General features: G+C 45.0%; 1 protein-coding gene across 1 annotated transcript; it reads left to right on the forward strand.

Annotated features, from left to right (window-relative positions):
- Window positions 1-1,641: 1,641 nt before the first annotated feature.
- LOC147451773 (adagio protein 1-like) lies at window positions 1,642-60,253 on the forward strand. Its single transcript, XM_086517639.1, has 2 exons — window positions 1,642-2,361; window positions 58,327-60,253. Exons 1-2 carry the CDS (start codon window positions 1,787-1,789, stop codon window positions 59,909-59,911), a joined length of 2,160 nt encoding a protein of 719 aa, XP_086373765.1. The 5' UTR covers window positions 1,642-1,786; the 3' UTR covers window positions 59,912-60,253.
- Window positions 60,254-60,948: the final 695 nt, after the last annotated feature.

Consider the following 60,948-nt stretch of genomic DNA (forward strand, 5'->3'; position numbering starts at 1 on the left):
AAACTGCTCGCCCAGAAATCGCGTTCGAAAGGAAGCATGTGTAATGGGTTACACGGATGCAGATTATGCAGGAGACTTGGACAAGAGAAGGTCCACTTCAGGCTATGTTTTTGAATTCACTGGAGGTGCAATTTCATGGCGATCTTGTTTGCAAGATTGTGTTACCTTGTCTACTACAGAGGCTGAATATGTTGCAGCTTCAGAAGCTTGCAAGGAAGCTATATGGCTTGGTCGGCTAGTGGGAGACTTGGAATCAATGTTGAGATGCGTGTGTTACATTGTGATAGCCAAAGTGCTATACAATTGGCAAAGAATCCAGTGTTTCATGCAAAGACAAAGCATGTGGATGTGAAGTATCACCTTCATTCGTGAGGTGCTTGTCGGGCACTCATGGGCATTGGGTAGATGATTATGGTCATTGTCTACCTGTATTGTATGTATATATGCATTGTCACCCCAACTTAAAGGCACATTGTCCTTTAAGTGGGAGGTTGTTGGGATGGTAAAGCCCAATGTGGTGCGTCTAAGTGTTGGACGGTCGGAGACTAACCGGGAACTAACACTGACCATTCATTCTACATAAAAGAATAAGGACTCATAACCCTAACACTATTGTGTTTGGAGTCCACCCAAACCTGTGTCTCATCTCTTCTCCTCTCTTCTCCATTGCTGCACACACACGCACACACACACACGCTCTCACATGCGCACTTCAAAAACCTCATAACGAGGGAAAGAAGGCGCCTCGACGTTACAAGAATACGGTAAGTGGGGGGTGGACTTCATAGCTCTACCCACCACTTCATAGTTGATAGAGCCATACTACTCCGACACATCGACATACATGTTTTGATTATGTACACATAGTTTACACAATCACTTAAAATGAGTTCACAGGTTCACACCTAGATCACAAGGAAGATTGGATGACGGAGGTCTACTTCAATCGGGCAGGTGATTGGGGCCATTGATCCTCAAGTAGGGTTCATACGAGGCGATGGAAGAGAAGGTGTGTTCATGCCGACGCACCTCTGTTGGGCCAAAAACAGGAGCATAATTTCTGGTCCTACAAATATTTGGGTGACCCCCCCCCGGGCCGGGGTAATCTACAACTACCAAGCACTTTACAACGCGATACATAGATAGCATGCTTGATCCCACATTGTGAGGCTCGATTATATTGGGTAGAACTGTTGCACCCTCTAATCGGTTGCTGCCTGCTCACACACTTTTGTAAACATTGATGCCTCCGTCTCTTATGAACAACTAGTCTGGCCGGTGGCCTTCGGTCGCCTCTCTCTTCCGCATTGTGCAGCCAGGAGACGCAGGGAACACCAACCGGAAGAATTTGCGCTCGCCATGTGTTAGGGGGGGTCCCTCCCATAGGCATGGAGAAGATGGGATTGCTGCCCCTCGCTCATCTCAGCCTTACCTTAGTGAGGCTTGTGCAAAGGGTGAAAACTTAGAGACGCACGTACAATTTACAAAGTTAAGAAGCAGCTTTTTCTAGAGCTTTTGGACACTTTGAATGGCATGTGGCGTGTGTGCAACAAGGTTCTATCATTACATGGCAGCTTCACGTAGGTCCCCCAAAGAATATGAACCCCGAAATCAAAAGGAGATCTTTAAACCTTCCGTTAGATATTTGTGGGATGCGAGACGCTAAGATATTTTGCCTTCTCATGCAGAACAATTATTCCCCTCCCTTCCGCGCTGTAACATTCGCCAGCGCCATTGCCATCCTCAGCTTCATTCCGCGGCAGAAAGGTTAAGTTTTCCGTTCTTGATGAGCAGCTGGAAGTGTCTAGATGAAGGGGACGATGATGATGCAGACATGGCGGAAGATGATTCTTCTTTCCACGAGGATCACGACAGCGCCCAACGTATGTTTTACCCCTCCGCCTTTAACCAGTATATTGCGCGTATGGCTTTGCTGAAAGACCAAGGTACATGCCATTACCTCCAGCAGGATGCTTTAGATGAGCATGAGAGCAATACTTTTCCATACCATCATCACAATTCTCAAGCGCGCATCTATCTAAGTGATGATCGGCCACATGATCCTTCAGTACCTGTTTATGGTGACAATGCTCACTTGTATCAACAATATTGTGCCCATGTAAGTGCAGCAAATGATGATGCATGTCTCCACCAAAGTTACCATTGGGGTGGTGGCATCACAAGGCACAATGCCCCAGGGACAGTCGCTTATCCGAAGCCCATGAATAGGTTGGCTGAATCCAGTCCATGCAGTCTGGTCGTTACCGATGCCCTTGAGCTTGATCAGCCTATCATCTATGTAAATGCTGTCTTTGAGATGGTCACTGGCTACAAGGCTGAGGAGGTCCTGGGTAGAAATTGGTAAGCACCTTCTTTTTCCGTTTCAAGTTTATAGTTACTAAAGTATGAGTCCATTTTGCTATACAATCATAGATATGTTATATGGCAATATTGCCTTTAGTAGGTTGGGGGCCTGCACACTATACGGCTTCGTAACGTCCCTAACTACTTACGAGCCCTTGTCCTTCTATGTAGCTGAAAACCCAAGAAAGGGTGCTAAGCAGTCTCATGTCGTTTTAAGCATCAATGGAATTTCTGAATCTTTACTTCGTCAAATCACAAATGAGCTTATTTGGAAAATGTGAATGATGGGAGGTTGGGGTGAAGAAATTGTTGTCTAATATTTGAGGACAATTGGTTGCAAGCAATTACAAAGGTTAAGCAGCAATCAAAAGTGTGGTGTGATTGACCTTTAAAGAAGAGACGATTATGTGGCCCATACCTCCTAAGTACATGTGAATCCATGTCTACTGCTCCAAGAGATAACTTATTATCCAAAGGTGGACCAATGGGTTGCAGCATACCTATAAGTGTGGCTGTTGTATTCATTCTCTCAAAAGTTTTCTCCTTATATCCTTGACAGTTTTCGAATGCATATTATGTACTCTCAGCAAGAGGCCAATTGCAAATCAAAAGCTCACTTTTCTATTCAGCTGCATGAAAAACACATTTTAAATAACAGGCTTAACCTTGCTTTGTTTCTTTAAAGCATATACAAACTCAAAATTAGAAAAACCTGAAGCTTCGAGTTTGAATTATCAAAATAAAGCTTTCTCCCTACCGTAACCCTCGGGAAGACGACCGCAAAGTACTCTTTCGAGCTTTCAATTCCCTCTGAGCTTGCTGATAGGTTGAGTTAAGAGTATGCCAAATTTATATGAAACTTTATTCTCCATGTGCTTGTCAGTTGTTTAATGTACTATCCTTATCTGCAGCTCCAATTTTGAAATGCTCTTTACATACCTCACCAAATGGCCAATAGCAAGGTAGAAGTCCACGTTGTTGTTTAGTTCCTTAACAGGAATTGACCTTTGCACTTGGGACTCTGAAGCATCTACCAACTCAAAGAAGAAAGACCTGAAGCTTCAAGCTTGAATAATCGAAGTCTTTTTTTTTAATGTATCATAAGCCTTAGGAAGACAACCACAAATTACTTGTTGAAGATTCAAATTGCCTCTTTGAATTCATGGACATTGTTAAAGACGGGCACCACGTGCCAATAGAAAAGAGCAGACTGAACATACTTTTAGCACTTCAATAACATCTGAACTGAAAGAGAGAGACGACACGCGACACGAAGTGGCGAAATTCCACCCAAAGAGTATTGGCTCCAAACCTTGGCGCCCCTTTCGGTATTTCTTTATATTGCATCATCAAAGTACAAGCCGGTACTTGAGACTCTGCACCTTTGCTAGGAAGCATGCTAGAGAATGAGCCCTAACCTCATATTTAAAGGCCCTTGGCCTAAAAAGCAAGTACAGTGAAAAGCCTTCAAACTCAAAAGCATCTAGTCCAAAAGCAAAGCCAAAAAGCTGCCAGCATAAATCACGAAAATCCGTAGAACCTGCCACGTCATCAGCCAGCGCAAAACGCGAAAATCTGTACAACTTGCCACGTCATCTGTCACGAGACGGGCACCACGTGCCAATAGAAAAGAGTAGACTGAACAGACTTTTAGCACTTCAATAACAACTGAACTGAAAGAGAGACGACACGCGACACGGAGTGGCGAAATTCCACCCCAGAGAGTATTGGCCCCAAACCTTGGCGCCCTTTCGGTATTTCTTTATATTGCATCATCAAAGTACAAGCCGATACTCGAGACTCTGCACCTTCGCCAAGAAGCATGCCAGAGAATGAGCCCTAACCTCATATTTAAAGGCCCTTGGCCTAAAAAGCAATTACAATGAAAAGCCTTCAAACTCAAAAGCATCTGGCCCAAAAGCAAAGCCAAAAAGCTGCCAGCATAAATCACGGAAATCCGTACAACCTGCCACATCATCAGCCAGCGCAAAACGCGGAAATCCGTACAGCTTGCCACGTCATCATGTTAGTGCAATTTTCGAAAATCTGCCATGTCATCAATTTTTGCGTGTGTGTGCAGGTCCTGCTTATTTTAATCCTTTGTCACTTGGGGCCCCATGGAACGGGGTCCCCATAAGTCGGTAGGACTTCGTCTTTTGTTACTTGTTCTTCTTAGGATTTAGGCCCCTCGGTCGGTAGCTCCGTTCTTCAGTAGGTCGGCACTTCAGCAGTTTGTTACAGACATCTTATGTTAACAGATTTGAGTTCAAAGAGCGACGAAGTACTCCGAAGGTAGGCACTTAAACTTTATTCTCCATGCATTGTCACCTTATGTGCTATTTTGTTCGAATTTTTTATACTTACTTAATTGCTATTACAAGGCCATACTTCATGTGATCGAATAGTCTATTGCGGACTAGAAATATACAGTAATCTCCTAACAAGGGGAATGCAACAATTTCTAGTGCGCAATAAATTTTTCACCATATATCCCCCTCTCCTCCTTTGCCCCCGGTTGCGGATGAAAACCAACATCAGTGTGGCCTGTTGTCATTAGTTCGCAGCTACAAGCCTTTATATCAAATCCTTCATCAAGTATCTACAGTCTCCTAGGGAGCAATCTCATTAGTGGTGCTCTATATTAGTGGCTATATCATATTGCAGACATGTGAGCCTTTAAAGTTTGGAACTTTGGTAAGTGTCTTCTCTAGCAGTAAGTCCCAACGGTCACCATCTCCATTGATTGGGTTGCTTTCGATCAATTGTCGAGTTTATTCACAATTTATTGGATACAACAGTGGCCTGCTCTTTTGTATGAAAAGTGGTGGGTGAAAGGTTGTCAACTACACATATTTTGGACTTAATTAGATGACATGCAGCTGCTAGGGTGTGGCTTTCTCCACTGGGGAGGTTGCTATAGGGTCCAGTTTGAAGCATAGCTTATTGCCATTTGTTTAGATGGAGGCAAGGGATGGATATGCCTAGCCTCAAAAAGTGTCTGGCGATTACAACAAGATTTCCAGGAATATTGCGAGAGGTTTAACTGCATATTGTAAATGATTTGCAGTAGCTTGGGTGTTGTTTCGAGTGAGGGAGGTGTATCGTCCGATGATGTATACACCCCCACACTTAGACCAATCCTTCACGCCTCACTCATAAGAATTGATCCCAGTCTATCGATTATACATGGAAGTGAAAAACAAAGAGAGTTGCTAACACTTGAACTTCAGAGAGTTGGAGACCCGACATGGTGGTGAGGTCCACTCCCAGATACACTTGCTCCTGATTCAGTTACCCACCTGGTATTTTTTTAATATTGTCACAGAGTACAATTGTCGAGGAGTCACTCTGTAGGTGTGGAACCTTGCACTTGTCTGCCAGAGGTGTCTCCCTAGGTTCATATTTAAAGGCACGTGGTTCTTAAAAGTCAATTGCTTTTAGAGATTGGCCAAAAAGTAGCCCGTGCATTTTACAGTGCAAAATCGGTCGCAATTCTCGTTGTGATTCGAGGTGCGAATCAAATCAGTACCCTCATCGCCAACACCTTTGGACCCTCATCACCAACACCCTTGGACCCTCATCACCAACACTTCAGGACCCATCCATTACCAGCGTTTTATGCCTACAGCATCACTGTTACAGCCTATAGCATCAAATCAGCCCAAGTGTTTTGTATTTCCTCAGTGTTAGATTCAGCCTAGCGATTTTGCATGAAGCATCAACACTCAGTATACAACGTTTCATCATTGTAGTAGTTTGTGTAAGTAACCTCAATCAAGTACTTGCTCTTGCAATAGAGCAAGGGGGCTCTTGAGACCAGACATGTGGTCTCTCTCTCTCTCTCTCTCTCTCTCTCTCTCTCTCTCTCTCTCTCTTTCATTGTGTTCAGTTCAGTTTTTCTCAAGTGAATTAGAGTAGGCTGTGTTTGTGTGAAGTACTAGATCTGAGTTAAAATCCTTAAACCCTCTGCTGTGCCTGACATTAGAGCTCTGGACGTGCTTTGGCTTCGTGAGCTCAAGGGAAGGATTAACGACCCTAAGAACCTCATATTTTTCCTCTCTCTAAGTTTCTTGTCCTTGTCCTAGACTAATACCCGTTGCTTATAGATATTAGCCACCCCCACCCTTGGTCCATCGTGCATCGGGCAAGCTCCCGTCTTCATTGGTATGTCTTTCAGTAAAGATCATCATCGGATACACGAAGATTCAAATCTTGAGTACCAAGGCCTGCTTCCCTCGTTTGTAGATATGGAAGGAGTTGGATATAAAGGTTCCCTAACCCTCTTTTGCATTTGCATTTGCATGCAGCGTGTATCTACTTTCGTCGATACGACAGAGTCAACATCCAGGCTCGTATTCTATGAAAGTAGTAAGGCTGCCTATGAACTTGGCTGGCCGGTGCTTACATTGTAGCAGTACCTACATCTGCAGTATCCGTAAGTTTGGAGGCATTTTTCTTTGGTTTATGCATCCACACAAGCATCATCAGTACATAAAGCATCCATAGGAAGGACTTTGAAAGTTGTGTCTCACCTTTAATAGGGGCTATGACGTGTGCATTGCACTTGAGCCACGTGGACAAGCAACTGCTACAAGTCAGCATCAATCTTAGTTAGTATAGCTTATGATCTAGCCTGACACTTTTTGAGTGTTACAGGCTTGCACTCCAAGCAAGAAATCAATAGCAATACACGAACAAAATCTGCAAAATTATTGAACTTTAAGAGAGAGAGAGAGAGGAGAGTCGGACACGGCACGACTAAGTCCCGAGCCAAGATGCACTTGCCCCAAAGACTGGGGCCCCTTTCGGTATCTCTTTATTATTTCTCTTCGCAAAGTACAACTCCCGATGGTCTAACTCTCTCCAAGTCTTTGTGTCGAGATGCTCTTTGAAAAGTGGCCCTTTGGGCACTTATGAACTTACAAGGGATGCCCAAAAGCAGAGTCCCAAAAGCATGTGATTCAAAAGCGCATATCCCCAAAAGCCTTGCGTAGAAACTGCCAAGCTCAACAACGTACGGTAGTGCCACATGGCAGCCAGCCAGCGCGTTTTACGGAAATTAGAGTTTAAGGAACTCTTTTCGATTTTTCTTGGGCTTTAGGCTCCTCGACCGGTGCTCAGTAAGTTGATAGAGGTTAGGATTAAAACTCTAACCCTCTCGGGCCCTCTCTCTGTTTTAGGCCCCTCGGCCACGCTTTTTGGGTTCAGTTTGTTCCAATTGGACACGGCACATAATCACTTTGTGGCATTCCCCCCCTCTTGAAAGAATTGTAATTGAGGGACATCGACAAAAATAGCCAAAGGACATAAATTTTCTTTAGTAGATATTGACTCTATGTACCCATGCACTAAACTTCCACAAATCTAGCACTTTCACATAGACATCAGTCATTGATCAATCACATTTCTGTCGAGGGTCTCAGATATAATCATGATCATTGAAATCTATTTAGCAATCACATCCAGACCGTGCTGATCTTTTCGCGGATGTCTTGATTTGCTAAATCTTGTTACTATCAGATTCGTATCCTTTCTTTTCACATTTCAATTAAGCAAACCATGCCCATGACGATCCCCACAAGACAATACATCCACATAGCATGCAATTCACAAAATCACACACGTAGTTCACACTGAACACCGTGTTTCAATCATTCAATCTAGCTATCTCATCCTATATGCACCTAGATCTTTGTGCAACCATCTCATCCTTCCGAACTCTTGATGCACTTACAATAGTATCTAGTCATCTCATCCGGATAAAAATCTTGATGCACTAGAATCTCATTTCTTTGTCATTCATCTAGCCATCACATCCAGATTTCGTTGATCTCTAAGAGATGTCTAGATGCACTAAGTTCAAATAATTCATCACACAAAATGCTGTAGACATTTCATCTTCCTTTGCATTTCTCTAACAATACATACATGAAAGAGCACGTCTTCAATTCAATCAAGGAAGTTTTTATTTCTGTGCACATATTTTCAGAACGTCATTTCGCAAAATAATGTCTGCCTGCCAGTATCCCTAAAATCTCAAAGAGAATTTAGTGACTTTATTCAATTTAGGTAATTTGTGAAGGAGTGAGTGGCTCCCCTCTTGTGGAGTCCGCATTGCACCAGATTCAACCTACTAATTCGTCAGTAACTTTTGGCATAGACATCGCTAATAATCCAATAGCTTCAAGGCGCCACTCTCTCTGAAGAGAATTTGCGATGTTCTCCTCCATCCACTCTGCATCAAGGGCCAAAGAGTACCCTTGACCAAATTATCCAGTGGACCTAGCTCACCTTTCTATTCTTTTCTTGTGCCTTGTGACCTATTGGTAGCCCCGATGGCCTCCCTTGTCGACTGGCACCTCAATCGTTGGAATTCTGTGATGAACCCTTTGCTGCATCGGAACCCTTAGATGCACTATCGTCTAATTCCCTTACTTCTCCGGAATCCTGTGATGAACTTTCATTCGGTGTAATGGGATAGGCACCACGTGCCAACGGAAAAGAGCAGACTAAATAACTTTGAACCCTTCAAATAACAACTGAACTGAAAGAGATGCCTGACACACGAGACGGGGAGTGGCGGAGTTCCACCCCAGGAGAGCACTGGTCCCAAGCATTGGCGCCTCTTTCGGTATTTCTTTATATTGCTTCAACTTAGTACAAGCCGGTACTCCGTACTCTGCATCTTCACGCAGAAGCGTGCGAGAGAATGAGCTCTTGCCTCATATTTAAAGACCCTTGGTCTCCCAAAAGCGGTTTACATGAAAAGCTATAAACTCAAAAGAAACTAGTTCCAAAATCACTAATTGTCAGCGTGTTTTGCGGAATTTCGTATAGCTGCCACATCATCAACGTAGAACACAAAAATCCGTACAAGTTGCCACGTCATCAGGTTAGTGCAAAATTCGGGTGTTCGTGCAACTGCCACGCCTTTAGCTTTTATGCTAGTCTTTTTATGTGCGTGTTTGTGGGTCCTGTTTTATCTTTAGTGTCACAAATTGGTGACGTGTCTGGACAATGTGGGGCAGCAGAGAACATATCCACACACACACCCCGGGAATAGACCTTTCACATGCGCTGTTTTGCTACGTGGCAGGCAAGTACGGCAGCCCCGCAACTCACGTTGTTTTGCTGACGTGGTATGCCAGTACGGCAGTCCCGCACTTCACGCCAGAAAAAAGCGGAAGTTTAGGGCTGATCGTACGGAAATCTCTACGCAAGCTTTTGGTTGCGTCGGTTTCTACGCAAGGACTTAGAGAGAGAAGCTTTTGTTTTATTTTATTAAAGCATAAGAGAAAGAGGGAGAAAGAGCCTTTGCTTTATTTTTATGAGGCTTTTAAAAATACTCAACTTTTGATTTTTACCAGCTTTTGGGGCTTTGCTTTTGGCATCCCTTGTACTCTTTAAATAAGCAGGCAGGGTCTCATAACTCAGAGCATCTGGACGCAGAGTCTGAGTGTGAACGCCTGCCCGCACTCTTGTACTTTGAACATAGATTAATATAAAAAGAAACACCGAAAGGGGCGCCAGACTGTGGGGCCAATATCTCTAGGCACAGAACTCCGCCCGACCATTGTCGAATAAATTGTGAAATGTGAACTGTTTTGAAGTGGTTATTTGGTGCTATCGTGGTAGATTCTTGACTTGGAGTGTCCAAGTCAGTTACAGTGGTATCAGAGCACGGTCGATTTCTCTTCTACGGAAATCCGATTCCTAAATTTTTTTTCCGCAGCACCTATGGCTTCAGGCAAGGATCGGTCGACTTCCTGTGCATCCTGCGATGCGGGAAGAGATCACAACGAAGATTCACGCGAGGAGCATGGCCCGCCTCAGGCGGAGCTCGAAGAGATGAAGCGTCAACGATTGATTGGCGACGCAACAAAGATGATGCTCAATTTTGCGAAGGAACCAAAATTTGCAAAATATATGAGTGAGACCTCTTTCGATGAGGTGCATACGCAGTGGAAGAAGACCACAGAGCCATCCCTCAAGCCGGCTCTCAAGAAACCTCCTACGCCCAGGATGTACACAGAGCAAGAATTAGAAGAGGTGGTTGATGCATGAATTGCTCAGCTTTTTGACGCGCAAAACAAAGATACAAAGCACGACAAAAAGCAAAAGAAAGGCGTTGAGTTCCCATGTTATTTGGGTCGTCAGTCGACATTTGAAAAGGCAAGAAAGCAGAAGAAGCGTGTTCGATTTGAAGGAGTACCCAGCTCTTCTTCTTCTTCTTCTTCTTATGACAGTTTTCTAGCTTATATGACTCGAGCGAAGAAGTCAGAAAAGGTAAAAAGTGAAGCAAAAAGCAAAGCTTCGGAAAGGGCAAGAAAAAGGCAAAGAAGTCAAAATCTCGCCCGGTGGTTGATAGTTCTACAGAGGACTCATCTTCAGATAGTTCGGACTCTGATGACAGCATCTTTTACGCAAAGAAGAAGAATTTCTACAAAGCCAACCAGTGCGACTTTCTGGAAGACAAAAGCAAGAAAGTCCGAGAGTTTTAAGGAAGGTGGACAGTCAATTAAATTTGACACGTTTTCTGGTTATAGAGATGCTTCGAAGGCTTTGTCTTTTATACAGCAGTTTGACATAGGTTTCTCAGGAGGGTGTTATTCAGAGCACTCTAAGACTCATAGAGTTGCCTCTTACATTAAGGGGAATGCTCGAACTTGGTGGTCCACGCTTCTATTAAACAAAACAGCGCCAGTTAAATGGCTGAATTTCAAAAGTTTTTTATTTCTTCATGGTTGACTCGAGAGTATGAATGCGACATAAGAACTGCTTGAAACCATCTTTGGATGACCAAGAAGGATACAATGGACGCTTATTGCGAGAGATTTTGAAGCTCTTTTCTACTTGCCTCTTCATTCAAGAAGATCTAGTTTTAGGAACAGATTGAGCGATCTACCTACAGAGATCCGAGACAACTGCTTGGAACAAAAGTTAGCTTCCATTCAGGAGTTGACGAGTCGTGCGAAGTAGGGTTTTGCCATTCGCTCTGGCAGTCTGACCTACCTACCCCACAGATGAGATCATGACGTAAAGAGCCGAACGGACTTCGAAAAATGAAAGTAGAAAGAGAAAGAGTAACCCAGAACAGAAAGACAAGGATGCACGACCCAAGCTTACTCCTCAAGAGCGGGCTCGCTACATCAAGGAGGGGAAGTGCTTTGGATGCGGGGAAATTGGACAGATCTCCGCGAAGTGCCCTAAAAAGGCACAGAAAGAACAGAACGACAAGGACGACGAAAGGCCTGAGAGTTCGAGAGCAGCTGAGAAACGTGGCAGAAAAGGCAAGATGAAAACAGGACTGTTTCCTGCTTGCGTGGGTACTGACCCCAGAACGTTGGATGAGACTATAGAACTTTGCCGAGCTTGGGGCAAAGTGAAAGACCAAGAAGCCCTGATCTCCTTTGATGGAGGAGCCAAGGCCAACTTCATTTCACCGGAATTGGCAGCGTGGCTCGAGATCACTCCCGATTGAATGGGACGACTTGCGGAGGTAGTTCTAGCGGCACCCGGCAGGGACGTAGCCATTACACCTCTCATTGGCAAACTTCGGTTGCATTGTCCAGGGGTATTTGGGGCATGAGGACTTTTACATAATGCCTTTGGAAGGTTGTGATGTCCTCTTGGGAATTCCTTGGTACCACAAGAACAACGCCGTGGTCGACTATCTCGCGAGGAAAGCGACATTGACAACAAAGAAGGACAGAACTATTGTACTTGACATTAAACTTAAGGGCGAGTCTGTCCTTATTGTATCGGCTTCCGCCATTTCCAAATTAATGAAACCCAGTTTATTTGTTTACTCAATCTTTATGAAAGAGTTGAGTGATGAGGATAGGACAAATATGTCTGAACTTGATAAAGAACGCTAAGATTTTCTTCACTCTCATGTCGATTGCTTCTCAGAGGACTTGCCAGGCGAGTTACCACCTGCTCGTCTTGAAGATCATACCATTGATATGATACTTGGAAGCACACCACCGAACCGGCCACCTTACCGTGTGAGCCGAGCCCAAACGAAGAGATTATGAACCAAGTGAAAGACCTCTTGGAAAAGAGTCTTGTCCAGCCTAGTACTTGACCGTATTGCTCTCCAGTGTTGTTGGTTTTGAAGAAAGACGGATCTTGGAGAATGTGCATCGATTATAGAGCTCTCAACAAAATCACCATCAAGAACAGATTTCCGATTCCTAGGATCGATGATATACTCGACAGATTACAGGGATCCTCGTGGTTTAGCAAGATTCATTTGAAGAGTGGATATCATCAAATCCGAATCGCGCCGGGAGATGTCTACAAGACAGCCTTTTGGATGACATTTGGGTTATTTGAGTTTTTGGTGATGCCTTTTGGCTTAACCAATGCACCTGCGACATTTAACCGGATGATGGACATGATTTTTCGAGAGTACATGCTATTTATTGACACTTTCTTTGACGATATCATTGTTTTCTCCAAGAATGAGGCAGAACATAGAGATCATTTGCTTCAGGTCTTTCAGGCATTACGAGATCACAAGTTAGTGATTAATGCAAAGAAAAGTGAATTTTTCTTACCAGAGATACACTTTTTGCGACACATTGCCTCATCAGTGGGAGTGCAGATGGATCCGGCCAAGATAGAGACTATCCGTAATTGGCCCAATCTGAAGAATGTCCATGAAGCTAGAAGCTTCTTGGGACTGTGTTTGTACTACAGGTGGTTCATTCGAAAGTTTGCAGAGGTTGCTTCCCCTTTGCATGTTTTGACACAGAAAGGAGTCCATTTCTCGTGGGGACCCACAGAGGTGACTGCCTTTAAGACTTTCAAAGAGAAATTGACTACGGGACCATTTTTGCCTTTGCCGGACTTGTAGAAGTCATTTGAAGTATATTGTGATGCTTGTGGTTGTAGTTTGGGTGCGGTCTTAATGCATGAAGGCCATGTCATTGCTTACGAGAGCCGATTGTTCTCAAGGCCGGAATTGACAGCACAAATTTATGTGAAAGAGCTTTTGGCAGTTATCCATGCTCTTAATCAGTGGCGGCACTACCTACTCGGAGCGGATTTTACTGTCTTTACAGACCAGCAGAGTTTACGCTACTTCTTGTGATAGAAACAGCTATCGGAAAAGCAGATGCGGTGGATGAACATCTTGTCACAGTTTCACTTCCAGATTGTCCATGTGCAGGGACAGAAGATTTTGGTGGCAGATGCTTTGTCGCGGAAGCCGTTGGTTCTGGCTATTTCTGCGATTCACCATAGGAACTTCGAGGATATGGTTGACCAATATGCCACAGATACGGATTTTGTAGACGTTTTCGCATGGATACGAGATGGGGAGACAATAGCGGGATATTCCATTCGGAATGTCTACTTGATGAGGAAAACCATGTTGTGCGTTGCACAACCGTTGAGGGAAAAGGTTATGACTGAATGCCACTGTCTGCCTTTTACGGGTCACCGTGGCATTGCTACCACCTTGAAAGGGGTAGAGAGGTACTTCTTTTGGCCGAGACTCAGGAAGGATGTGGACGAGTTTGTGCGCAGTTGCTTGGTATGCCAGAAGGTCAAGTTTGATAGGCATAAAGCACAGGGATTGTTACAGCCTTTGCCCATACCCACCCGCCCCTGGGAAAGTATTGCAATGGATTTCATTTTTGATCTCCCGAGAACACAGAGTGGTCACGATGGTATCTGGACTGTTGTCGACAGATTTAGCAAGCAGGCTCATTTCATTCCAGTGAAGAAAACAATCAAGCCTGATCACTTAGCGAGACTGTTTGTGGCCCAGATTTTCAGAGTACATGGCATGCGCGAGACGATTATCTCCGATAGGGACCCCAGATTTACGAGTTTGTTTTGGAAGGCAATTTGGGAGAACATTGGCACGCGGGTGCAGTTCTCGTAATCTTTCCACCCGTAGACTGACAGGCAATCTGAGATTGCCAATTCAGTGGTTTTAGATTTATTGAAGTCTTATATGTGGGATTAGAAGACTCAATGGGAAAAGTATCTACCTTTGGTGGAATTTTCCTACAACAACACAATACACTCTTCGATGGGGAAGGTGCCATTTGAGATTGTTGAAGGTGCTGCGAAGGTTCCACCCTTCCTAAGCACAAAAGATAAGATTTTTGAAGCTGATGAGTATACGCGCGACTTAGACACGGCTTTTGCCAAGCTCCGCGAGGCTTTGCAGAAATCTCAAGAAAGACAAAAAAAAGCAGCGGATTGCCATCGTCGCGATTTGAAATTGAAGGAGGATGATTGGGTGCTCTTACGTTTTGAAACTGCCAAACACTTGGAGGATTTACAATGTGAGTCTCTTGAAACCTTTCAAAGGTGATGTGCCTGAAGATGGGGAGCTTGATGAGCAACCCGAAGTGGAAGAAAACGAGGAGATCCTTGTTCCTGAACAGATTTTGGCACATAAGGACAGAAAGAATAAGGGTAAAGTGAGAAGGTGGTTCTTGGTTAAATTCAAGAACTATCGTGCATTGGATGCGAAGTAGATGGAGGAGGAGGAGGACCTAGCAGATACTGTCAGATTGTGAATCTTTACCTTGAAGCTTTTGGTTTAGCATAGTCTATTCCAAATGGAACCGAGAATTCAGCTTGGCCGCAGATCTGGTGCAGTGGGATGCACAAGAGGGGAGTTACTCCGCTCCTTTGTCAACCGATGCCTCAAATTTTTGAATACTAGAGTCACTGATGTCTCTTTGACCTTCAGGGATACTGAGAGCTGACAGTATTCTGCTGGATGACTTTATGAAATGGAATTCCTGAATATGAAACTGATTTGTTCTTGACTGGTTTTTAAGTGCAGGAGCTGTGTAACAAACTGTTGATGTGTCAAAGCCTAAAGAATGGAGCCAACTTACAGATGTGGCCGAGGGGCCTAAACCCTAAGAAAAACAATTAACAGAAGGAGAAGTCCTACCAACTTATGGGGACTCCGTTCGATGGGGCCCCAAGTGACATAAAGGATTAAAATAAAGTAGGATCCGGATACACGCCAAAACTGATGACGTGGCAGATTTTAAAAAATTGTGCTGACATGATGTCGTGGCAAGCTATACGGATATCCGTGTTTTGTGCTGGCTGATGACGTGGCTGACTGTACGGATTTCCGTAAATTACGTTGACAGCTTTTGGCATTGCTTTTTGGACCAGAAGCTTTTGAGTTTTAAAGTCTTTTTATTGTAGCTGCATTTCAGACCAAGGGCCTTAAATATGAGGTTAGGGCTCATTCTCTGACATGCTTCCTGGAGAAGGTGCAGAGTATGGAGTACCGGCTTGTACTGTGTTGATGCAATACAAAGAAATACCGAAAGGGGTGCCAAGGTTTGGGAGCAATACTCTTTGGGGTGGAATTCTGCCTCTTCGTATCGCGTGCCGTCTCTCTCTCTTTCAGTTCAGTTGTTATTGAAGTGCTAAAAGTCTGTTCAGTCTGTTCTGTTCTAAACTGGAACGTGGTGCCCGTCTTGTGACAGTGGTATCAGAGCATAAGGTGTGTGCTTTTCTGAAAGCATACCGGTCCCACAAAAGAGCAGACAGAGCAAACTAGAGACTTTATTCGAGGTATCTTCATCCTCCAACCCGGACTTATTAGCCACTCCCACCCTTACTTCATTGCGCATCGGGCGCGCTCTCGTCTTCACCGCTTATGTCTTATAGGGCATAAGCCATTAAAGATGACTTTCAAAGAAGGATCAGATATTTGTTTCGAGTCATTGTTTTTCTCAAAAGCAGTGCCATGCAAATGTTGATGTCTATAGCTACCAAGCCGCACACTCCAAGTACTTGGCAAGCTTTCAAGAAAAAAATTTGTCCGAAGTTATATAGTTCCTGACACTTTCCTTCGGAGTGCAGCTTCTGGCAGATTGGGGTATCTTGAAATGCTTGCCATGGAAACCCTAGCAGATTATAACTTTAAATTTCTCGACATCTCTCAGTAGATGTCTCTTCTTGAGCAGATGACCTTGGAGGTTCGGTGTGATTGCTATCTCTTGGGATTACCATCGCTGCCAAAGAAGCACTGTCTGTCCAAGAGTTGATGGACCATGCTGTGCTTAGCTGCGACCTCATGGAAGGAACCTAACCCTAATTTTTGGTGCAGGTTTCATGATGGAAAGTCAGTCGACTTTTCGATCTCGGCTGATGTCGAGATTGCTTTTTAAGTTTGAGTTCTGTTTGATCTTGTTTGGTGATTCTGTCTGGAATTTGTTTGAAATGGATGGGATCTGTTTTGATCCTGTTTTCGTGCCGATTTGAATTGTTTAATTCTGGTTTGATACTGGTTTCAATGATTGGTGATTTTACTCCCCGGTGGAGAAGTGAGAAATAATGTTTTGGTATTGTTTGAACCTCGGAACACGTAGGCCGATGCCTGGGGAGCGTTCCGTTGTATGCTAGAAACCTCCGAACGATGCAGGCCGATGCCTGGGGAGCGTTTGGTTGTATGCTTGAACCTCCAAGCGACGCAGACTGCGGTCTGGGGAGTGTTTGGTTATATAGTCTTCTGAGCTCATGGCCCGGACCTTTTTAGGTTATTTGCGGGGGGAGTGACGAGGTAGTCGTTGAGTAACTTCATACCGCAAACCGTTTGTCTCGGGGGAGTGCTTAGTGGCGTTGTTTGTTGTGTCTTGTAACATGCATATGTAAGCGTGCATCAAGACACCCGTGCAAGATCAGTACGGTTTGGGTGTGATGGCTAATTTTACTACGCCGGAATATCAAGAGTTCCAATTTGGACGAAAGGTGAAGCTAACTCCTTGATCAAAACAGCGGAAATGAGAAGCTAACTCCTTGATCAAAAGAGCAGAAAGGAGAAGCTAACTCCTTGATCAAAACAGCTGAAAGGAGAAGCTAACTCCTTGATCAAAACAATCGAAAGGAGAAGCTAACTCCTTAATAAAAAGAGCAAATTGATTGTCCCTCGGAATGTCCTTCGAAATGACCCTCGGAAATTTTTGAGCTAACTTGAGTTGTTTTGCAGATATGTTGTAATCGCGGACGATTACTCTCTTTCAAGAAGGGAGATGTAACAAACTGCTGACATGTCAAAGCCTAAAGAATGGAGCCAACTTACAGGTGTGGCCGAGGGGCCTAAACCCTAAGAAGAACAAGTAACAGAAGAAGAAGTCCTACCAACTTATGGGGACTCCGTTCGATGGGGCCCCAAGTGACATAAAGGATTAAAATAAAGCAGGATCAGGAAACACGCCAAAACTGATGACGTGACATATTTTCAAAAATTGCACTGACATGATGACGTGGCAAGCTGTACGGATTTTTGCGTTTTGCGCCGTTGATGACGCGGCAGGGTGTACAGATTTCCGTAAATTACGCTGACAGCTTTTGGCATTGCTTTTTGGACCAGAAGCTTTTGAGTTTTAAAGGCTTTTTACTGTAACTACTTTTCAGGCCAAGGGCCTTTAAATATGACGTTAGGGCTCATTCTCTGGCATGCTTCTTCGAGAAGGTGCAGAGTCTGGAGTACCGGCTTGTATTGTGTTGATGCATTATAAAGAAATATCGAAAGGGACGTCAAGGTTTGGGGCCAATACTCTCTGGGGTGGAATTCTGCCACTCCGTGTTGCGTGCCGTCTCTCTTTTAGTTCAGTTGTTATTGAAGTGCTAAAAGTCTGTTGAGTCTGTTCTTTTCTAAACCGGCACGTGTGGTGCCCGTCTTGTGACAATAGACAAAATGATTGCAGCATTTTGGTCTGAATGATCTCGAATAGACGTGGTTGCAATAGGGGTTAGTCAATCGGGCATCTATGAGGTCCTGAGTGGATCTAGATGCGATTGCTAACTGCATTACCGATAAATCATGGTCTAAGATCCAAATAAATGTTGAATGTGATTTGTCATGTGATGTCCTGTGATGTCGTGTGATGTGATTGTCGATTGGTACATGTGCTAGATGTGTGTTTCTAGTGCGTCGGTACTAACAATCAGTGTCTGCTAAGACAGTTTATGGCCTCTGTCGATTTTGCAGGCGTAATCGAGGGCGATTACAATGCTTTCAAGAGGGAGGTATGTCACAAATTGGTGACGTGTCTGAACAATGTGGGGTAGCAGAGAACATATCCACACACACACCTCGGGAACGGGCCTTTCACATGCACTGTTTGGCTGACGTGGCAGGCCAGTACGGCAGCTCCGTAACTCACGCTGTTTTGTTGACGTGGTAGGCTATTACGGTAGTCCCGCATTTCACGTCGGAAAAAAGCGGAAGTTCAAGGCTGATTGTACGGAAATCTCTACGCAAGTTTGGCCAGCTTTTGGCTGCGTGGGTTTCTACGCAAGGACTTAGAGAGAGAAGCTTTTGCTTTATTTTATTAAAGCATAAGAGAAAGAGGGAGAAAGAGCCTTTGCTTTATTTTATGAGGCTTTTAAAAATACTGAAAGCTTTTGATTTTTACCAGCTTTTGGGGCTCTGCTTTTGGCATCCCTTGTACTCTTTAAATAAACAGGCAAGGTCTCATAACTCAGAGCATTTGGACGCAGAGTCTGAGTGTGAACGCCTACGCGCACTCTTGTACTTTGAACACAGATTAATATAAAAAGAAATACCGAAAGGGGCGCCAGACTTTGGGGCCAATATCTCTAGGCACGGAACTCCATTGGGCCAGTGTTGAATAAATTGTGAAATGTGAACTGTTTTGAAGTGGTTATTTGGTGCTGTCGAGGTAGATTCTTGACTTGGAGTGTCCAAGTCTGTTACATTTAGTACCTTGGGACCCATCGGAAGGGGTCCGGTAAGTTAGTATGAACTCTTCTTTGAAAATAAGCCACTTGGCAAGACTTTGCAAGTTGGTAAAACTTCTTCTGTTGCTTCTGTTTCTTCTACTGCTTCTCCTTAGGGTTTAGGTCTCAATCTGCAAGTTGGCTCCGTTCTTCAGTGGCTTGACACGTTAGCAGTTTGTGACATCCGGTCCCCTTGGTTCTTTCTCTTGACATGAAGACTCTTGCCTTGTTGGGATGGACACTGGCTTGTCCGTAGGATAGGTCAATGAGATGGCATGCATACCAAACCCTTGTTTAGCATGTCCCATAAGTCTTAGAATAGAGTCAGAGTGCTATTGTAGACAATACTGTCGAATCTCTTTTGGCAATCCATTGCAAAATCACTCAATCTGGTCCTTCAAAGTGACCCTTCGGACAAGGACATAAACAAATAGGTATCCCAAAACTTGTTGCAGTAGTCATCCAAAGTGTCTTTCTTGGTCATTCTCAGATGATGCCAAGCCGTGATGACATCTTCATATTCTTTCGTTATCCACGTAAAAGTGAAAATTCTCTTGAATTTTACTTAGGTGCTTGTTTGTGCAACAACAGAGTAGACCTCCATATCTGTGTATTTCCTTTCAAGTAAGATGCCGCCCTTTGCACCTTGGACCGTTCCGAGAAATGACCTCCCAATAAGGCGACGTCAAACTGCTGTATGTACTATGAACTCAAGGGCTCAATGGGTGTCCTAGTAGCCTGAATGTCAAACCTGACTGCTTGACCCCCATCCTTGCATTCCTTGATCTTCTTGTGATTTTCTTCATTGTTTGAATTCTTAGAAGAGGATGAAGTCTCCTCTTCTAAATTGCTAGGTGGCTCCTTATATGCCTTCTAGACTTTCAAAAATCCGCTTTTCTTGCTTTTCTCCGCTTCTTCTGCTTTTGTCACAAATTGGTGACATGGCATGGTGACACAGCAGACACACTCTCCCTCTGGCAGGCAGTCCCGGAAAAGGCGGCAGAATGCTGACGTGGCTGAACGGCAAATTCCGGATTCTTTGCCGAAAAATCCGTCGACATGTGCTGACGTGGCAGAGTGTACGGGACTTGATGACGTGGCTGGTTGTACGGCTTTTGGCTATGCTGATTTTTGGCTGCTTTAATCTACGCCAGCAGTTGAGAAAGAGAGAGAGCCAACTTTTGCTTTATTTTATTAAGCGTGAGAGAGAGAGAAAACTTGCGCTTTATTTTTCTATTGGCTCAAGAGAGAGTGCGTGGAAAGCCGGAAGCCTTTGGGCTCAGCTTTTGGGGCTCTGTTTTTGGCATCCCGTGTAATCTTTAAATATGTGAGCAAGCCTCTCACAACTCAGAGCATCTGGACGTAGAGTGTGAGTGTGAGCGCCTGCCCGCACTCTTGTACTTTGAAGATTGATCAATACATAAAGAAATACCGAAAGGGGCGCCAGTCTTTGGGGCAAAAATCTCTAGGCACGGAACTCCACCGGGCCAGTGTCAAATCAATTGTGAACTGTGAACTGTTTTGAAGTGTTTATTTGTGCTGTCGCGGTAGATTCTCGACTCGGAGTGTCCCAAGTCTGTTACACTGGTATCAGAGCATGGCCGATTTCTCTTCTACGGGAAGTCTGATCCCTCATTTTTTCCGCGGCACCTATGGCTTCAGGCAAAGATCAGTCAACTCCCTCCGCATCTGGAGATGCGGGAAGGGATCACAACAACGAAGATTCCGGCAAGGAGTATGGCCCGCCTCGGCCTACTCAGGCGGAGCGTCGAGAGATGGAGCGTCAACGATTAATTGGCGACGCAACAAAGATGATGCTTAATTTTGCCAATGACCCGAAAATGGCAAAATATATGAGCAAGACCTCTTTGGAGGAGGTGTACACGCAGTGGCAGAAAACCATAGAACCACCCCGAAAACCCACTCTCAAGACTCCCAAGAAGTATGCAGAGAAAGAATTAGAAGAGGTCGTTGATGCACGAATTGCTCAACTTTTTGACGCGCAGAACAAAGCTAAAAAGCACAGCAAAAAGCAGAAGAAAGGCGTTGACTTCCTGGGTGATTTGGGTCGTCAGTCTACTTTTGAAAAGGCAAGAAAGCAGTAGAAGCGTGTTCGATTTGAAGGAGTACCCAGTTCTTCTTCTTCTTCTTCTTCTTTTTCTGACAGTTCTTCTAGCTCATCTGACTCGGGCTCAGAAGACAAATAACAAGATTTTATATATCAAGAGATCCGTGAAAAGATCAGTGCAGTCTGGATGTGACTGCTAAATAGGTTACAGTGATCATGATTTGCATTCGAGACCCTGGACAAAAATGTGATTGATCAATGACTGATGTCTTTGTGGAAGTGCTGGATTTGTCGAGTCTAGTGCATGGATACATAGAATCAGTGTCTACTGAAGAAAGTTATCGTCCTTTGGCTGATTTCCAGACGTCAAGAGTGGGGTATGCCACAAAGTGATGACGTGGCATGCCCAACAGAAGGAAGTGGCCAAGAGGACAAGGCAAGGGGTAAGTGTTTAAAAGCTTAACCCTCCAAAAGATATGGGTGTAGGGCCTAAGGGGTTAGGGTTCTAAATACCTAACCCCTACTAACTTATGGAGCACCGACTAAGGGGCCTAAAACCCTAAAAAGACAGAGCACAAGGGCTAGGGCAGATTTCTGTATTGGGCTGACATGCTGACGTGGCAAGTGTATGGTATTCCGCGATTGCGTTCGCATATTTTTGGCAGTTTACTCCATGCTATCGGGAGCTATTGCTTTTGGGGTTGAGTGCTTTTGGGTGAAGAGCTTACGTGGCTCTGCTCTTGGGCATCCCTTGTACTATTTATAAAAGCCCTTGATGCTAGTCTTCTGAGAGCTTTTGGATGTAGAGTCTCGGAGAGAGCTCGACCCTTCAGGAGTTGTACCTTTGTGAAGCAATAATAAAGAAATACCGAAAGGGATGCTAGTCTTTGGGGCAAGTGCACCTGGGATCGGAACTTTGCCATTTCTTGTCAGCTCTTCTTCTCTCTCTCTCTCTCTCTCTATATATATATATATATATATATATATATATATAATTTATATTGAAGTTTAGTTATTTGCAGATTTTGTTCGTGTGTTGCTATTTAATTCTGGCTTGGAGTGTCCAAGCCTATAGCAACATCTCTCCTTTTGACTAACATGACCAGTGTTCTCAGGTCGAGAGACCTTCTTTATATCCTTCTTGAAATGGCGGGATTTTTGGCTATGGTTCTGGACTAGATGTTCATGGGTATTTTGAAAGTGTGGATGATAGGGAGTTCTTTTCAAGAAGGTAGAACCGTACGTATGTCGTACTGAATCTATACGGTATGTCTCTACAATAGGATCCGTAGAGTTCATATGGATTTAAAAAAAAAATAAAAATCTTCTTTGTGTGGTCTCTAAGCGTTCATCCGAGCGCTAGGCTTGGGTGATATAATAGCCTCTAACTTTGTTATGTGGCTCTGTATTTGCAGTGTAGTGTTGAGTTTTGAGTTTGTAGTATTTTGATAATCAAATCTTTGGAGCTTCACTCATGTATGATGGCCATTGTCTCTTACAATGCTATGCTTAGTAACAAAGATACTCTGACAAGGGGGACCTGCCTAGCTTCTCGTCCCTAGTACTGTGTCGATCTTCCCTCTCCCCCTCTTTCTCTCGATATCAATTGGCTTCATTATTAAGTGATAAATTCTATTTATCTGAGTATATTTGATATTGTTATGTGCTCCAATTTGTGATAGTGGTATCAGAGCATGGTCTCCTCTCTTTCTTTGTAAAGGAGAACTACTTTGGGAATATTCGGGAAGAAGCCATGACAAGTAAAAGCATGCGGAACTTCAAGACTTGCAAGACAAGCTCGCAGAGTTGGAAAATTTTTTCTCTTTGCAAGAAGTCGACAAGACAAGCGATTCTCTGAGAAGGAGACAAGAGCACGATGCTCAAGAACCGAGAGAATCTGAGGAGCGGAATGCTCGAGATCCTTCATAACCTAGAAGTGAACCGAATTCTTTAGTTTCAATTCAGAGAATTATAAAAGAACCAAGGTGAAACCAAACGTAAAATTGGTACGTATTCAGTATGTAAGGTACGCAGTCCTATATGGATTGAGGTTTACGATACATACAAATACGCACCATTGGTAGATAACCCTAAAAAAACAAAAGAAAATAGGAATTTCCCAACAAAATCCTGCAAACATGTAAACTATCACTGTATATAGCTAAATGAAAAGGCCTACCTTCATTAAACATCAATCAAGTGACCTACCTTGATACGAACATGGGACATAATACAAGAAACCTTCATACAGGCAATTGAACCGAACGTATCACCGCGTTCGTTCTAGATGAGACTCAATGACGTTTGTTCTAGATGAGACTCGATGGTACTCGGAAGCCTCGGCCTCCTATTCTCAGGGCAAAAACCCTTTTCTCAGTAGCCTCTGTTCCTTGCTCAAAATCCTTGAGACCCAAGGTTCTCGCCTTTGTAACTCACCTTCCAGACTCAAATGCATGGCATCCCTATAACTCTACTCCGAGAGCCCTCTTCCTCAGAGGTCTTAGCATCAAGTCTGCCATTCTTCGTGCTGCTTGGGAATACCTACTACGTGATCTTAACTCGAGAGTCTACCACTCTCAGATCTGTGGATCTACTCCTAAACCTAGGGTGCAAAACCCTTGGGCTGATCTTGCTCTGTTCTCACAAAGCGCTTTTCCTCTTGGAGAGGCTCATGCCTTCCTCTTCTCCTACTTCCTCGTGAAGAGGAAGTGCACTTGCAAACAAACACTCATAGATCAAAACATGGCAACATCTCCTACGAAGACTCGAAACTCACATCGCAACTCGGTTCTCAAAAAGCAACTTCCTGGAGGAGAATGCTTTACAAAGAAACCTCTCTTCCAATCCTACGCACATAAGAGGTGTGCTCTCAAGTTCCTTCTCATAAAGCAGCCCGGTCTATGACGTCTATGAGCTAAAAACAGAGAAAAAAAGCAGCTTGTTGTGATGGAAACAATCTCTAAAGGCACTTCTTCGCGATTGAACTCGCCTACTTGGGCTTGGCGACGTCTAGTGCACTTGGGGCAGCCATAGGAGAAGGTAACATCATCTTAGCGGCCGAAATCTGCAGCAACATGGGGGAAACATTGGCTTAACGTGCTAAAAACTTAGCAAAACTTATAAGCTGAAAACCATAATTACACAATCACAATCCATGCGTCCCTAGATGCAATCGCATGTACAGATGCAATGCGAAAACTTTTAAGGTGAAAACCATAATTACACAATCACAACCCAGGCGTCGTTGGATGCAGTCTCATGTGCATCCAATCTCATGCGTTGATGCAATGCGAACATAGACTCCTTGACGGGAAAGCATCTGGTTTCACGAAAAGCAACTGACTTATTCAGAAAGCTATTGCATTTCCTGAAAGTTTCCGTTGAACCCATCTTCATTCAAGTGCTTGCCTAATTTCTTGTGCACAATTCTAACTCAGTTCAGAATTCCTCCTGACTATGGAATATACCCTTTCTGATGCTCCCGTCACCCACCTTGTGACGCATCGGAAATACCAATCACCTACTCCTTTCTCAGTGAACTTATGGAACAACTCCTTCGCGATGCTCTCTATCATGCATCCCACGACGCATCAAAGATGTCGCATCTGGATGGTTTAAAACTTGTCCTTGATGCTCTATGTCACCGATCCGATGTGATGCATTAGAAGTACCTATTCTTGGTGGCCCTATAGATATTCCCGTTCATAGTTCTCCCATCATTACTGTGAATGACGTTGTTAGGTGTAGCGGAATGATTGTTTGTGCTTTGCTCAAGATGAGTGCTCCGAAATGTGCTCAAGGTTCCTTTTGTTCTTATGGAAGGTAGAGCCTTCCGTTCTTACTGAGAGAATGCTATGATCACAAACAAAGTGAATGGACACTGTGTGTGCAAGTGTATGAGACTGAGAGATAGAGAAAAGAGAGATATGACACCAGAGACGTTGTAAAACCCTCCTCCGAAGGCCCCACTCTTGTCGGCGAGAGTGGTCTACTTATAATTGCACAAAGTGGTACAATGCGGATGCAATGGACTGATGGAATCTGGGACTATGCCGACGACGACGATGGTGATGACGACGACGACTTTAGGGCTGAAATCTGTGGTCTTCTATCTGCTGAAATTCGGGACTGTTTCGGTGGCTGAAAATAACTGTTTTGTTTGCGTTTTTACTGCTGAAAATGGGGGATCTTCTGCAACCAATGGGGCTGAATGTGCTACCTCCTATGCATGCTGAAAACTCTTGAGTATTCTGCTGCAAAACAGGCTGAAAACAAAAAACGCTGGTGTTGCTCTGTCGCTAGCAAAAACGCTAGGGTTGATGGGAAATCTGCAAATTTTGGGGCTGATGGTAGCGTTAGTGAAAACGCTAGCACGCTGGGTATCTGTGGCGATGCAATGCTGTGGAAACGCTAGGACTCTGTGTTGGTGATGATGGCGATCAAGGCAAGGGCTGAAAACGCCAAGGGGAATCGGGTACTATTGGTGCGGGAAACTGCTAGGTACAGAAACGCTAGGGTGCTTGATGTGTGGCGAAGATGGGGGACCAAAAACGACAATGCTGCTGCTCGGTTCTGCTGAGAAGGTGCCTGTTGAGCATGTACTCCTGCTACCTCTTCTGCCCAATTGTGCTAACTTGAGTTTGCTTATATATTAACTTAGCAAAATTGCCATACCTACTTTTGTTGGAAAGTCACTTAAAAATAATAAGTGAAAATAACCAAAAATAGGGAAAATAGGCTAAATGCACTGGAAAAATCCCCTAACTGATTCTAATGGATTCTGATGATCATGCTGTGTGCAACCAGAGGATATGCATCTACACTAAGTGACTGGGCATGCACGGTCTACGAATAGACTCACAAAAGTGCCAGATCACTTCTAATCTAGACTGACTTGACTAAACTGAACCCTGATAAAGCTGTAGCTTGTCCACGGACACATAGGGTTGGATGTGTCACGTGACATCCCCTCCTTTTCAAAGTGAGGTACCGGTACCGAACTGTATGGCGTCGAGGGAGATCGCCAACAGCATCTGGAATTCGGGAAGGGACTCTTCGCCGGCCCACTCTGATGTGTGGGTCGTGCGGTACTTGAACTTCATAAAGGTTTGCAACGCTTGCTTCTTTGGGCCGCGCCGAAAGCGACAGTCTTTTGTGGCTCCTTCCTTGCTTCAGCGTCGTCTAGAGACTTGCTTCTTTCGTCTTCAAGAATCTCCATGGCTGAAAATTCCTGAAATCACTTCCAACACAAACACATGAACATACCCATTCCAAGTAAAGTGAGTGGAAAAAATCTTGGCTTTCTCAAAGACTGTGCATGCAATGTGGATGAACAAATAGACGGAGTGCCAAACTGTTCACCACATACATGCAAACAATGAGATCGAATCTTTCTCGTATGATCGAGAGAAATCAACTGTGGCAATTCACAACGGAAATGCCCATGCTTGGTGCTCATACTTTCATGTGCTCTGTCTACAACTGTGTCATGCCAAGGAAGAGACATGGAATGTGACTTCCTGACATACATACTTTTCAGCTTTTCATGAAAAATCCGCATACATTCGTGCTCATCCATGAGAGAAGCGTGCTCAACATACAATATGTCATGCCTAGGAAAAGGGATCACATAACGATGCTGACTAAAATATAGGAAACGATCACGAATGAAACATTCGAACAATGCGTGCGTATCAATCATGCAATCACATAATACTTCTTGTGAGGATTCTTTGAACCTAGGCTCAAGAGCCAAGATCTGTTCTTCCTAACTGATCGAATCGTTCTGTGGGGGTTCTTTGGACCTCGACTCGAAAGCCAAGATCGGTTCTTCGTGATTGATCAAATTTGCAACGAGGTTAGCTTCGCTAGCAAAAGCATCCACTAACACATCATCATTGTGAACAATCACATCATCTTCATGCAACTCATCATGCTTGCCATCTTTTCTTCGTGGTCACGCTCTATTTCTGCTTTTCGTTCTGCATCTCTTGCTTTGTCTTCTAACTTCTTGTCCATCATCCTCTTGTCGAAAGCCTCCATAGGAGTTAGTGCAATCATTGTTGTAGATGGGGAAGGGTCGGAAAAACCTCCTGGTGGGGAAAATTCTTCTTCGCCTCTCTCATGCTCATCACCTCCGAGTGAAGTATCCATTCCGCTTCGAGTGATGACCATTCTGAACTCGTGGGTTCTTGTGGTCTTGGTTTCTTAAGTTCACGAGGAACTTGGGTTCTTGGGGGTCTTGGGTTCTTAAGTTTATGAGGAACTTGGGTTCTTGCGGGTCTTGAGTTCTTGAGGTTTTCTTTCGCTTGCAAACCGTGTTTGAGAAGGATCTTCTCTTCACCCGAGTTTTACTCCTTTCTGCGGGCGCACCCCTTGGTGGCTTTGCGCTCACACCAAGGTTGCTTTTTCCCACCTCACTTCGATTGGCCGGCCGCTAAGTGCATGGTCCGCTCTCAATGAGTGAAAAGAGACACAAGGGGAGGTTGGACAAGCCCTTCTTTCTTGGGATTCCTGTCACTCTTCAAAAAACACGATTAGGAATCGACACGCCCAAGCGAACTTGGGTTCGTGCGACCGCAACAAGCAAAAAAATTCTTGTGATTCATGTGGTTCTTTCCTTGAGTGATACAGAACACTGCCAAAGCTCTGATACCAATGTTAGGTGCAACGGAATGATTGTTTGCGCTTTGCTCAAGATGAGTGCTCCGAACTGTGCTCAAGGTTCCTTTTGTTCTTATGGAAGGTAGAGCCTTCCGTTCTTAATGAGAGAATGCTATGATCACAAACAAAGTGAATGGACAGTGTGCGTGCAAGTGTATGAGACTGAGAGATAGAGAGAAGAGAGATACGACACCAGAGACGTTGTAAAACCCTCCTCCGAAGGCCCCATTCTCGTCGGCGAGAGTGGTCTACTTATGATTGCACAAAGTGGTACAATGCGGATGCAATGGACTGATGGAATCTGGGACTATGCCGATGACGACGACGGTGATGACGACGACGACGACTTTAGGGCTGAAATCTGTGGTCTTCTATCTGTTGAAATTCGGGACTGTTTTGGTGGCTGAAAATGACTTTTTTGGCTGCGTTTTTATGGCTGAAAATGGGGGATCTTCTGCAACCAATGGGGCTGAATCTGCTACCTCCTATGCATGCTCAAAACTCTGAGTATTCTGCTGCAAAACAGGCTGAAAACCAAAAACGCTGGTGTTGCTCTATCGCTAGCAAAAACGCTAGGGTTGATGGGGAATCTGCAAATCTTGGGGCTGATGGTAGCGTTAGTGAAAATGCTAGCAAGCTGGGTATTTGTGGCGATGCAAAGCTGTGGAAACGCTAGGACTCTGAGTTGGTGATTGTCACAAATGGGAGCGCATAACAATATAAAATACATTCGGATAAATAGATTTTATCACTTATTACTGAAGCCAAAGGATATAGAGAGAAATAGATAGAGAGAGAGATAGAGAGTAAGAAGATCGACACAGTACTGGGGACCAGAAGATGGGCTGGTCCCCCCCCCCCCCCCCGTAATAGTATCTTTATTAATGAGGAGAAGTCTATACAAGCACTTGAACCGAACGTATTACCACGTTCGTTCTAGAATAAGACTTGATGGTTCCTGGAAGCCTTAGCTTCCGATTCCTAGGGCAAAACCCTATTCCAAGGAACTTCCGTTCCTTATTCCAAATCCTTGAGAACCAAGGTTCTCATTTCTCGCCTCTGGATCTCACCTGCCAGACTCAGGGCATGACATCCCTGCAACTCTTTTCTAACTTTGTTTCCAGAGTCCTCTTCCTACAGATTAACTCCGCTTTCCTGGACACGAAGTCCTTCCCTTGGGAATTTCAACTTTTGGATCACATCTCGAGAGTCTACCTCTCTTCGATCCGTGGATCTGCTTCCCAAACTTGGGTACGAAACCCTTGGGTTGATCTGGCTCTAGTTCCTCAGAGCGCTTTTCTCGTGCAGAGGCTCATGCCTTCCTCTGTTCCTACTCCCTCACGAAGAGGAAGTACACCTGCAATCAAATACTCAGAGATCATAACATGAAAATCGTTACCTTCAAAGTCTCGATGCTCGAAATGCAACTTGGTTCTCGAAAAACAATTCCCCGTAAGAGATCTCTACATAGAAAATCCTCTCTTCCAATCTTACACATAGAAGAGGTGTGTTCTTGGGTTCCTTCTCATAAATCAGCCCCGTCTACGACATTTATGGGCTGAAAACAGAGAAAAATAGCAACTTCTCGCGATGGAAACACGCTCTGTAGGCACTTCTTGGCGAGGGAACTCGCGCACTGAGTCTTGGCGACATCTGGTACACTTGGGGCAGCCATGGGCATCACCGGCAACGTCTTCTTTACGGCTGAAATCTGCAGCAACATCTCCTCCTTGCAAAGATTGGTCTTTCCCTCTGAGTGAGGGCATGTGATGCTTTTATAGCTCCTAGCCACTGGCACGAATAGCTGCTCGCGTAGAGATCGCGGCCGTTTTTTCATTTTTTTTTTTCGAATTGAAAAAGAGAGAGAAAACGCTGGCTGATCTGTTGCCTTATTTATCAGATGGCTGCCCACTTATGTCTGAACCTGCCTAAAAACTCAATAAAACCTTATAAGTTAAAAACAATGCTTTCACAGCACTTCCCAGGCGTCCCTCGATGCAATCACATGCATAGTTGCAATGCAAACATAGACTTCCTCGCGGGAAAGCATCTGCTTTCCCGAAAAGCAATCCCGCTTTCTCAGAAAGCATCTGTTTTTCCTCAAAGTTTCCTTTGAACCCATCTTCATTCAAGTGCTTGCTTTTCCTTGTGCACAATTACAACACAGTTCGGAATTTCCTCCCGACTATGGATATTCCCTTTCAGATGCACCCATCACCCACCTTGTGACGCATCAGGAATACCCATCACCTAGTCCTTTCCTACCGAGCTTACGGTACAATCTCCTTCACGATGCTCCCTGTCACCCATCCGATGTGACGCATCAGAAGTACCCGTTCCTGGTGGCCTTACAGATATTCCCTTTCACAGTGCTCCCGTCATTACTCTGAATGACGCACTAGGAATGTTCTTTACTGGGATGTCTCCAGTGAGAAAAACCCTCTCACTTAAAATTCCAATAATTCATTTAGAATTATTTTTCCTTGGTGTTCCAAGCGAGAAAACCCTCTCACTTATAAATCCAATGATTCATTTAGAATTATTTTTCTATCAGATAAAGTCAATTTCGCAACAGTGATGATGGCGATCAAGGCAAGGGCTGAAAACGCCAAGGGGAATCGGGTACTGCTGGTGCGGGAAACTGCTAGGTACAGAAACGCTAGGGTGCTTGATGTGTGGCGAAGATGGGGGACCAAAAACGCCAATGCTACTGCTCGGTTCTGCTGAGAAGGTGCCTGTTGAGCATGTACTCCTGCTGCCTCTTCTGCCCAATTGTGCTAACTTGGGTTTGCTTATATATTAACTTAGCAAAATTGCCCTACCTACTTTTGTTGGAAAATCACTTAAAAATAATAAGTGAAAATAACAAAAAATGGGAAAAATAGGCTAAATGCACTGGAAAAATCCCCTAATTGATTTAATGGATTCTGATGGGAATTCTGATGATCATGCTGTGTGCAACCAGAGGATATGCATCTACACTAAGTGACTGGGCATGCACGGCCTACGAATAGACTCACAAAAGTGCCAGATCACTTCTAATCTAGACTGACTTGACTGAAATGAACCCTGATCATGCTGTAGCTTGTCCACGGACACATAGGGTTGCATGTGTCACGTGACAGACGCACTATAAATATTTGTACACAGATGTCTCAAGTGAGAAAACCCTCTCACTTATAAATCGAATAATTCATTTAGAATTAAATTTCTTCAAATAAAGCTAATTGAGTCCCCTTTCGTCAAAAGTATCAAACTTGATTGGAGTGTTCAGAGGTCTAGCGACATTTCTTGGCTATGATTTTGGGCTTGATGTTCATGGATATTCTGAAAGAGGAGTGAGGTGAAACATGGATGATAAGGAAAATTCTATCTTGGACACACATGAGGAGGTCCATTTTTTTACTGAGATGACTTGAAGGCAAGAGTCCATGGAGAAGTCAGGGAGGTTTTGGGGCTTTTGGAGCCTTTGTGCTTGAAAATATGTTAGGCATGTATGGCATGATGGTTGGCATTCAAGGGTATCCCTTATAGGCCAACTTCCTCTCATTGTTTCTCTTCGAGATTCTTCATCTTTAAGGGAAGAATGTCATAGATTTGTCATCATCAGATGGTGGCATCCTATCTTGCATGCCATGATTGTATGGCCCACAATAGTCATGCATATGCCCTTATAGGCCATTTTGCCAATTTATTAGCTTTTAGTTGATGTGGTGTTTTTGTATGCAAGGTGGCACATGATTACGTTTCTATGCCACTTGTCATTATCTTGATGATGTGGTGACTTATGAGAGTTTGAGTTAGTCCTAAGCTGGGTGGCCCCTATTTCTAGCATTCTAGGTCGCTTTTACCACTATAAAGGTGGACTTTGCCCTCTCATTCTCATTATCTAGTTGTATGAGAACTCTTTAGTTATTGAGTTATTGCTCTTGGGTCTCTCTCTCTCTCTCTCTCTCTCTCTCTCTCTCTCTCTCTCTCTCTCTCTCTCTCTCTGCCCCTCGCGCAGCAGCTTCTCAGTCCCACGTCAGCCCCTCGCGCTCCGCCAATAGCAATAGCTCTCTCTCTCTCTCTCCTGCGCTCCAGCAAAAAACACACAGCAGCCCTCTATTTTTTGAGCCCCCTTAGGGTATGTGGGCACCCTGTGGGGGCTAAGAGGCCAAGGCCCCAAAAAAAAAATCAGACCCACAGTACAGAATCATCCACCCACAGATATGGAGAAGATGACTTTCTCTGCTGTTGTGAAGATGGGAGGACCACCAATCCCACCACCCCTATCAAAACCATCGCAATGGGAAACCTACCTGCTTCAAGAACTCAGAAAGGTACAAACCGAGCTTACCCTAATGAAAGCAGACATAGCTACGAAAGATGAGAAAATCTTGCAGTTAGAAGCACAGCTACAACTCAAAGAACAGCAAGAACATACACACAAGGAAGAGAACAATGAGGCAAACATGAATTCAGCGCCTACACAGGTAACCCACACTTTAGTATCAAAAGTTATCTCAGAAATGCAAGAAAGAGACCAAGTGCAGGCAAATAAAAAAGTTATCAGGATTGGTGGTATGCCGGATGATTGGACCCAAGTTGTCATAGAAGAGGACGAATACATGACAATAACAACCATGTGGAAGCACAAGTTAGGAAAAGCAGTGCCTTTTGTGGACCTTGGAGATCCAATCTACGTGGAGGTCAAAGGGAAGCAAGGAGCAGTACATTATGATAGTATGGAGGAGAAGATAGCTGTGATGAAGCAAACAAAATCACTACAAGGCACTAAGGTGTGGATTTCAGATGAACTCACCCCTTTGCAGCTTAAGGATCGAGCCATTGAATTAGCAAGAGTACGTGAAGCAAGGAAAGAAGGCAAATGGGCAGTATATAGAGCACGAAAAGCACTCATTAGAGAATTCAAGAATCCCACACCCCCAGAGTAGAGATTATATATTTTTTGATGTAAATTCATGGATTATCACCCCTTATGTAAAACTAAGCTTTTATAAGTCATAAAAGCCTGGAAGCAGTGTGTAACAATAAGCTCATGACCATGGAGCTGTGAGCTACCGTGAATTTTGGTTTTTTTTTTTTCCCTTTACCTGATGAATTAGACCCCATAGAAGATGGATGTATCTGTTTTGTCCTATAGGTCGAGTTCGGCCTCCTAAAGGACGTTAATAGATCTCTCTCTCTCTCTCTCTCTCTCTCTCTCTCTCTCTCTCTCTCAGTGCTTGTCTCCGCTATGTGCTCTCCTCTCTTCATTTCTTGAAAAATCAATGCAGTTGTTGATGCTCTATCATGCAAACCATAAGTAGAAGCTTGTAGTGCTATTTCTCATCAATAATGTGAGAGTAGTATGGTACATACCGCAAATTCGATAACATGTATTAGAAATTGTAGGATGGCGAGACAGATTCTCAGTTTTTTCTTTGAAGGATGGGTCTTTGATAAAGCATATCAAATTGTATGTTGCTTAGAGTTTGAGACAGAAGGTGTTGATTCAAAATGGCACAATCCACCTAATGTAGGATACAAAGGCATTGAGGTAACCCTCAAGGCAGTTGAGCCTTACTATTTTTGGTCTCAATGCAAGTTAGACGTGAATACCTTTGTGCATACGTGTATGCTTGATCCGGTCAAGTATGACAGGCACAAGACAAGAGAGGACTTAGGCCATTGGCTAAAGATGCATGGGACAACGTTGCTATGGCTTCCATCTTTGATTTTCCTAGAACAAAAGGGTGGGCATGATAGCACTTGTTGACTTCGGTAGCATTTATGAGATAGATCGTACACAATGGAGAGACAATTGGGCGGTGCCCACACGATGTTGGTTGCGTAAGTTTTTGGCCATTGCTCAATCAAAGTGTAGCGGAAGGTGTGGTGACAAGGGAACATGAGAGAGAGAGAGAGAGAGAGAGAGAGAGAGAGAGAGAGAGAGAGAGAGAGAGAGAGAGAGAGAGAGAGAGAGAGAGAGAGAGTAGACATGTTTTGTGGGGTAAATCTGCTAACGACCCGTCGGGTTAGGGCCTAGCCGAGTTGCAGATCCCGGCTGAGGGGCCTAAACTCTAAGAGAAGAAGCAACAGAAGAAGCTTTCAGCAGGTTTCAGGTTTTGACCAAGTGGGGGCAAATTAATAAAAGAGTTGTGACCTTCAATTGTTTGAATTGCTAAAAGTCTTGTGTGTTGGTTTCTGTCGGCACATAGTACCCTCCTGTTATAGTGGTTTCTCAAAGCATACCGGTCCTACCAAAGAGCTGAGAGAGCAAGACGACGCTTTCAAATTCCACAAGAAATTTTTCTTTCTCGCTTTTCGAGAGAGAAAAATCGAAGGAAAGCTTTACAGTTTCTGCAACAATTTGAAACAACCCATGCCATAGAGAATTACTCAGAAAGGTCAAAGATTTTTTTTCAAGCCATTGCTTTTCTCAGAGGCAGTGCCATGCAGTGCCTCTGAATGTCTATAGCTACCTAGCCGCACACTCTAAGGACTTGGCAAGCTTTCAAGTTTTTTTTTTTTTGGCCCGAAGTTACATGCTGTCAGACATCTTCCTTTGAAGTGCAGCTTCTGCGAGAGTGGGGTATCCTGAAGTGCTCGCCATGGAAACCCTAACAGAATACAACTTGAAATTTTTGAACATCTCTCAATAGGTGTTTCTTCTTGAGCTGATAACCTTGGAGGCCTAGTGTGATTGATATATCTTGGGACTACCATCACCGCTACAGGAACGCTGTCTGACCAAATTAATCAAGAGCTTATGGACCATATTGCAGCTGGCTACAAACTTCTGGAAAAAACCTAACCTTGATTTATGGTGCAAGTCTCAGAATGGAAAGCCAGTCGTCCTTTCGAGCTCGAATGATGCCGTGAATGCTTTTTCAGTTTGCTTAAGCAGTTATTTCAATTTTGTTTGAGAAATTGTTTGGAAATCTAGTTTGGAAAATGTTTGAAATGGATTGTATTCATTTTGAACTTGTCTTGGTGCCGATTTGAATTGTTTGACTTTGGTTTTAACATTGTTTTCAATGATTGGTGATTTACTCTCGGGTGGATTTGTGAGAAATATTATTTGACAATGTCTGAACCTCCGAGCGACTTACATGGGATGTTTGGGGAGCATTTTGTTGTATGCTTGAAAACCTCAGAATGATTCAGACGACATGTCGGAGGAGCGTTTCGTTGTATGCTGGAAAACCTCTGAACGATGTAGATGGGATCAGGCCTGAAAATTGCAAGGCACCCTTACCCAACCGAGGAGGGAAATTTTCAAGAGTGCCCGTCCCATGGGAAGGGTTGTTTGGCATTTCGACCTTCAAAATGAAGGGCAAAATTTTCCCTGCCCTTCTGATCAAATCTTTACCAAAATCCAGTGTTTTCACATGTGTTTTCGAACAATTGTAACATGTAAAGAAAATTCTAAAGTACAATGAGAAAGGGTGCACTTTGAAAACATTGCGTAGGAGTACTAATAATCATTTTCGACAAGATACACAATGAGCAAGAGAAGTAGTAAGTTGTAAATGGAACATGCAAATACTTGGAACTTGAAATGTCCTGCAATGCAGCTGCGGTGACGACATCATATATCTTGATTTTTGTTGGGATGTGCCCTTTGCTAGAATTGTAACCATGAAGAGTCTCCTCGCGAGTTACAGACCTTCTATTGTTGAGCTCATGAAGTTACCGCTATCACTATTCTCTCTGTGAAGCTAGGGTAGACATCTCTTCAAACTTCTAGCTTCCAAGTTCCCTTTGAAGTCGTTCTCGTCCCCTAAGAATCACCCTTGGCAAAAAATAAGATCCTTACAATATTATTTAACAACATAAATTGTAGCATCCTAATCATTAGACATGGTGCCATCTTAAACATGATGAAGTGATAAGTACGGGTTCATATAAATAGGCTTTGGGAGCATGCCTAACAAACGAGGAGGCTAGCACTATGTGAATCATGATTCGTGAAGGAGCCTTGAGGCTTGAAGGACCTTTGCAATCGTAGACTCTGGAGTCGTCTGGATTCACAACCTAGAGGTTTCCCAAGGGACTCTCGAGGGGAGCTTGCAGTTCATGGATAATGGGAGAGTGCTAGGCAATTCTGGAATCTGGAGCTTGTAGTTGATCGTACTGGGTTCCTCGCAACTGCCAATGCGCTATGACTGTCAGTGTAGATAGTGTTCGCAGTGTCCTGTCCAACACCCAAATCCATAAGGCGTTTGAGCCATACACACTCAACCGTAGCTATGAAGACTGCCTTGTACTCAACCTCACAGCTCGAAGTGGCCATAGTAGGTTGCTTCTTGCTCAACCATGATATACATGAACTGCCAAGCATGAAACAAAAACCACTTGCGAATGCTCGTGTGTCAAAACAACCAGCCCAATTTGAGTCCGAAAAAGCATGTAAGTCTGGCGGCAATGATCCCCCCTTGGGACAGAACAAGCCAAGATGTAAAGTGCCACTAAGGTAGCGGAAAATCCTCTTGACAGCCTACCAATGCTTAGATCCTGGGCTATGCATAAATCTGCTAACCTGTGAGACTGCAAACTGAATATCAGGCCTTGTGTTGCATACATGAATGAGGCAGCCAACAGCAGTTTGATAAAGAGTGACATCAGCAGGATCGCCAGCATAAGTACATCACCCTCACGCTTTACATACAATGTGCTTTCTGTTGGACTGTTACGAAAGCCTTGTTTGACCAAATGAGTGTCAGCTTTCTCATACAAAGCACGAGGAGATTGCTTCAACCCATACAAAGCCTTCTTACATCTGCACACTTTGTCCTCTTGTCCTTTTATGACAAAACCTCGAGGCTGCGTTACATAAACTTCCTCAAATATGTCACCATTCAAGAAAGCAGTAACAATGTCTGATTGATGTACATCCCAACCAAAATGAGCTACCAATGCACATAGAAAACGCACAGTAGTCATACGACAAGTGGGAGCAAAAGTCTCTTCATAATCTATGCCTTTTTGCTGTGCATAACCCTTTGCAACAAGTCGAGCCTTATGGCGATCAATCTCACCATCCGGCTTGCGTTTCAACTTGTAAACCCATTTCGTACCAATGGCCTTTTTGCCAGGAGGCAAATCACATAAAGTCTACGTGTCATTTTCTATAAGTGCATCATATTCTGATTGCATGACAACCACCCAATTTTCTGGATTGTGTGCTTCATCAAAAGACAGAGGCTCCTCAACATCATGTAAGCTAGACACAGCCAAAGCATAACAATGTGATGCATAAGATGCATGGCGAGAGCCTGAACGAGTACGACTAGACAAAGGCGCATCCAATTTACTGTCACGCAAAGTGTGCTCCAGTCATTTTGGCATATCTCTAGCCTGCTCATTTTCAGCCCTTTCCTCATCAAGTACATCATGTACATCTGCATCGGTAATAGGCTGATCTATAACATTTTCAGAAACCCCCATAGGTTGTACATTTGCCTCATTGGAACTTACATTTGTATTTCCACCATTGAAAAGAGGCAACAAAGTGTCATAAATGTCTTGTGAGCTTACATTACTGTCTCTAGTACATGACAGCAAGGGCTGAACAGAATCTTCCAAAAACACTACATCCCGCGAAACCAAAATACGTTTTGTTTGTGGATGATACAACCTGTAATCTTTGCTTTCAGCACTATAACCAACAAAAATATATTTGATAGCCTTATAATCCAATTTTCTGCGCTGTGTTTGTGGCACCAAAGCATATGCCGAACAACCAAAAACACGCATGTGCTCAATAGAAGGCTTTCTATCATGCCATGCTTCATATGGAGTAATAGACTGCAAAGCTTTCGTAGGACACCTGTTAAGTACATAAGTGGCACACATGATGGCCTCAAGCCAAAAAGAATGCGGCAAAGCTTGACTTTTGACCATACATCGTGCCATTTCCGTCAGTGACCTATTTTTCCTCTCAGCAACACTATTTTGATGAGGTGTATAAGGCACTGTACATTGGTGTTTTATGCCACGACTAGCTAGAAATGCATTGAATTCATGAGACATATACTCCCCCCCTCGATCGGAACGGAGGGTGTCCATAGTACATTTCGGGACATTTTCAGCCATAGCCAGAAATTGTTTGAAGCACATAAAAACTTCGGACCTCGCTTTAAGCGGAAATACCCATGCATGCCTGGAGTAATCATCAATGAAAAGTCACGAAGTAAAGGTAATTGCCCAAGGACGGAGTTTGCATGGGTCCACAAACATCACTATGCACAAGCTGCAACGTGCATGTGGCCCGAACCATCCTTTGGAAGCTTAGAACGTTGCATCTTACCCAAAATACAACCTTCACAAACATGTTTGTCAGGTGCTTTAAGAGGCGGCAAAGAAGCAACCATGTCAGATTTCTGCAAACGCAGCAAACTGACAAAATTCAGATGACCAAAACGTGCATGCCAAAGTTTTGCATCTGAAATAGTCCCTGAATCTGCAACAACATTTGCAAAATTTTGTCCGCACTTGTCATACAAAGTGAGCTTATACAGCCCACGGCACAAAAGGCCAGATGCAACAATTTCATCACCAAAAAAGAGATCATGAATTGTACATCTGTCATCCAAAAATTTGACTACAAGTCCAAGTCTAGCAAGTGTGGATACAGATAAGAGATTCCTCTTGATCCCAGGTACATAAAGTGCATCAACAAGCGTGAAGGAACTGCCATTTGCAGCAGTAAGCATAACCTTTCCAACTCCTTGAACCGGATAAGAGGCATTGTTGGCACAAGTGACTGAATTCCCATGAGGGACAGATTCGAGAGAGGTAAACAATTCACGATGTGAGGTAATGTGCTTTGTAGCACCACTATCGAAATACCACACATGTGAATCTGCAGCAACTGACAAGCATGCATCATGGACAGCAGGATTATAAGTGCACTCTGCACTAAAAGCCCATTCTGCATCGACATCAGCATCACAGTCTCCTTTCACAGAAGACTCAACAATGGCTACATTTGTAGTGGAACCAGCATTTGTAGTGGAACCACCTTCTTTCTTCTTAGCCTCTTTGGCCTTCAACTTAGGACACTGCTTGATGAAGTGATCATTAGCTTTACAATAATGGCAACGCATCTTCTTTTTTCCCTTATCACCACAATTGCCAGACGAAGTGCTGCCAGCAGAAGCATTAGGAACAAAAGTTTTGCCACTCGCAGGAGAACCATAAGAAGTGGCTGCATTGCTGTTACCACCCTTTCTTTGAGAAGCAATAAAGCCTGTTCAACTGCTCGATGTCTAGTCTTGTTTTTTCTGGAAAGTGACTCTTGCAACAGGAATGTGCATAATGCATCAAACTTGAGAACTTCTGGATTTCCTTGTGTCATAAGTCTCCAAGTTCTGGTAAGAATCTGGTAAGGCATCAAGAACAGTTTGCACAAGGGAACTGTCTGAAATAACTTCACCTTCAGAAATAAGTTGCTCATTGATATCCTTGACACTAGCAAGGAAAGTGTCCATATCAAATTTCTCATGCATAATCTTCGACTCAAGCTCTTTGCGCAGCAATGCAATTTTAGCCTCATTGCGACTTGCATAAAGACCAACCAATATATCCCAAGCCTGTTTTGCAGATTTTGCTGAACGGATGTGAGGAACAATGGTGCGCTTCACAGACAACGTAGTTAATGCATGAGCCTGCGCATCCTTTACATCTCTAACAACTCTAACAACAGCAATCCTTGCAGCAAGACCTGCAATATCCTCAACATTTCCTACATCCTCAAAACGAGGATGTACATCAATGCCCTGCACAATATTCCAGACGCCCTATGACACGAGAACGTGTTGCATCATATAAGCCCACATAGGGTAATTGTCCCCATCCAACCTATCCTTAGCAGCAAACATCTTGAAGACATCTGTGTTGTGGTTAGCCATGGTAAATGCTGCACCTGGTGAAAACTTCCCGAAAATAGGAGAAACGGAGCGGGAACAACATGTGCTATATAGCACAAACCGTAGAAGACTGTAAGGCACCTGTTATGCAGAAATTGGCATTGACAGAAATTTTGCACAAAATGACGAAATTTCATGGCAGACCTGCCTGTAGTGGAAACGGAGGCCGAAATGAGCTTGAATTAGAAATTTGAGCAGACTCGCCCAAAATATTTGTCAACCTGCGAACGCTCGCCAAACCTCACTGTAGTCGGAGAAAGTGAGCAAGCGTGTGTTGGAGCAGCTGGCGACTAAGCCCGGGAGGACGTAACTTGCTCTGATACCAATTGTTGGAATTAGGGTTGGAGAGAAACGCACAGCTTGGAGAAGACGAAGGAAGCTCAAGGCACACAATAGAGAGTGTGTTTCTTAGTGTGCAATGGAAAGATAGATAGCCCTAGAGTGATGGGTGTATATACAATGCACGGGGGAAAAACCTCCTATAGAGGGAAAAAATGCCTCGGCGGTCCTAGTGTGTTCACACACATCACTACCACATGTATATGGTAACAAGATGAGGGGTGCTCGATAACCTCATTTAATCCTACCCACATTCAACCCATTTGTCCCACACGAACCTCCTTTAAAAAATTATACGACTTTTTGCCAATGGATAAAAGTCAAGCTAGTGTTCCAGACCGGCCTACCGGCCGGTCTGTCCCACTCCTTGGCCGCCATCGGTAGTGGCTTGCAACTAGAGAGCTATAGGGAGCTTGTAATGTTACTCTTGCTTGCTTTACCTTAGATAAATGTTTTTTAAGGTACATGGAAGTGTATGTATTGACAATGTTTGTTTTATCTTTTTTCTAACCATGTTTTTCAATATATTATTGAGTTTTTCACTTTTGTCAATGTACTTTGTGATTCTTTTAAAGCCAATGCAGTCCCATCAATTTATCCACATATTATTGAGGTCATCATTTTTGTATTCGGTAGTTATTATGTGTCTATAAATGTTCTTGTACAATGTAGTGAGTTGTGACTCGTGGGCTTTGATGGCAAGACGAAGCTCTCAAACTTGGCAGTCGGGCACTCACGACCAATACTATTATTTGAAAGGAGTGCCACACTGCTTTTTGAAATAGTGAGAATTTAAAACTTGAGGACCCGCCCACCATCCTAGTCCCCGCTTCGCTAGGCTCTAGGTTGCTCTAACTAAACAATTACGTCCTGATCAAGAGCTAGGTCAGTGATAGATCGCCTTAACCAATACGTTCCGCCTGGTCCGTCAATATCTCAGAAGCCAGGTCTTTGATAGATCGCCTTAACCAATATATCCTGCTTGTAACTTGGGGGCCATAGCAGGGAATGTTACCATGTGGCATCCCCTCCTTATTATATAGATAGCATGCATTACCTCAAATCTTATGACAAAAAGATTTAATTGAGAAGCGTCTTTTCAAACCGAGACTCACTACCAAGCTAAGGACAATAACCTTCAAATATACAGAAACTTCAATATAAATTGCATGCTCACCATACAACATAAGACTGACCAATCTAACCATAGGTTAATCTTGTGTCATGAGCAAAGGAAAAGCAAAGGTGCTTCTTTACCCAAATCCATCTCTCCTATTATAAGAGAGAGAGAGAGAGAGAGAGAGAGAGAGAGAGAGAGAGAGAGAGAGAGAGAGAGAGAGAGAGAGAGAGAGAGAGAGAGAGAGAGAGAGAGAGAGAGAGATACTGACTACTCTTCGGGGATGCATGCTAGGCTGACATATGCTACTACCTCTCCGCACCTTGTCTACCCTGGCGCTCGATGGGAGGCCATACGAGTAGTTGGCTCCCGCGGGAAGCGTCGTTGTGTTGACCCCTGTTTCGCTTCCGCTGATGCTCCTCTTTGGAGGCTTTGGGTGTGGGAGGGTCGTGCCCTATCTCAGCTTTACTGGGACCCAGGAGAGTGGCATTGGCCTCACTCTAACCCCACTGGTGCACATGTATCATTCTTTGAGTACATAGTCAGAATTGGAAGATTCGCATTGATGAGACAACACACAGAGCAGCCCACTCGTATGCGTTTTTGGTTACATTTAGGTCTCTCCCATGCCTATCTACAACAGTTTTGGTCAGCCATCTGGGATTTACATGTGGCTCGTCGTATTTCTTTTTTCCTGTGGATGATTGCACATGTAGGACTTCCAGTTGGGACTTGGTTAGCTTCTATGGGTCATGATCCGTTATGTACTCGCTGCTCTTTGCGCCTACCTGAGTCACCTGCACACTGCCTTTGGTCATGCTCGTCTTCTCATGCAGTGTGGCTAGCAGTTTGCTTTTTACTTAGCAGAGCTGGTGTTCAGCATGGATTCCTCACTTGGGGATCTGTTTCCTGGTTGATGCCGATGCCCGGACCGCATCTTTTCTACGAGGGCTCAGACACAGATCCAGCTCTTATGCTTACCTCGACTGGTTACCGGCGAGGGTCTTTGGCTATGTTACCACAGATTGCTTGGTAGGGGGATCCTCAGACACGTGATGAAATCTTCTCAGTCATCACTAGCATTGCACTCTGGAATGTTTGGAGAGCTCGTTGTCTTCATATTCTCAGTGCGGCTCCACAGCTCCTTCCGGATACCCTCACTGCCATTTGGCTGGACATCATTCACACCCTCATTTGGCAGTGGGATTCTTCCTCAGGTACATCTAGAGCAGTCGAAGCTCGTCGATTTGACTTCCTTCGGCGTTGGGCCCGATCTCCACTCTTCTTCACACTTACAGGTGGACAGATTACATGGCATTATGCACCCCCTCAGTGGTTTCTCCTCCACTCATCATACAGACCACCATGAGATTGTTCTAGTCGAGTTGTCACTATAGTGGCTCTCAACCTTACATTCAGCTTGTACACCCCACGTGATAGGCTATTTTGGCATCCGTTGGGGATTATCTTGTACTCAATAATATACAGCCCTGATTTTTCCAAAAAGAGAGAGAGAGAGAGAGAGAGAGAGAGAGAGAGAGAGAGAGAGAGAGAGAGAGAGAGAGAGAGAGAGAGAGAGAGAGAGAGAGAGAGAGAGAGAGAGAGAGAGAGAGAGAGAGATGAAATGATATATAAACGTCTGCAATAGGCCAAAATGCCCTATGAGACCAATCAGTTGCAAACTTGTGAATCTAGTACCATGTCTGAGTACAAAAAAATAAATACTAAAATGAATCTAGATGTGCTATTGAAACCGGCCCGTGGTGGGGCGGTAGGCTTCGGCTTTCACCCGAAATTCTTTACTTTAGACACACACAGAGAGCACTTTGCAAAGAGAACCTGCGACGGGAATTAACACTTGAATACACACACGGCTCGGAAGCTAGAATTCCCTGAGTAGACGCCGACAACCTGTAGGCCCCAAAATTGGCGCCCATTCGGTATTTCTTTATACTTTGAGAGGGTAAATTTACAAAGTAGAGTCCTGGGAATCCTTTGTCTATATCCAACTAGATTACCACTTGATTTGGCCAAATTTCTGTAGCATAACAACCCCAAAACTTGTGCGAAACCAATTCCCCTGCTGGAACTCACTTCCGCTGACCCTCTGATTCCTGCCCAAAAATAGTAAATTCAGCACGCTGTATTTACTGGTTTTTGCCCTGTTTCAGCCCCAAACAGTCCCCTAATTGTCCTCTGCCAGTGGGGCACTATTCCCAATGGTTCTGGCGTCCCTATGGCTGAAAAACAGTCAATTTACAGCGCATACACAGTGCTGAAAACACACCTGTACGGTGAGGTTATGACCCTCATCGGTGCCTGCTTTGGAGTAGCAGCTAGCTACCCCTGTTCCTGCTGAAGGAGGCTCTTGCCTCATCACAAAAGCATGAACCCACACAACTGTACATCTGTCAAATGAAGAGCCCTCTTGTGGGCCATCACATAACTGTACGTAGGGTGGAGAGAGAGCAGCGTGTAGCGTGCAAGGCATCACTCCTAGCACCACACTGTACATGGGAGGGAAAGAAAGCACTCCATAGCTCTTAACCTGTGAGACAGGTTCTCAATGAAGCATCCCCCCAGCATAAATTGAGCGCCCCCTCTTCTGCCCTTAACCTGTAATGCATCTGTGAACAAATAGATGCAAAAAGGGGAAGATTTCCATGGCTGCCAAAACCTGCGTATCGCTGGAAACGCAGCAAAACAGTCCTTAAACACGCATCTGATGCCTTCCAATGCTGAAAATGAGCTCCTTGGTCCTAGGTGAAGTCATAGGAAGCTCAAAAATGGAGAGAAATGGCTGAAAATCACAGTTATCAGCCTCCAAAACTGCTCCAAAGAGTCAGTTCCGAGTTCTCTTCTCCCAAACTTGGTAAATTGGCCAAAAAGTGCCACTTGGCACTCATACATGCAATTTTCCCGCATTGAGCTTCTCGTTGAAAAATCTCTCAACTGGTGCATCAATTGACTTTGCAAGCAGAGTAATAAATGTTCCCCTTGTCATTCTGATGCTAATGACACGAACAGATTTCATAGCCCAAAATAGCAGTTCCCTAAATTTTAGGAGATGCTTTCGTTGGGCTCCCATTGGTCTTCTGACCGTCTATCCTCATTTGGACCGCATCCAAGTGCAATGTGGCCCAACTGTTGGTGATCCCACTTGATTTTATGCCTTTATTGAGTTCACTTCCTAGTATCCACCAACTTGCTAAGTGCGACGGGTGGACCTACATGATCTTGAACTGAGCCTAGACATCCTTTTATTTTACGAGTTCCAGTGACGACCAACTTTCCTTCTACGGACGAAACTACCGTTCACATTGGCCTTACAATGTCCGACCATTTGCAACTTCAAAAAGAGGGTCTCAAAAATTAAACAAAAATCATTGAAAAGAAACCAACAACTAAGGTTAGCAATTGCCACGTCCTCGTGACAACTACTAGCTCGAATTGTGTGGGGTATGTGTGATCACTGATACAATGTGTGCCCAATACAAGAGAACGATACAACGGATGATGGATCCATCCTCATGTCTACTCTGGATGTCGAGATAGCATGGCTCGAATCCTCTGTTGTAGTCGATGCTGTGAAGCTCCTCTCCTCAGTCGTGGGCGTCTCGATCTCCCTAGTTCCAATACTCGATCAATGAGAGTATTGCGGGTGTGAGTATGATCTGCGCTTTGCAGTGGTGGTTGCTTCTCTATCTGTCCGGTGTTTGGTGTGAAAAAATCAGTAATCTGTTTCTGGGATTGTCTCTCTACAGATCTCCTCAGTAAACTCTGTGTCTGTGTAGGAGAGAGAGAGAGAGAGAGAGAGAGAGAGAGAGAGAGAGAGAGAGAGAGAGAGAGAGAGAGAGAGAGAGAGAGACGTGCGCATTGCAATTGCGCCACGTGGACATGCTTTTGCTACAATCTAGCGTCAATCATAGTCTAGTTTAGGACCTAGCTTGGAAGTTGGCACCCTTGCGAGCCTCTAGTAGGACGTGCACTAGGCACTTAAGAGTAGCTGCATATCCTCTAATTGCACAACCCATGATCATTAGCATCAATACCCAGTACCCAACCTGAGCATTTTTACCGCATAAACCCTTTTTCCCAAAGTGCATGTGAACCAAACCTTGTAGACATTTTTATAAAAAAGTGACCGTTCATATTTCAAATCGTGGAAATTCAGCCAGGCTGCTTGATCCAGGGGTTTGCACCTATATATGAAGCCCATGGGGCGCCAGTAGAAGCCAGAAGACAAAGAACAGACACAGGAGCATAGTAGCCAAGTAGTGCTCGCAATTCCCAGACTCTCGAGCGTTCTCTCAGCAGCAGTTCCAGCGTTTTGGCATCAGCATTTGCAGCCAGCAACATTTTTGCCTGGCTCAACTGAGGGCTGAAAACTGAAACCCCTGTCCTTGTCGCCATGAAATGATCGACCACAGCGAGGCAGGACTGATCTGATAGGGTACTGTAGCATTTTTCAGTTTTCAGCTGTTGTCGTCGTCATTGACGACAGATCAGCCCCCTACCTCGCCACATGTGGCCAGATCCCATCAGCATACCTAGCGTTCAGTTTTCAGCAGATTAAGCCCTTTGCCTCAACCTCGTCGTCGACATTGTTATTGTTGTCGTCAAGTACCACAACATCTAGAACCATTGTACCAGATGTGTAATTGAAAGCAAATACCTCTCTAGCAATAGAAAGGGGGGCCCTTGGTTGGAACCCCATCTGGTGTCATCTCTCTCTCTCTCTCTCTCTCTCTCTCTCTCTCTCTCTCACGAGAGGCACACTGATTGACCGAGCGACTGAGCTGGGGAGATCCAGACGCCCACGACTGCGGAGGACTACACAGCATCGGCGGAGGCTGCATCAGAGGATTCGGATCACTTTGGCTCGACATGCAGGACGCCCGGTCAGACTACTAACCATGGAGGAGATTGATGAGATCTGCCAGCGACCGATGTTGGATCTCTTGTGATCTAGCTATCCCAGCTAGTTGCTTCACACCTAGTAGTTTAGGATTCCATAGTATTTTATTGTGACATTTGTCATTTCATTTTTGTCATCTTGTTACTCGACTTTGTATCAGATTCACCACATTGTAACTTTCTGGTCTCATAGTTCAGATTGGCCTTTTGAAGACGTTAATATAACATTTCATTTCATTTCATTTCTCTCTCTCTCTCTCTCTCTCTCTCTCTCTCTCTCTCTCTCTCTCTCTCTCTCTCTTGCTTGTAAGACCCTGTAGACTTAAGTTGATTTTGAAAAGAATAGAGGATCATAACCCCACGCTACCTATATTATTGAGGTTTGTTATGATAACTCCTCAACGTGCACCCTCTTATCTCAGCATGAGACCTCCGTCGTAGATATTGGTACCCAAGCCTGCAACCTGTCGAGCCCGTTTCAACATTCCTCGCTCTGCCCTCTTCCCTTGTGCTTTGCTGGCACCGATTCTTTCCTTGTGGCCGCTTTCAAACCCATGGCCTCAAACCCGTTTCACAGCTCCATGGCCTCGACCACCTTTCAGAGCCTGTGCTTTTTTGGTTTCCCCCACCCGGCAAGCTAGCCAAGTCACAACTCTTGCTAGCTACGCAGCCAATTGATTACACCATCTTAGAGACTCAACAACAGCATTGTACACCGGTTGCTCTTTGTGCTAATAGGCAGTGGGAGATAGAAGTGGGCAGGGTTGGAGGGGGATGGGAGGAGTGTAGAGGATGCGTGAAGTCTTCAGCATGCGAGAGAGGAAAGGTGATGCTACGAATGCAGTGAAGAATATGCTGGTTGAGCAGCCAATCGAGCTTCACCATCTTTGTGTGCTAATTCACCACGGCCCATCACCACTATATGCCTGACTGACGAATGTTGGCCAAGTGGCATGTAGGTGGCAGGGCTAAGTGACGGTGGTGCAAGAAAGACGACAGTAATGCCATCGAAGTCAAAGCATGGCAACAACCCCATCATCACCTTCACCAGGCCTCTTCAGAGCTCACCCTTATCTTATTAAAACCGGTGAGATGGTGTGCAGAGAGAGAAGGTGGTGAGGGCAAGAAGGTCATGTGCAAAGCATTGTGCAAGGAGAGAAGGTGTACACGTAGTAGGTCAAGTCTTTGGATAACGTTCACCACAACCATGCGATTTAGAGTGAGGCACGACGCATTATAAAACTTGCCACCGCGGGGGGGGGGGGGGGGGGGGGGGGGGGGGGGAGAGAGAGAGAGAGAGAGAAGAAAGAGAGAAATATATATTCATGTCTCGAAAGAGCCAAAATGGCCCATGAGACAAGAAACTATACATCTGGTAATACATCTCTCGTCTACTAAAACAGAAAAAAGATCTACTCAAAGAGAGAGAGAGAGAGAGAGAGAGAGAGAGAGAGAGAGAGAGAGAGAGAGAGAGAGAGAGAGAGAGAGAGAGAGAGAGAGAGAGAGAGAGAGAGAGAGAGAGAGAGAGAGAGAGAGAAATGAAATGAAATGTTATATTAATGTCTTCAAAAGACCTATGAGACCAGAAAGTTACAATGTGGTGGATCTGATACAAAGTCAGAGTCAGAGTAACAAGATGACAACAATGAGAAAAATGAAATGACAAATGTCACAATAAAATACTATGGAATCCTAAACTACTAGGTGTGAACAACAGCTAGCTGGGATAGCTAGATCACAAGAGATCCAGCATCGGTCGCTGGCGGATCTCATCAATCTCCTCCATGGTCAGTAGTCTGATTGGGCATTGTGCATGTCGAGCCAAAGTGATCCGAATCCTCCGATGCAGCCTCCGTCGATGCTGTGTAGTCCTCCGCAGTCGTGGGTGTCTGGATCTTCCAAGCTCAGTCGCTCGGTCGACCAGCGTGCCTCTGGTGTGAGACGACGAGCTCTGCTGTGGTAGTAACTCCTTCGGGTGTCCAGTGGCAGCTCTAAAGAAATGTGTGATCTGTCTCTGGGATTGGCTAGCCTCTCCTCTCATCAGGCTCCCTCTGTGTCTGCGTAGCTCGAGCAAAAACAAACCCAAGCATCTCTGATCCTCGTACTGCATGACTCTGGAGAATGGTCCAAAGCCCTCTCTGAACAAGCAATGGAAGCGGCCTTGTATCTTGTAGTAGACGGGGCAGTGGCATGTGTAGTGCAACTTTGTCTCAGGCTCAATGTCCCACAGGGGGCATGTCCTTGCCTCTGCTGGTACTCCGCTGTATCTCCCAGTCTCGATCCGCAGCTGGTGTGAAGATGTACGTATCTGGCCGATAGCACATCGTATCCCATGAGACAAGTGGGTGTCCATGTATCTCGGCCTCGTCACAAAGCCATCAATCGTAAGCTGGAGGAGATGCTCTCTGTAGAAAGCCATCTTCGTGCCCAGCTCTTGTGCTGGCTGTATCCATGTCCTCCTGGTGTCTAGCTGAGTCAAGTCGTGGCGGATGAGCCTGGTGATCTCGGACTATGTAAGAGTCAGAGAGGGTGCATCCAGTGAGTACTGGAAGGGAGGCAGTCTGTCTATGCTGAACCCATGCGCCTGAAACCATGATGTCATCTCCCCATACCAGCATGCTGTATCTCCCTGCATGGCTAATTGTCGAGAGGACTCAAGTGCAAGGCGGGCATATCTGTCTCTGGGAAGTTCTCACATGCGGTGTATGAAGGAGACCGATCTGGTGAGTGCCTCAACCACTAGTGGGGGGGCAGCTAGCTCTGCTCGAACAATAGCACGTGGTACTGAGGCCTTGGCTCTAATGAGCCGCGAGATCATAGAGACCAGAGGCTTCTCCATGTCCCCCCATCCATCACTTCCGCCTGTCCTCCCGTGATGATCTAATTAAGGTCCCCAGATCTCAGCTCCATAAAGTAATGCAAAAGACACCAGAGTGTCAAAGAGCCAGAGCTTCGTCCTAGGCTCCTGAAACTAAACCTGTGAACACATCCTTTCCAATCTACCCAATGCTGCATGGGCTCTGGTCAGTCTAGTCTCTGCTGCCCTCCTCAATGAAAATGCTGGCCCACTAAAAACCACTCCGAGGTAAGTGTACGCATGTGTATACTCCACAGTCGCCTGGGCGTACGTGAATGCTGGTGCTGACCTCCTGATCCACTGTGGGGTGGTATTAAATACCATGACCTTGGTTTTACCAAGGTTGATGGACAAACCACTTTCCTGAGCAAACCTATTCAAAGCATCCAAGTGACGTTGCATCCCCTCCGGAGAGTCGGAGATCAACACAATATCATCAGCATATAACAATAATGGAATCCATGTCCCTGCCAGCTGTGCACCTCTATCACCATCTCTCTCAATGTAGTCAGAAACCTCATCCACATACATACCAAATAGAGTAGGAGAGAGCGGGCAGCCCTGCTTCACCCCAATAGTGGAGTGAATCGGGGTGGATAGACCCTCTGAGGTGCGTACCTGCCCCACTACTGACCTGTATAATGCCATGACCCCCCAAATGAGCTCTGTGGGTACTCTCATCTGCTGTAATCTGCGCATCAATCTAGCTCTAGGCACTGTGTCAAAAGCTTTGCGGAAATCCACAAAGCTACAATAGATCCGTTTCCCACGCGATCTACCCTCCTCAATGATGGCTCTGAGTGTCAAGATATGGTCAAGAGTAGAAAACCCCTCCTGAACCCTGCCTGCCCGGCTGCGCGTATCCCCTCCCTCTCTGCCCATCTACTCAGCTGCTGCTCAAGAATAGATGCGTACAACCGTGCCAATGTGTCCAATAGTGCTATAATTCCCAGGCTCCATAGGGTCTCCCGACTTGAAGATAGGTACAATAGTAGATAGTCTCCAAGTATTAGGCAAGCCCTCACACATGGCACGGTTAAACATCACTGCTAGAAGCTCTGCTAGTAGATCTTTGGCATGTGTGAAATGCTCAGCCACTAAACCATCATGATCGTAAGCTCTCCCAGTCCTCATCCTGTCAATGGCCTTCCTCACCATCTCCGCGGTGAAAAAAACACACGTGTGTGGGCATGGATCGGGGGGGTCGGGAAGGGGGGGCTGCTCAGGAACTGTGTACAAAGATGATGCGTACTAGCCCAAGTCCTCTGTAGAAGTGATGGCGGGGGGGGGGGGGGGGGGGAGAGAGCTCCTGAAAGAGCCGCCATGCCTCACGTGAGTCCTGACTCAAGAATAGTTGCTATAGATCCTGCTCTAGCCGAGCCAAAATTGCCCTCTTCGGCGCACTAGGCGTCGGAAGTCAATCTGTGACTGTCTGTGAGTGATGTCCCCCAAGAGCACCTCCCTCTGAAGTCTAGCTCTAGTGTCCCGGCATTCCTCATCATACCAACTGTTCTCGGGCATGCTCCGCTCCCGGAACGGCGTCTCTGCTCAGGCTGGGTATGTGGGTATGCCTCTGTTGCTGCATCATGTAGTGTCTGTGTCAATATAGTAGTAAGCTCCTCCAGAGGTCGCCCTGGCTCCTCTGTGCATAGGCGTCTGTAGATCCCATCTATGTATACAGAGTCTCTCCCCCGCGTGAAGGTGTAGCGAGTAGGGTCTGCTGTCCGTAGCCTGTGTGCTACACTAAACTGAAAGGAGATGGTCATTGACTTAAGAGCATGATCCATTGCCACACCAACAGGTTTGGGTCCAATCGTGAGAGCTCGGCTGTGCCATGACATAGTCCACTGTGCTGGCTCCATGTCTGTGTGGAAAGCATGTAAAACCCCCTGAGGCGGGAAATCTCTGTAGGCCATTCAGGATGGCCAATCCATGTGCAGTCCCCATGTCTATCAAGTGTCGTCCATACTCAGTGTGTGCTCCATCTTGTGATAGTCTGGATAGGCCTGTCTCTGCAGCATCTAGCTCTCTCAGCATCTCCTCTGAAGTATCATAAAATACTGTCTGATGATGGGTAGTCCTAGCATTGAAATCCCCTAGAATGATGATGTCACCATCTCTAGAGAACTCCCATATGTCATCATCCAAAATAGAGAAAGGGGATTGTCCTCTGGGTGGTGCATACACTGACGTGCTCGAGGGAAAGTAGCAAATAGCAATGTAAAGATATTTGTCTGTCTCTGCTCTCAGCCTCACCCACATGTACCTAGCTTGCTCATCTCTGCGGGCTATATGTATCAATTGTGCAACTCCTCCCTGAATAACACTGCCACTCCTCCTGATCCTCTCCCTCTGCGCTCTGATCGTGTCTCTTGTCTATAGGTAGTCTCCCATCTATATCCATTGATGTGAGGCATAGACTGCCCATGGGCCTGATGTGTCTCAGAGTAGAAGACGATGTCTCTTCCCCTGAAACTATCCTCAAAGGCGCCCACATCAAGTCGCATAGATCCATTACAATTCCACGTGGCAACTTTGAGGGTGGTCCCACGGATCTCGCACCGTCATATGGAGCACCACTCTACAATCACAACCCGGCCATCTCTGTAGAAGGCCGTCTTTCCCTTCTCCCTTGCCGTTTGAATCTCTGGCATTACCTCTCTCATATGCGCAAGCTGTGTGAGAGTGAGGTCATCTCTAAGGAATATTCCCGTTTTCTTTAGTGTAGTACGCTTCTTCAAGAAGTCCTTCTTTGCCTCCATGGATGGGAAACGGATGATTAGAGCTCTCCCTTTTGAAGTCTCCCCATTGCCTTGTGTCTTCTTCCCCACCCTCCATGCCTTTGTATGAGTAGCCTCACTACCCATCATGCGGAAAAGTTCTTCAACTTCCCCTTCCACATCATCTCGGTCTTTTAGACCGGTTACTCTTATATGCAAAGCTCTAGTTTTCCTTCGTTGTTCTTCTTCTTCTAGAGTCATGTTGATGATTGTAGGAGTGGGGACAGATGTGGTTTCTTTCCCCTTGCCTTTCTTAGCGACTTCTATCCACTTCTCGGTCTCATCCGCCTTCTTTTGCGTCTTCGTGATCACATCCATCCACGAAGACGTCTTTACCATCTTTTGTTTCTCCTCCTCTTTGATCATCCGTACCTGCTCTTTGATGACCTTGATTTCCTCTACTACCGAAGGCTGGAATTCCCCCTCCTCTAGTCCATTGCTCGCTCTATCGGCAAGTTCTCGCTTGAGAGCTGAGACCTCTTCTTTAAGTGCTTTGGAGTCCGCCTTAATTGCTTGTAGCTCTGCGTGCAGGTCCTCTTTCTCTTTCTTCCATTGCGCGCCTTCGTTGAGAAACATTTGAAGAAGGTTGGCCTTCTCTTTCCACCATCCCTCCATATCGGCTTTCCAGTCTTTCATCTCCCTCTCCATTTGTGTAATCCGCTTGTTTGTAAGCACAAAAGTTGCCTTCGGATGGGGCTTACATACCGGCGAAGCAGTCATTACGTCCATCAAAAATAAAAAATACACTCTGCACTTCTGCCAAGTCAACCCACTATGTCCACATCACACATACATCCCTGTCCCGCATGATGCATACATGTGTGTTCCCCATATCAATCATACATTTTTGATTTTCTGCAATTTTTGCAATTTCCTGCAATTTTCTGTCAATGCTGCAAATTATTTAAATCCTGAATTTCTGAACTTTCTCTGCAGGAAATCTGAAAATGTGAAAATGTAAATGTAAATGTAAATTTGTAGGTCCGCACTGTAATGCACCTGCGGGTTTGGGGGGGGTGGGGCGCAGTCCAGCCGCTAGTAATCCCGTGTGGTGGGGGTGGCGGAGCACTGAAACAACAGGGGGGGGGGGGGGGGGGGGGGCAGTCCAGCTGAACAGCAGGGTGCAGCCCAGGTGGCGCGCAGGCAGCAACAAGCAGGTGGCGCGGTCAGTAGCAGGCAGTTGGCGCGCGTGTCAGCAGCAGGCAGGTGGCGTGCACCTCAGCAGCCGCAGGTGGGAAGTGGCGCGCAAGGACTGCAGCACAGACGTGGCGTAGGGTGCAGCCCAGGTTGCGCAGCCAGCAGCAAGGGCGATGAGAGAGAGAGAGAGAGAGAGAGAGAGAGAGAGAGAGAGAGAGAGAGAGAGAGAGAGAGAGAGAGAGATGAAATGAAATGAAATGATATATTAACGTCTTCAAAAGGCCAAAAGGACCTATGAGACCAAGTTGTTACAACATAGTGAATCTTATACCATGTCTACATACCAAAAAGGATATAAAACAAATTATAATTACTACAAGCTGGGACTGTATGCATGTGCGAGCTAATACAAAAGGTACAAAAGGTGTAGTACAATGGAAGAAGGGGGGGAAATGGCGAGGATCCATCCCATATGTACTCTGGACTCCGAGAAAGTATTGCTCGAATCCTTTACTGCAGTCTCCCCCGATGTTTTGTAGCTCCTCTCCTCACTCGTGGTCGTCTTGATCTCCCTAATTCCAGTGCTCGGTCTATGATAGTGCCAGTAGTGGTAGTGTGAGTGCAGACAGAGCTCTACAATGGTGGTTGCTCCTCTGGCTGAACGATATCTAGTGTAAATAAATCTGTAATCTGTTTCTGGGATTGTCTCTCTCTAGCTCTCCTCAGTAAAGTGTCTCTATGCCTGTGTAACTCAAGTAGATACAATCCAAGACATCTTTGATCCTCATAACTCATGACCCTAGATAGAGGCCCGGACCCCTCTCTGAATAGGCAATGGAAACGGCCTCGTATGTCATAGTACACTGTGCAATGACATATGTAATGTAGCTCTGTCTCTGGCTCTAGATGACATAAGCGGCATATCCCGTTATCTGCTGATATCCCTTTGAATCTAATGGTCCCAATCTCGAGCTGATGTGAGGATGTGCGTATTTGACCAATGGCACAACGCAGACCATGAGATAGATGTGTCCATATGGTTGGGTCGAATCACAAACCCATCTCTTGTGAGGTGGAGAAGATGCTCTCTATAGAAAGCCATCTTCGTGCCCAACTCCTGTGCCGGCTCTATCCATGTCCTCCTGGTGTCAAGCTGAATCAGGTCTTGACAAATGAGTCTAGTAATCTCTACCCGTGTTAGAGACATCAAGGGTGCCTGAAGAGAGTATTGGAAAGGAGGCAGCCTGTCCATGGTGAAGCCATGTGTCTGAAACCATGATGTCACCTGTGCATACCAGCATGATGTGTCCCTTGGAGAGCTAGCTGTCTGGAAGACTCAAGGGCCAATCTAGCATATCTGTCTCTAGTAGTATCCCATAGGCTGTGTACAAAAGAGATTGATGTGGTAAGCACCTCAATCTCCATAGGGGAGGTAGCTAGCTCCGCTCGAATGATATCGTATGGTACGGAGGCCTTGGCTCTAATTAGTCGAGAGATCATAGATACCAAGGGCCTCTCCATACTTTTCCAACCATCCTGGTCTAAAGAAGGTCCCCAAACCTGCATCTCATACAACATAGCTGAGGCTACCAAAGTATCAAACAACCATAACTTTGTCCGAGGTTCCTGGAACTGAACCTGCGAACACATCCTCGCCAAGCCTCCCAAAGCCGCATAAGCTCTAGTGAGTCTAGTCTTTGTTGCTCTTCTCAAAGAAAATCTCGGCCCAGTGAAGACTTGATCGAGGTAAGTATATGCATCTGTATACTCCACAATCTCCTGACCATATGTGAAAGTAGGTGTTGTTCTCCTGATCCACTGTGGTGTGGTGTTAAAACACCATAACCTTGGTTTTACCAAGGTTTATAGACAATCCACTATCCTCTGCAAAACTATGTAGTGCATCCAAATGTCGCTGCATACCCTTTGGTGAGTCAGAGATCAACACAATATCATCAGCATATAACAACAATGGGATCAACGTCCCTGCCAGCTCAGCACCTCTATCACCCTCTCTGTCAATGTAATCAGACACCTCATCAACATACATACCAATTAGAATAAGAGACAATGGGCAACCCTATTTCACACCAATAGTGGAGTGAACTAAATCAGATAGCCCTTCTGGAGTGCAGTGCGTACATGTCCCATCATTGATTTGTATAGACCCACAATCCCAAAATCAACACTATGGGCAATCCCATCTCCTGCAGTTTGCACATCAGTCGAGCTCTGTCAAATGTTTTGCATAAATCCACAAAGTTGCAATAACTCCGTCTCCCATGTGACTCCTCAATGATGGCTCTGAGTGTCAGAATATGATCAAGAGTGGAGAAACCCTGCCTGAAACCGGTCTGACCCTTTGCCCGTACACCCTCACTCTTTGCCCAATTACTCAAATGTTGCTCAAGAATGGATGCATACAACCGTGCCAATGTGTGTCCAACCATAATAGTGCGGTAGTTCCTAGGCTTGGTAGGATCGCCTGCCTTGAAGAATATTAGAACAACCTCAAGTCTCAAGTAACCCCTCACACATGGCACGATTAAACAACACTGCAAGAACCTCTACCAAGATATCCCTAGCATGTATAAAGTGCTCCGCTACTAGACCATCATGATCACATGCCCTCCTAGTCCTCATCCTGTCAATGGCTCTCTTTACCATCTCATTGGTAAAGAAGGTGCCATAGTGGGCAAGGCTCTGTAAGATTTGGAAGGGGTCTTGGTATATGATGATGTTGTATACTGGTTCCACACATCAGGGGAAGTAATCATTTAGGGAGGGGAATGCTCATGCAAGAGTCGCCATGTGTAACAGACTTGGACACTCTAAGTCAAGAATCAATCACGACAGCACCAAATAACCACTTCAAACAATTCACAGATCACAATAGATTTTACATTGGCCCGGCGGAGTTCCGTGCCTAGAGATATTGGCCCCAAAGACTCGCGCCCCTTTCGGTATTTCTTTTTGTATTAATCAATCTTCAAAGTACAAGAGAGCGTCTGGTGATGTCTTGTGATGTCTGGTGATGTCCTGTGATGTCGTGTGATGTGACTGTCGATTTTATACATGTGCTAGATGTGTGTTCCTAGTACGTAGGTACTAACAGTCAGTGTCTGCTAAGACGGTTTATGGCTTTTGTCGGTTTTGCAGGCGTAATCGCGGTCGATTACAATGCTTTCGAGAAGGGTGTATGTCACAAAGTAATGACATGGCGGCCCTAAAATTCCTGCAAACCCTAATTTCTGCCAAAAACCCTAATTTCCAGAAATTGCGGAGGCCTTTTTTTTTTTTTGGGGAAAATGATGAGCGACGCGAATCTTGCTTTTAAAAAAAAAAAAAGAGAAAAGACTCTCTAAGAGAAAGAGAGAGAACTGATGCTTTTTATTTTAAAAGCTTTTGGGGCTCTGCTTTTGGGCATCCCTTGTAACCTTTAAATTAGTGGTGAGGGCCTCACTTCTCAGAGCATCTGGACGCAGAGTCTGAGAGTGAAACCCTAACCGCTCTCTTGTACTTTGATGATTGATTAATATAAAAAGAAATACCGAAAGGGACGCCAGTCTTTGGGGCCAATATCTCTAGGCACGGAACTCCGTCGAGCCAGTGCAAATCTATTGTGATCTGTGAATTGTTTTGAAGTGGTTATTTGGTGCTGTCGCGATTGATTCTTGACTTGGAGTGTCCAAGTCTGTTACACCATGCCTCTTCTACTCAAGAACAACTGATACAAGTCTTGCTCCATATGGGCTAGGTAAGCTTCATCCGTCGCACAAGGCGTCGGGAAGTGATCCGAGATTATTTGTAAGTGATGACTCCTAATAGAAGATCCCTCTGAAGCTGAGCTCTCATCTCTCTGCACTTCTCATCATACCAACTATTATGGGGTATGCTCCCAGAATGTTGCCTCCAATCCGGCTGAGTGTGTGGGTTATCTCTGATGTAGCACCATGTAGTGTCTCGATCAGTAAAGTGGTGCACTCCTCCACTGAGAGGCCTGAACCAGCTGTGCATAGACGATCCCAGATCTCCTCTGTATAAAGTGAGTCAGTTTTTGGTGTGATTGTATAATGGGTATGTGACCTGCCTCCTGATGTTTGGGTTGTACTATATGGAAATGAGACGGATATTGTCAAGAGAGCATGATCAATTGCTTCGCCCACTGATCTGGCTCCCATTGTGAAATCCTGAATGCAAGGAATAAAGCTCGGCTGTGTCATAACATAGTCTACTGTATTGGCCCCATGTCTATGTGGAAAGCATGTGAAACTGGTTGCTCCAAAAATCGTTGTAAGCCATTAAGTAACCCTTGTTTAGTCGTCATCTCCGTGAGCATTTGTCAAGCCCCAACTTACCCACATCTAGTTCTCTAAGCATCTCACCTGAGGTATCGTAGAAGAATGTCTGAAAGTTGCCTGTTCGGGCATTGAAGTCCCCTAGGAGGATGATATCCCATCCCTAGAAAACTCCCATATATCATCATCTATTATAGAGAAAGGCGACTGCCCTCTGGATGCAACATATATTGACGTACTGGGGGGAAAGTAACATGTGGCAATGTATAGAAATCGACCTGTGTCGGCTCTAAGCCTCACCCACATGTATCTAGCATGATCATCTCTCTGTACAATCTGTAGTAGCGGCTGTAGCTCCTCCCTAAATAGCAGTGCTACTCCTCTTGAACCTCTACTCCCATGCTCATATTGCGTGACTGTCCTGTGGGCTATCTCCCATCTATATCCCACCACATGTGGCATCAACTGTCCAGGGGTCTGGTGAGTCTCTGAGAAGAATACAAAGTTTCTCTGAAGCTGTCCTTAAAGGCACCAACGTCCAACCTCATAGACCCATTACAATTCCAAGTAGCCATCTTCAGTGTGGTCTCACACCGTCATGTAGAGCGGTGCTCTCCAATCACTACCCGACCATCTCTGTAGAAGGCCATCTTTCCCTTCTCCCTTGCCGCTTGAATCTCTGGCATTACCTCTCTCATATGCGCAAGCTGTGAGAGAGAGAGGTCATCTCGAAGGAATATGCCCGTTTTCTTTAGTGTAGGACGCCTCTTCAAGAAGTCCTTTGCTTCCATGCATGGGAAACGCATGATTAAAGTTGAAGTCTCCCCATTTCCTTGTGTCTTCTTCCCTACCCTCCATTTCCTCAAGGGGTCTTTTTTGTGAATGGTAAAGCACCTTGCAATAAGTCTTCTCAAAGATTCTGTCATATGCAGTGAATACCTTCTCATTATGCTGTCTCTTTACTGGTTATTTTTGCATTCCTGGATGTAAGTTTCGAGAAAGCAAAAGCAGCTTGCATGTCATTTGTGATAATTTCTATTTTACACTTTTTTTTTTTTGGGGTGGGGTTGTGTGTTATCCATATTGCTTACTCAACAAATAATAGTTTGTTTCTCACTGCTGCAGTCGATTTCTACAGTATAGAGGACCATTTGCAAAAAGAAGACATCCATTGGTTGACACAACAGTCGTCAGCACGATGCGAAAGTGCCTCGAGTATGGGCTAGAGTTTCGTGGAGAGCTTTTGAACTTCAGAAAAGATGGGACTCCCATGATGAATAGACTATGTTTAACCCCCATCCGTACCGATGATGGAACAGTTTCTCACATTATTGGTATACAAGTGTTCATGGAAGCAAACATTGATTTGGGACCTGTATCTTGCAATTTGTGGAAAGAGTCCCTTTACACAGCTGAATGGTTTACTGAAGAATCTGCATCTCACAGAGGAAAGACGGTTTCTGTTGACCTGCCTTCTCGTCACCGTCGATGTGGGCTTCTGGATTTGAGTGATGAAGTCCTAGCTCAAAAAATATTAGCACTATTATCACCAAGAGATGTTGCTTCTCTAGGTTCTGTTTGCACTAGGTTGTTTCAACTCACAAGGAATGAGGATCTGTGGAAGATTGTATGCCAAAATGCATGGGGGGTGGAAACCACTTCCATTCTTGAAGCTGTGCCAGGTACAAGAAGACTTGGCTGGGGGAGGCTGGCTAGAGAGCTAACTTCTCTTGAAGGAGCTGCATGGAGGAAGATTGTAGTAGGTGGGGCAGTAGAACCTTCTCGGTGCAATTTTAGTGCATGTGCCGTGGGCAACCGATTGGTGCTTTTTGGTGGTGAGGGCATCAACATGCAGCCAATGAATGATACTTTTGTACTTGATTTGGGTGCAGCATCGCCTGAATGGAGGCATGTGCATGTGAGCTCACCACCCCCTGGTAGGTGGGGACACACTCTAAGTTGTCTTAATGGTTCATGGCTTGTAGTGTTTGGAGGGTGTGGGAGGGAAGGGCTGCTCAATGATGTTTTTGTTTTGGATTTGGATGCGCAGCAGCCTGTATGGCGTGAAGTTGCAGGGGCAGGTCCTCCTCTTCCTAGATCGTGGCATAGCTCTTGCACGCTTGAGGGGACCAAGCTAGTTGTTTCAGGGGGTTGTGCAGATTCAGGTGTCCTTCTGAGTGACACCTTTCTTCTGGACCTAACGATGGATAAACCTATGTGGAAAGAAATACCAGTATCGTGGAGTCCTCCTTCCCGCCTTGGCCATTCACTGTCTGTGTATGAAGGGCACAAAATCCTCATGTTTGGCGGTTTTGCAAAAAGCGGATCTTTGAAGCTGAGATCAAGTGATGTGTACACAATTGATCTTGCTGAAGATGAGCCCAATTGGAAGCATCTAAGTAGCAATCCTGGGGGATCTGTGCCTCCTCCAAGGCTCGACCATGTTGCAGTGAGTTTACCTGGTGGACGGGTGCTTATTTTTGGTGGGTCAGTTGCAGGGCTGCATTCTGCATCACAGCTTTATTTGTTGGATGCCACAGAAGAGAAACCAACTTGGAGGAGACTTGATGTGCCGGGGCAGAAGCCGAAGTTTGCGTGGGGGCATAGCACCTGTGTGGTTGGGGGCACTCGAGCTGTCGTGCTGGGAGGTGAAACTGGTGAAGAGTGGATACTTAATGAGCTTCACGAGCTCTCACTTGCAACAATGTGAAGATCATGCATCGACAAAGCTGTGCCAGGTGGTATATGATCCTAGAAAGGTTTGCAAAGGAATAATGGAAAGCGAAGGTCATCTGCATGAAGGCATCGATGCAGGGTTTGCAAATATCAGTGTTTTTCATAAGTGAAAGTTCTTCTCTGTTTGCTCTGACAATGCTGGTTGTGGGCAGAAGAAGGGGAGGTTTCTTTGTGGTGTATATAGTCTGAGTGTACCATGCCACTACTGTCAAACAACAAAAGCTTTCTGTGGATTTGGATCCTCTTGTAGGCCATCATTGGTTTTGCTAGGATTTTGATTTGGTGTACCTAATTGTGTAAGTGGTTTTAGTGAGAAGTTCGACTTGTTGTAGAATTGTCATACCACAGATAGCCTTGAGTCCTCTTTCACTGTGAGCGTCTCATTGTTCTCCTCTTGGTTGTTCTCATTGTAGGTGCTTTTGAGAGTGCAGCTTTCAGTTGTGGAGTACAGAGCTGTCCTTCCAGGTAGTGGTACCAAGATTGATACAATTGAGAGTGTAGAGTCAATGGGAACCTTGAGAGCCCGACAGGATGATAGGAATGTTGGCAAACTTGTCGTCTCTTAGCCACTATCTGATTTTATGTTGACATCATTTATAAGTTATGGGGGTTGTAGTTTAGAGTGTGCACATGAATTTTGTATGCCTAGTTTTAGTTATTGAAGATATAAATAGGATGGTCTTTCTAAAGTCATCTGAGGTGAGGGCTGAAGCTGGGAGGCTTCTTTGTATGGTGCTTGATGGGAAAATGGATCAGTAAGGCTGCTATGAAGCCCTATCCATTATAAGCTGTCGCATTCCACCCACCACTGCTTTCTTTTGGTGAGTTTCAATAGGTTCCTCCAGGAGAGCCGTCACCAACTGCTGATGTGTCGATGTCACTCAAGACCGACTTGGTTGGGCATCCTAGCGCTAACTCTAGCCAACCTGCAAATCGCGGCTGAGGGGACCATCCGTAATTTGCACTGACATGTTGATGACGAGGCGGTTGTTGAGACACCCGTGTTTTGTG

Source organism: Adiantum capillus-veneris, chromosome 8 (assembly GCF_014529385.1).
Source record: "Adiantum capillus-veneris isolate H3 chromosome 8, ASM1452938v2, whole genome shotgun sequence".
NCBI lineage: Eukaryota > Viridiplantae > Streptophyta > Polypodiopsida > Polypodiales > Pteridaceae > Adiantum > Adiantum capillus-veneris.

Coding starts and splice junctions, on each gene's coding strand:
- LOC147451773 (XM_086517639.1), top strand. CDS start 1,787: ATGAGCAGCTGGAAGTGTCTAGATGAAGGGGACGATGATGATGCAGAC. Junction 2,362..58,326: donor GAGGTCCTGGGTAGAAATTG/GTAAGCACCTTC, acceptor TCACTGCTGCAG/TCGATTTCTACAGTATAGAG.